Source organism: Clupea harengus, chromosome 1, assembly GCF_900700415.2.
Source record: "Clupea harengus chromosome 1, Ch_v2.0.2, whole genome shotgun sequence".
Taxonomy (NCBI): domain Eukaryota; kingdom Metazoa; phylum Chordata; class Actinopteri; order Clupeiformes; family Clupeidae; genus Clupea; species Clupea harengus.
Window position 1 is genome coordinate 8876926 of NC_045152.1, and position 70410 is coordinate 8947335.

The following is a 70410-nucleotide window of genomic DNA, read 5'->3' on the forward strand; positions in this document are numbered from 1 at the left end:
CTTTATACTATGTATGTGACTGTCATTTTTCAATTATTGATTATTTTCCTTAAAAACGGAAACAACTCCTACCATTTCCTCCCAGTGGAGCTGATTCACATGTATAGAATTGTATCCACTCTACCTGGGCATAGATCCAGGTGGGCTTAAATATGACTTTCTTTTAGTGGAAACGAATGCAGGAGGTGACTCATCACAGGAATATCTGAGAGGCTAAACGGATTTAATTGTTGTAAGATGTGCACTCTGACAGTTGAAAGCAAGTGAACTTTTACAAGATGATGAGTAATGATTTAAGGTTGCGTTTCTGGGCGGTTTGTGTTAAACAACAAAAAAAAAACTTGGAAATGAAACCTGCGGATATCTGGCCTGTGGCAAAGAGGAGGAAATTAGAGGCCTATTACTAAGGTATTGGGAATTTAACCTGCCATCCAGAGAAACCACATTTAATTAAATCTGCATCCAGGCATACAATTGTTGTTTTCAGTTTCCAGCTAGTAGAATGATAGAAAACATTCATCACAACTTTCTTTATGTACTACAGCTATTGCGACAGTGGATGGATGTACATAATAAGTTTCAGTTTCAGTTTGAGTCAAGAGAGGTTTCATTTATTATGAATTTGCCTAAGGATGCATACAGGAGGCTTTTTAAAATGGTGAATTTAGTTACCTTGTGATTTAAAAATGATTTCTATGTTCTATATGTTACATACATACGTATGTATACATACGTATATATAAATATATTTGTATGTATGTCTGTGTGTGTGTGTGTGTATGTGCGTGTGTGTAGACCAAATTGTCTTAAGTTTCAATATCAAACTAACCAATCATGTAGTCATGTGCAGGGGTGGGGGGAGGGCAGGTGTGTATGTATATATGTATCCTGTGTTTGTATGTATACTGTATGTGTATCCTGGCAAGTCGTACGGCTGTTGTATAAGGTCAAAAAAAAATTCTGCTGTTTGTGAACATGCTTTATTTTTGTTGTTTTAAAGGCCATTCTAGGGATGGGCATTGGAAATTAGCAGTAGCTATAAATGCTGTGATGCATTGCATTGCATTATTGCTGTGCAATTCTCTATGTATAATATATCTGTCCCTATTAAATAAACACTAAATAAATAATGTGTCTGTGTGTGTGTGTGTGTGTGTGTGTCTGTGTGTATACCGACGATGAATTAACTTGTCTGATTATCTGGGTTAGATACCACACCACACCCTATTATGCAAAAAGGAACACATTTGACATTTAGCCATAATTACTCACAGTATACTGTGCTTTATAGTGTTTTATAAAGCATCTGAGCCAAAATGTTGACAACTTGACAACCATCCATTTCTCCATTTCTGTTCACTAATCATAAGTAGAAAGGATTTCTTCCTTTCATTTAGAATAGAACTGGGCTACTGGAAAAAGTGCTCCCCTGAGCAGAAACTGGACAATGGTGATGCACCTCAAGGACACCATTTTTCCTTAATTTCTCTCACAACAATAATCCGAGAGTAATCCCATTTTCTGCCATTCTTGTATCCCTTAACTAGTCTGAGAGAAAACTGAATGAAAGGTGTGACACGCGAACAATCTTCTTATTATTATCGTTATTATAGTCACGGCTTCCTATGTGGTTTAGTGGGAAAAACCTTATGACAGAATGTTGTTGCAGATTCACAGACTTCCCTTGTGAGACAGGATTTATATTTGGAGCATTGACTAAGCATTCCACTGACCTCACCAAAAGATCTTTAATATGAAAAACAGTTTATATAACAAGTTGGCAGGTTGTTGTGTACAGATGGTGAAGAAGTAATTTCTGCCTGTGTGCGTTGAAATACTGGCAGATCATAATGGTCTTTGGCTGTGATGCAACGTTCATGAAAACCCTTTAAAATAATTGTATCATCCCTGACAAAAACTAAAGTCACACAGCCTCAGTGAGCAAGACAGTGTGGCAGTGAGTGTACACATTACTGTAATATTTTTAAACAGCCTAATGTCTACATATTGGCTTTGTGTTACGTTATGGAACCTCTGAGAAGGTCTTTGGGGCCTGACTTCAAAAGGGAAATAAAATCAATGTACTGTCAATCCACAGCAAAGCACTTCTGATACATGGCATAGCAACTGTAACCAAGTCCACATGTCTGTCTCTCTCGCTCTCTCTCTCTCTCTCTCTCTCTCTCTCTCTCTCTCTCTCTCTCTAAGGGGGTTTGGATTCAAGCACATGTTGTTTTCAGGGTGAGTCCTACAGTGTGTGCTTTGTGGTGTTCTCCTCTGGGTAAGAGTTCTGTTTTCTTTTGTCTGGCAGGCTCAGTAATGTCTGTTTCCATGCCTGACATCATTTTGTAATGTGAGGATTCTTGGAATTGGTCTGTACTTTCGAATGAAACAGTGCCACCCAGAGTCTTGCCGTCAGCCAGAAGCATGGTTGTCATACTGATCTCTAAAAACACGCTGAGGAAAGCATTCTATCTGTCCAATAAGTTACTGGTAAATTCATGAATTTATGTTGAGGCAAACGCAGTAAGAAAAAGAAAATATGATAAAAACAAATGTGAGCAATTAGCTCAGTAGTAAATTCAATAACATATAGGAATATCATAGGTAACCTATTAAGTTATGCTATACAGTTCCAGCCAATCCACACGAATGAATCCAACTTTATGTTTTAGGTACAAACTTATTTTGATGGAAAATTATCACTGGAGAGAAACTGCTCCCGTGTAGTAACTAAAGCTCCTGAATGTAGTCAATCAAGGGGTGGGACTTCCTCTTTGAATACATAATTTCCGGTCCGGAGAAAACATGGCAGCACAGTGAGAAACATTGTAATTTTGCCTTTTGTTGATACATTTACACACTCCACGTCTTTATCTTTGCGTCTGTACTTCTTACATGAGTAGTTAACAAGCAAATATATTAAGATTGAAAGTAGTTCGATTTTCTCGCGGAGTTGAGATGCTATTGTTACCCCTCATATGCTTTGGGGTACCGTTGTCTAATTGTCAGCTAGCTAGCAAGCTATAGCGATTTTAAGCTAAAGTTTCTTGAGTTGCATCTGTAAGTGGCGACAGACAGCTATCCACACAGACAAGAACAGAAACATTTTCCAGTATGTTTAGTTCGATGCTGTATGTGTTTTACAATCATCTGCGGTTTGATTGCGTTGCTTGTTGGAAAAAATAACTTAAGCTTAGCGGGCTGCTCAGCTGAAGTACAATTCAGACTAGCTAGCCTAGCCTCAGAGAGTGTATCATTTATTAATAGCAGGACACAGTAATTGTTATATAATGGTAAATGAACTCATCTTCGTACTCTGATAACACGTCTCTGTCTTGGTGGCAATATTGTAATTGTCTGGCATTTATCATCAACAGACAAACCACAGTGAATGCTGAAGTGTCATAATGAATCGGCCGAAACCTACTGCCCTCAGGCGCCCTAGCGCCGCAAAACCCTCAGGTATGTCAAGATAATTAACAGTAACATTTAAACATACTTAAAGTGTGCAGAGGACTAAGTTCCACACTCCTGTTTGTTCTAGGCCATCCTCCACCTGGAGACTTTATTGCCCTCGGTTCAAAAAGTCAAGCCAGTGAGCCCAAAGCACCTGCCCTTCTGAAACCAACATCAGCAGGCTTACCATCTGATCGCAAGAGAGAAACCTCCTCCTCTCTTCCATCCTCTGGTCTCTCCAGCTTGGCTAAGCGCCCAAAGCTCTCCTCCACACCTCCCGTAAGTGCACTAGGACGCCTGGCTGATGTTGCAGCAGTCGATAAGAGGGCTATTTCACCGTCAATCAAGGAGCCATCTGTTGTGCCCATTGAAGGTAAATTGTGGTTACATATTAAAGCAGTTGTGTGATAATCAGTGTGGAAGGGTCATTGCTCTTGAAGATTTATTATTCGAAAAATGTCATATGTCTATGCTTGCACTGCAGCAACAGTTGTTTAAACTGAAACATCTTAAGTTGTTAATAACATATTATGTAGAATTGTGGTAGAGAACTTGGTGGTTCTGTTTATTTTCTAGTCCCTCCTGCTGTGCTTCTGGATGAGATTGAGGCTGCAGAGGCGGAGGGAAATGACGACCGCATTGAGGGGTTGCTCTGTGGCGCTGTCAAACAGCTCAAGCTGAATCGGGCCAAACCGGACATCACGCTCTACCTCAGCCTGATGTTCCTGGCCAAAATCAAGCCCAATGTCTTTGCCACTGAAGGCGTGATTGAGGTGAGCGCTTAATGTTCTTCTCATCTAATCATAAGTCTTTCTGTCACTTCTGAACAGGGAGTTGATGAGTTTTATTTTTTTTTGTTGGCCAGGCGTTATGTAGCCTGCTGAGACGAGACACTTCCATAAATTTCAAAGCCAAAGGGAACAGTCTGGTGTCCGTGCTGGCCTGCAACCTGCTGATGGCAGCTTATGAAGAGGATGAAAACTGGCCAGAGATCTTTGTCAAAGTGAGAAACTCTTTCTTTTGTGCACTAGTGGCAGAGAAATATGTCACGTGTTTTCTGCAAGTGAAATTGATGCAAATTCATTTTTACTTAAGACATGACCTAGTCATAGGATGAGCATGTCTGACTGTCTGCCTGTTACTTAGGTTTTGAGAGATGATCATAAGTCGTCAATAAGGAATATGCCCCATTTTGAAATTAAACTTAAACCGTTCGCCAATGTGTCATAAAAACACTGAACAAAGGACATGGACTCAAATATAATTTTTTGGTTGTGTTTGAGTAGGTGTACATCGAAGATTCACTGGGAGAGCGTATATGGGTGGACAGCTCCCACTGCAAGGTTTTTGTGGACAACATCCAGACTGCCTTCAGCACCAAGATGCCTCCCAAGAGCATGTTGCTGCAGGCGGACGCAGGCCGGTCAGGAGGTGACCTCAGTGCAGGTATGATTTTCAGGTGGCGCAGGGTCACACCGAGGTCATGCATACGGTAACGAAGGAGAATTGAGTGGTCTGAAGTTCAGACTCTGAACCTCATGGCTGGTCCTGTTTGCAGGTAACAGCCCACACCCCTCCACCCCAGACGAAGATGACAGTCAGGCTGAGCTGCTGATTGCAGAGGAGAAACTCAGCCCAGATGATGATGGACAGTCGATGCCCAGGTATGTCATAACAAGGAAAATATCATGTAAAGAACATTTTGTCTGATTTTCTGATTCTTGTGCTGAAATAATCATTGTTATTACGTATTTATTAACCGTCCAAAAGCACCGCAATGCAAAGCAAAGGCTGTAAACAGGCACGTATTGCATAAACGAAGGCAAAGACTGTGTGCAAATTAGTCACTGTTGTGTTGTAGGTATGAGGAGCTCGCTGAGAGCGTGGAGGAGTATGTGCTGGACGTCTTGCGAGATCAGCTGAACCGCCGGCAGCCGATGGACAACGTGTCCAGGAACCTGCTGCGGCTGCTGACCGCCACCTGCGGATACAAGGAGGTGCGGTTGATGGCCGTGCAGAGGCTGGAGATGTGGCTGCAGAACCCAAAGGTAATTTGTGTGTGTCTATGAAGGGGGGGGGGGGGGGGGGGGTAGGTGAAAATCAATGAAAGATCTTAACAGATGCATAAGTCCTATTTACTATGCATTATCTACTGCACTGTATTCTGTTCCAAATGGTTGTAAGAGAATAGAGTATCGTAACGGGGTTAAATAGCGGCATGCGTGTGTTATCGGCTACGTTCGCGTTGTCATTTTCATCTATTATTAAACTTAGCATATCGATTGTTTAACAGACTGGCCGGTTTTTAACAAACTGGCCGATAACTGATGTAGCTATGCTAGCTCCCTTATTATTTGTTAATGAATCATCCAACAGCATAAGATAATTCAATAACCTAAAAATAAATCAACATTACTCTAACTGCATTGTTTAGTATTGTCTACTGTTTTGTTAACCGCACATTCCTCTTTCCGCCGTTGTAGTTGACGCGCCCAGCTCAGGATCTGCTCATGTCTTTGTGCATGAACAGCAACTCGCATTGTGCTGACGACATGGAGGTGATCTCCAACCTCATCAAGATCCGCCTCAAGCCCAAAGTGCTCCTCAACCACTACATGCTGTGTGTCAGGTCAGTATTCGAACCCTCCATTTCCTTTCCCACAGTTACATTTGAGAGAACTGGTCAGGGGTTTTATCAGAATGTTGTTGAGGAGTATGTGGTTATTGTCACTGGAAGAAAAGTGTATATCTACAGCTTACAGTTTCAAGGTATCTCAATACTACTGTGCATTTCATAAAGTTTCAGTCTCATTTTTCTGTTTATTTGTTTAGATAGCCCTAGGGACATTTTAAATGAATAAAAACAAAAACCCTTGAAATGGCAGAACAGAATACAACGCCTTTGCTGTTAGAAACACATTTTAGATTCAAATTTACAACCATTTTTCTGTTTAGTCACCATACACCACATGTTCTGTTTTAATCACGACAAAGCAAATGCATTGATTTCGTAAGCTATTTCCTTACAACTGAACCCTACAAACTCCAGACTACACAAGTTAATACCCTGTTGTGTATATTGTTCGATAGGGCTCAGTCTAATCACGTTTGTCTTCACAGGGAGATGCTGAACGCACACCGAGATAATTTAGGCACCATGGTAAAGCTGGTAATCTTCAACGAGTTATCCAATGCCCGCAACCCCAACAACATGCAGCTGCTGCACACTCTACTCCTGCACAGTCCTGAGCAGGCGCCAAAGGTGAGGATCTTACTGGAGCTCCTAGGGGGCAATGGGTTCCCTCTGGGGATAATCCTGCCGCAGAGGCAGACCGATGACGCTGAACTTGGAGAGCATTTGCTTTCGTGGCTTTTCCACCTTGGCCGCGTTTTGCAGGGATTCCTTGGTATTGGTTAGATAACTAGGCTAAGTGCGGCAGGGCTGTTTGGGTGGGAAGGCTTAATTAGATGCAAGAGGTCGTCTGTCTGTTCAGTGCTTGGTTGTGTCATCCAGCGTCTTAATCTCTTTTCATTTTCACATAGTTAGCTCTGCCGGTCAAACAAACATGGTTGTAAACGAAAGAAAACAGTCCTAAAGATGTATACATTCTGTTTAGATTGTTATACAAATTATAATCAATAGGTAGGCTTATGTTGATCCACTGCTTTCTGTTATCATACCACTTTCAGCTAGTTGCCATCATGTACATATGCAGCAAACTTAGGACTAAAAAGTACTTCAGAAAGTCCACACCATATGTTATCATATGGCACAATATAGCTGTAGGAGCCATTTGGGTTCATGTTTTAATCTTGTGTGGGACACTAGATGGCGCTCCATTTTAATTGGGCTCACGCCATATAGGTGTGAAAGTTCAGGCAGGTATCAGGTGTTGCTTGACTGAGGGAGAGCACACACACCTTTTTGACCGCTTCATTTGTATTTGCAGAGGTCTGTTACATGTATTATAAGATGCAAGTTTGGATGTATGGACATGCTTATGGATTGGATCTTACTGTGAGAAATAAAGTTTGCATAACCAAGAAAGAAAACGCAAAATTGGAACTTATTTTACATCTAACAAGCGCGTCAATTAAGTGCTCGGTCAGCAATCCCTCTGGGCTTAAAGTATAGACTTAGCCCATACAATAGCTGTGATGACTGCTGAACTCCTGAAATAGAAAAGGGACCAGTTTGACAGAAAAGACGGCTTTACCCATCATGAACTAGCAAACCAAAATCTTGTGATGTAATTTTACGTACATTTTATGTAAATTTGACCTAATACCTACAAATCTCGACCAGTTCATCAAGGGCCGATGGTCCAGTGGTTTTGTCACTGTTACCGGCCTCAAACCACATTAATGTGCAAGATCACTCAATGATTTACAGGGAAAGATAGGGTGCATGCGTGTATGTGTGTCTTTGCGTGCGGAACTAATGATGGGCCGCTACATCACCCTCATGTGTGTGTTGTCTGTGTGCTCTCTCCCAGTTCCTGGCCATGGTGTTCCAGGACCTGCTGATCAATAAGGATGACTACCTGCGAGCCTCGCGGGCTCTGCTGAGGGAGATCATCAAGCAGACCAAACACGAGATCAACTTCCAGTCCTTCTGCCTTGGCCTCATGCAGGAGAGGAAAGAGCCCAACTACGTGGACATGGAGTTTAAAGTGAGATTACTTTGTTTTTCCTAGAACATCCCCTCATCTTCTCATCTTTTATATAAACTATTAAAGTTATTTATATATATAAGTATTTATTTGTCTTTTGTTTGAGGCGTTTGATATGTTACCATGTAATAATTTACCCCAGTTTAAAATGCAGTTGTCTGATGTTCGTTTTGCTTTTGGCCCTTATCTTTTCTTTCTCTTCTTCCTCAGGAGCGTTTTGTCATTCAAGTGACTGACCTGCTGACCGTCTCCATGATGCTGGGCATTACAGCACAAGTCAAGGAGGCTGGCGTTGCCTGGGACAAAGGAGAGAAGAAGAGTATGACCTCAGCTTTTGATCCCCTCTCACCTGTATCCACACCTGTCCACCTCTCACCTATATCCACACCTGTCCACCATGATGTTTGATCACCTCTCACCTGTATCCACACCTGTCCACCATGACGTTTGAACCACTCTCACCTGTATCCACACCTGTCCACCATGATGTTTGATCACCTCTCACCTGTATCCACACCTGTCCACCATGATGTTTGATCACCTCTCACCTGTATCCACACCTGTCCACCATGACGTTTGATCACCTCTCACCTATATCCACACCTGTGTATCAGCTTTTTCCATATAAAAGAGGCTCTGTATTTTTTTTTGTGGATATGCATAGACATTTTGGAATTACCAGTTAAAGTAAAGGGTCTTGTGTTTCTTCTCTGTGGTTGGTGCAGATCTGGAGCAGCTGAGGACTTTCCAGAACAATATTGCTGCCATCCAGAGGGATGCAGTGTGGTGGCTCCACACCGTCATTCCCACCATCAGCAAACTGGGAGCCAAGGACTATGTACACTGGTATGAACAATATCGTATGAACAATATCACGTGCTTTTTGCAGTTTCATTGAAATATTTGTTTAAAAAGCAACACAAAAGTATATCTTCTTTTTCTCGTTGTGCACATTAGGCCTATAAGATGGTCAGAAAGTAATTGGTGCCTAAAAGAAAAGCACTATAAATTACTGTCTTTGTATTTGAATTGGTAATTTGATGTTTTCTTTTCTCTCTCTCTCTTTCTCTCTCACACGCTCTCACTCTCTCTCTCACTCTCTCTCTCACACGCTCTCTCTCTCTCTCTCTCACGCTCTCTCAGCCTTCACAAAGTCCTTTTCACAGAGCAGCCTGAGACGTATTACAAGTGGGACAATTGGCCCCCAGAGAGCGATAGAAAGTAAGCTTTGTTTGAATACTCACTTGCATTTCCACAAAGATTATGTAGACAACACAAACACATTTGTGTCTTTATTCTGTCTGTCTGTGTGTGGGGACTAATAGTCTTTTTCTGATGTGTTGTCTCTGTCTGCGTGTGGGGACTTATAGTCTTTTTGTGTTGTGTCTGTCTGTGTGTGGGGACTTATAGTCTTTTTGTGTTGTGTCTGTCTGTGTGTGGGGACTTATAGTCTTTTTGCGATGTGTTGTGTCTGTCTGTGTGAGGGGACTAATAGTCTTTTTGCGATATGTTGTGTCTCTCTGTGTGAGGGGACTAATAGTCTTTTTGCGATGTGTTGTGTCTGTCTGTGTGTGGGGACTAATAGTCTTTTTGTGATGTGTTGGCAGTTTCTTCCTGCGCCTGTGCTCCGAGGTGCCTTTGTTGGAGGACACCCTGATGCGTATCCTGGTGATCGGTCTGTCACGTGACCTTCCCCTGGGCCCGGCCGACGCCATGGAGCTGGCCGACCACCTGGTGAAGCGGGCCGCCGGCGTGCAGTCGGAGGGTAACACACCCACCCCCTTTAGCTGTAGTCGTTCATCACACACTGTTTATTCCTAAGCCATTTATAGGGGAGTATGACTCACACTCAATTGCACACACCGTTCCCAGTGGGATCCACAACAGACGGCACAGCAGCTCTGTGAAGAGAGCGAAGGCTGGAACATCTGTGCCGTCTGTTTTCGATCCCGTGGGGAATTAAATGTAAAGTGTGAATGAGAGGAAGCACCATATTCTTTTTTTTCAATATGAACCTGTGAATTTGAAGGGTCTATATGCTGGCCAACACTCTTACACGCTTTTGAAGAGGTTCTGAGTGATGTTTTTTTTCTTTCTTTTGGAGCTTATTGCCTTTTAGTGTTTTTTTAGGTTTGGGAAACAAGTCCTTTAATGTGTAGGATAAGCTCATTTTCTAACGTTCTTCGTCTCCATCAGTCTCCATTCCAGACCGAAAGGAAGGCACATATGCATACGAGCAGAATAATTATGGGACTGTGAAAGTCAATGCACGTTATCCAGCTGTGTAATGTCACTCGTTCCCCTGTGTTCCAGGGTTTTCTGAGTCATCCCCCTTTCTCACTTTGTGTGTCTCCCAGCCTGCCTGTCTTCTCTGTCTGTGGCGGACCTGGGTGTGTTGAAAGTGGAGAGGATTCAGCTGATCGACGCCGTGCTGAACTTGTGCACTTATCACCACCCGGAGAACATTACGCTGCCTGCCGGGTATGGCCCGCCGTGTTTTCTGCCGAGTCGCTGCTGCCCCCACGGTCATCAGTCATCTGCTTCTGCTGACGCAGTCTCAGCTTGAACAGTGCTCCCGTTGTTTTCCCTCATATGACAGTTACTTACGTAGTGGATGCGTAAATATTTGAAGAGAATTAGTTCATCGGAAGTTTGTCAGCGGAAACAGCTGGTCACCTACTCTTTGATGCTAATGTTGATGTTTCTGTGAGAAATGCGTTGTGAAACCCTGTGATTCATGTTTTTATTTAAAGCTATCAGGCCCCAAATCTGGCGATTTCAACCCTTTACTGGAAGGCCTGGCTGCTGTTACTGGTGGTGGCTGCGTTTAATCCCCAGAAGATAGGTGAGATTACGGCTGACTCAACACATAAAAGTTTCAGTGGTCTTAACCTCAACCCCGCTGAGGACATCATTATCATGTTATTAAAGTGACGTGTTTGTCATGTCATGTTATTGCAGTGACGTGTTTGTGTTGTTTTAAGGTCTGGCAGCCTGGGATGGATATCCCTCTCTCAAAATGCTCATGGAGATGGTCATGACTAAGTATGTTCAATGTTAAAACAAAAAAATTAAATGGGAGAATGAAATATCATACTGTTAAAAATAATAATAATAATAATAATAGGTAGAAACCTTTTATGTACCATTTATATTTATGTGTCGGTAGTTAACCTGTATCTAACATGTTTAGGTGTCTATGAGGCATGAGGCATCCCATTCAAATTCACAGTCACTTATCCAAAGGAGTGCCACCTCCAGAATAGTTCTAACAAGTGTACATTATTTAAGCACACCACTACCCAGACACTTGAAAACAAATGTCACGCTGTCCTCATACTAAGTTTGTTTAATGACCAACTCTTTGTCTTCCCTCAGTAACTACTCCTACCCTCCATGTACGGTGGCTGACGAGGAGACTAAGACAGAGATGATCAACCGCGAGCTGCAGATGGCTCAGCGTGAGAGGCAGGAGATCCTGGCCTTCGAGAGTCACCTGGCCGCCGCCTCCACCAAGCAGACCATCACTGAGGCCAACAGCCTGCTGCTGTCTCAGCTCACCAGCCTCGACCCACAGTCAGTGTGTGTGTGTGTGTGTGTGTGTGTGTGTGTGTGTGTGTGTGTGTGTGTGTGTGTGTGTGTGTGTGTGTGTGTGTGTGTGTGTGTGTGTGTATATGAGTATATATGTGGAGGTTTGTCCTGAGTAGAGCCTTCCAGCCCCAGCTTTGTGTCCAGTGTCTCAACCCACCTGTGTCTCTCTCCAGGGGTCCCCCTCGCCGGCCCCCACCCCTCGTCCTGGAGCAGGTGAAGACTCTGAACCAGTCTCTGCGCCTGGGCCACCTGCTGTGCCGCAGCCGCAACCCAGACTTCCTGCTCAACATCATCCAGAGACAGGTAGGTCCCCCTCCCCCTCTCAGTCGCTCCACTGGTGTGACTGGACATCCTCTACCGTGCCACACACTGTCTGTCTCATTAAGGCTTTGGGTGTTCAGGTGAACATTTAAACTTTATGTATGAATGCAGATTTAATCAGTGTTTTTTTTCTCTAGAGAGTGCAACATATGAAATGAAATCGAGTTTAGCAAAAACTTGAAGGACTTAAATTCGACTCCTGATGTTTAGGGAGACCTGTGACCTGTCCTCTGCCTGCTCTCTCGTCCTTCCCCTAGGCATCCTCCCAGTCCATGCCCTGGCTAGCAGACTTGGTCCAGTCCAGTGAGGGGTCCTTGGATGTGTTGCCCGTGCAGTGCCTGTGTGAATTTCTGCTTCACGATGCAGCTGATGACGAGACTCCCATGGAAGATGACGAAGAGGGAGAGAGCAAGGAGCAAAGGGCCAAGAAGAGACAGGTGGGCCCATCAAAAACATTCAAAAGAAAACAAAGTTGTCAATTGGTTTCCTCCATGTTTTTTTTTATTTTTTTTTATCCTGTACTGTATGTATGATATTGGGTATATTGTGTGTTGTATAGATACTATGCATTCCCATTCTCTCATGCTCTTGCATCAGCTATGGCAACTTGGATTAGGTTAGTCATATCGGCTGAAGATAGTTTACTTTGTTTATCCATAATACTTCTCCATTGACATGTTGTTTTTCCAAAATGCTTTTTTTAGTGACATATGTTGAATGTACTCTGAATGTAGTAACTATTGATGCAGTGAAGACTAGGGTTGGGTACCGAGAACCGGTACCAATATGGAACCGGTTCCAATACAACCGGTACCTACCTGGACCGAAATGCAACGCAGATTTCGGTGCTTCATTTCGGTGCCTGAGCCAATTGAAAAGGGTTGCTAGGCAGATTCCGCGGGGCACATGTAAAACTGCCCCAGCTCCCAATGTAAACTTTGTCCTGTGTCGCTCACGTTCATTGGTGTTTTCATAGCAACAGTCTTATGACAGTGAAGAGCATGCAGCATTTCACAGAGCAAGCACAAACAGAACTAGCCATCAACCTTTTAACAGAGAAAATACCGAAAGGTAAACGGTCAAAAGTGTGGCTGTATTTCGCACCAAAATATTCAAACATCGCGACGTGCAGCAAATGCAACAAAACAATTGCGTGAAAAGAGTGGAGAGAAGGCAAAGAGTCAACGGCAGTTCAGCAACCGAAGACTGAAAAATAAACGGAGATGACAGCTATACTTAACCTACGGTAGTCTCTTAAAGGGGCAGTACACATTTTCTCGTACTCAGTGTGTTCAAGTAACAAGATTAACTATAAACAAGCTAGAAAAGATAGGTATAAACAAATCATAAAATGGTGAAATTTCATGAAATAAATGCAAAAAAAATAATACATTTTTGACTCCAAAGGCAAATATGCTCATATTTTTGCAAAAGAAGTTTGAAGCTGTTTTTTGTATTTATTTATATTTATTTAAGTATACTATAAACTGTTGTTTACAGTTAATATAATGTTCATAGTTTGAAGTTAAAAAGTTTGAAGCCAAGTGTTTTGTATGTATTTATATTTATAATATACTTTAAACAGTTAATATATTGTTCAATTTGAAGAAAAAAAATTGAATTGAACAAAAGAATTGCTGAAGTATTGAAGCTGTAATGTGTGTACAGAGTGTGTGTGTGTGTTTTGTATTTATTTGTATTTATTTAAGTATAGTCTAAACTTTTGTTAACAGTTCATATATTATTTAAGTTTTAAGTTAAAAGGTGTTTTGTATTTATTTATATATATAATCTACTTTAAACAGTTCATATATTTGGCAATAAAGCCTTTCTTAAATGTCGTCAATCGTAATTTTTTTTTTATAAAAGTATCGGTTCCGGCACCGTTTAGGCACCGGTATCGTTTTAAAAGTACCGGTTATGTACCGGTATCGGATAAAAACCAAACGATACCCATCCCTAGTGAAGACTAACCGTCTCTGTGTCCCCTCTCTCTCCCCGCACGCACAGAGGCTGCAGAAGCAACGGCAGCTCCTCCTGCGTCTGCAGGACCTGCTGCTGGGCCCCAAGGCCGACGAGCAGACCACGTGTGAGGTGATGGACTACTTCATGCGCCGCCTCAGCTCCCCGCAGGTGGCCTCCAGGGTCCTGGCCATGAAGGTGAGTCAGCAGAGGTCGCGCGGGAGTCCCAGCATGCAGTTCTGTGTGCTGAAGCAGTGCTTAAAGTGGATGGAATTTTTTACTTTTCATCAAAGGTTTCACTCATTGAAAACACCCAGGGATCCACAAGTGAAATATCATCTCTTCACCATTTTACAGTTTATATTACATTGCTTAAATATATTACACAGCTCTTTTGAGTTTCCCCTCCTTTTGTGTCCTTCAGTTTTCAATTTGATCCTTACTCACTCTCACCTGTGAATGTTTGTTTAGTTTTGCATGCCTCGTTAAATCTTATTTGAACTAGAAGGGCACACGGAGAGCGTAAACCTTTGCCAAGGCCTCTCGCAATGTTAAATGAAAGTGAAAAATAAAATTGTGAATCTGCCCCGGAGACTCCACTCCGCTCCAAAATCGAATAGGTTCTGCCTTGGCTCATGCTACACCCCTCCACTCAGGTTTCCGGTAGTTTTATTTGCTCACAAACAGACAAACCGCACCGAAAAACATCGGCGGTAGGTAATAAGTAAAGAGTGTCTGTGGTTGTGTTTGTCCAGGGCTTGTCTCTGGTGTTGACAGAAGGTGAGCCGAAGGATGGCGAGGAGCGGGACCAGCCCATGGAGGAGGACCCGGAGGACGCAGAGCTGCTCCCGGCCTACCAGTGGCTGCTGCAGGACCTGCCCAAACTCCCCCTGTTCAACAGCGTGAGGGCCATGACGGCCAGCGCACTGCAGCAGGTTGGTCAAGCCCCCCGAAGATGCCTGTAGATATCTGTAGACGGGAATAGGGTCCTAAAGACACTGACAGACTTGGACAGACACCTGAGGACATCCGCCAACACTCTTTATTGTTCTAGACACCAACGTGGCTAAGAATGTCTCCGACAGACACAGATACTCACATTCAGAGGACCCCCTCGAAAACGAGATGCTGCATCTCAAGGGGTTATCCTCCAAACAATACATTTCAAATTAAATTCCTACAGTTACTTACAAATGCTGGTACTGACCGCTTCAGTGGCATTAACGGATCCTAACAGATGCTTATAAAAGGCGCAGATGTACTTACTGTAGGTCCCCTGGCAAACCAATGCAATGACTCCTACCTGATTTTCATCTTCAACAGACTGACACAACCACAAACAGCTTCACAGTACAGTAGTAATCTGGAATCAACTATGATGATGGTGCTGTTGTTAATCGTGGTTTTTTTTTTTCTCTTAAAGGCCATTCACATGGAAACAGATCCTCAGACCATTAGTGCCTATCTGATCTACCTATCCCAGCATGCACCAGTGGAGGAGCAGAGTCTGCACAATGACCTGGCACTGGTGAGTTCAGAGCACACTGATCAGAAAGAATCATGGGATTGTGAGTTTTGATTTTGACAGATGTGTTTTGTTTAATCTGACACTCTTTCTCTCATTATATTTTCCCTTTTATCTCTCTCTCTTTCTCTCTCTCCCCCTCTCCCCCCTCTCTCTCTCTCAGGATGTGGGCAGACTGATAGTGGAGCGCTCCACCATCATGAACTGCCTCTTCTCGAAGCACTCGTGCCGCCCGGAGTCGGAGGCTGTGCTCACAGCGCTCACCTGCATCTTCTCCGCCTACACCCGCAGGATGAGGAAGACCAAGGAAGGGGAGGACCTCTACAGCTGGGTGAGCAACACATCGCTTGATCTGGGACTCACTCAGTATTTCACACACAACAGTGTTTGGCCCTCTCTTGGTGCTGTGTTATTATGAGCTGTAGGCCATCTTGTAAACCGTTAACTACTGAGAACTGAGAACTCGTGTAAGAGAGTGAACAATATCTGGCTTGAGTTTTGACACATTAAAAGCCTTTTTATTGGTCCCTTTTATTTGTTGCTTTGTTGGAATAGTCTGAATCCCAGGATCAAGTGTTTCTGCGATGGACCACTGGAGAGACGGCCACCATGCACATTCTCGTGGTTCACGCCATGGTCATACTGCTCACCCTGGGGCCACCCAAAGGTACGAAAGAAACACACCTCTGTAGTCAAAATCTGGCTGTCATGGTCTATCGACTGACTGGATTGTTGCTCTTTAGGAGAGAGTGATTTTTACAATCTGCTGGACATTTGGTTCCCTGACAAGAAGCCCCTCCCCACCGCCTTCCTAGTGGACACCTCAGAGGAAGCTCTCCTTTTACCGGATTGGTTAAAGCTGAGGATGATCCGGTCAGAGGTCGCCCGATTGGTTGATGCAGGTATGAATTTATCCGCAAAAATGTCAGTTAAAATGATAATCCATCTCAATTATGTTGCAGTTTTATAAACTTCAAAATAGCACACCTTGCATTATAGAGGATGTCCTTTTAGATTTAGTCCAATTTAAGTGGAAAGACTACATTTCCCAGGATTGCTTGGCGTGCTTGTACTGAATCTTTGCGTGTGTTTGTGATGTGTTCAGCTCTGCAGGACCTGGAGTCGCAGCAGCTGCTGCTGTTTGTGCAGTCCTTCGGCATCCCCGTGTCCAGCATGAGCAAGCTGCTGCAGTACCTGGACCAGGCCGTGTCCCACGACCCCGCGTCTCTGGAGCAGAACATCATGGACAAGAGTGAGGAACCCAACAATGGCACAGTGCCTTCTCCTCCATGTTCTCTCCCCACAGCTGGCTCTCAGATACATAGAAATATAATGAAAATATTTAGAAGAGAGTAGACCATTTTGTTGGACTACATATTGTTCTGACTTGCTAATTCAAGAGTTGGGCTCATTGACCAGTCCAGATTGTTGATGCATTACGCAAAGGACTTTGTCTTTATGAGTTTGGAAGATCCAGTGTAGAGCCCCTCTTTGAAGTGCACTAGTGGTTTAGTTAGTCAGCCCTGTTTCAGGGTTTGTGAGTTGGACCGAGGCTCAGCAGTTCTCTCTTAGTGGACTTTTGTTTTTCTGATGTCGTTGCGGACTGCTGAGGCGTTCCAGTTGGGCAAGAGCTGCAGCGGTCTACCCTGTGGTGTTCTTGCACGTCACTGACTTCTGTGTCTCCCTTTTCTGTGTTTCCCCTCTCCCTCTTCTCCCTCTCTCTCTATCAATCTCTCCCTCTCTTTCTCTCCCTCTCTCTCCCCCCCCTCTCTCTCTCTCTCTCTCCCTGCTTCTCTCTCTCTCTCCCTCCCTCCCTCTCTTTCTCTCCCTCTCTTTCTCTCCCTCTCTCTCTCCCTCTCTCTCTCTCTCTCTCTCTCTCTCTCCCTGCCTCTCTCTCTCTCTCTCTCTCTCTCTCTCTCTCCCTGATGTGACTCAGACTACATGGCCCATCTGGTGGAGGTGCAACATGAGCGTGGCGCCACCGGGGGGCACACCTTTCACTCCTTGCTCAGCGCATCCCTCCCAGCCCGCAGTGGTAAGAGTGCCTGCATCTCCCTGGGGAGCCTCCGGACACCTATCCCATCTAAAAAAAAACCTCATCCTAATGACTAAATACTTACAACAACCCTGTGCCATACAATGCCTGTCCATTGCCTACACATTGGATAGAACCAGCTACTTAAAGCTTACTTAAACAAACGAAAACTAGCTTACGAAAAACTAGCCATCTAACTACTGAAAAGGCATGTCAAAAACTTACAAACACCACCAGCAGCAGCTGCATAGTTGGCACTGATAAATTGCTTGCTAGAATGCTTAATCATGTAATTTGCTGATATAGTGAGTGGTGATGTGCTGTGAAAGCTTTTTTTTTTTTTTACATTTTTGCAGGGTGATCCGACTGCGTAGTGCGTAGTGTAGACGGCTAGATGGAACGGCCATATACCATGGAAATTAATTTCAAGATGATACCAGTTCTAGTTGCCTATAAAAACATGGTCCAAAAAGTGACAAATAGTTGGGTACTGTCTCTTTTAAAGTTTATAGTCACATTACCTGAAGTAGGACAACCCACAAAACAGTCTGGTCTATATAACCTCCGAAGAGGCCAGATGTTACCATTTCAGTAATTATTTCAGGAGGAGAAATCTAGCTACTACAGCATTCCAGTGTCGGAGGTGGTTTGCTTTGTTATGGTTCCTTTCCAAAAAGTTCCTTTTTGTATCAAGCGATGAAGGTAGATTTCTGTATGCAGGAAAACTGTAGTGTAGTGCAGTGTCAGGTATTTCCGATGTGCACACTCCTACCGGTGTTCCCCTTTAAGACATCTGCTTCCCTCTATCTGTAGATGCTGCAGAGGTGAGCAAGGCTAAGGTTACCGTGGAGACACCCCATGGGTCAGTGAAGATGAGGACTGCCACTCAGCTGCCAGTCATCAGCCCTGAGGATGACCTCACCAACATTCTGCTGCAGGTAGCCCACATCTTCATCACCTCACACAGAGCTGACGTGTGAGATGTTTTTAGTACACTAACACTCGTCAGAGAGTTGGGTTTTAAGACTTGCAATGTGTGTAAGCATGATGTTGGTCATTTTTACATCTGTATATTACAAAGTGACATTATATACTGTTACTAATATGTTCAGCTACTGTTGTGGCTTGCATTCTACTCACTTTCAAGTGCACTGACTTATGTTTGATCTATACCATGCACATTTCATTTATATATTATATGGTGTTTTTGTGGTAAAAAGCAGTTACTGTGCACGGCATCATTAACAGTGACCACTGTCTCAAGATGCTCAACTAAATCTGTGCCCTAAAGCCATCTGATTGTACTGTAAAGCTTTTCACTGACTGCTGTCCACCCCCGCCCCACAGCTGTTCCCTCTGAAGGTGGACCCCCGCTGGCCCTCCCCCACCCCCAGGCCCCTCTCTCTGGCCCTGCAGCAGGCCCTGGCCCAGGAGCTGGTCCGCGCCAGGAAGGGCCACGCCCCGCAGCAGGGTGGCGGCACAGCCGGGCGTCTGCTCCAGGCCCTGGCGGCGCTGCTGAACTCGGCCCCCGCCGGCGCCCTGGTGATGGCCATGCACCGCAGCCACAACCTCTCCTGCCCTCTGCTGCGCCAGCTCCACCTCCACCAGGTAGGGTCGGTCCCGGTCACGCCACGCCCTCTGGGTCGTCACCTCACAGGAGAGGGGACACCGTTAATGCCACCCTGTCTCCTTTAGATGTCTCTTTCTGTCTTCCCTGTTTCTCTCCTTTTTCCCCGTTTTGCCCATCGTATGTAATGCCAACTCTGTGCTGGGAAGAAGCTGTCCCTGTCATGATACGCTAGAGAGCCTTACCCTAGAGGGAGCCTAACCCTAGAGAGGACCGCAAAAGAACTGTCTCTTCTCCTTGTCATTATCTAACCTTGTGTCTATTGTTTCTCTCTTTCTCTCTCCTTTACTGTCTCTTTCTCTTCATTTATGTTGCTCCCTCCCTCTCTGTCTGTCTTTCTCTCTTTCTTATCCTTCTTGCACTCTCATACTCTATGGTAATAATCTGTTTTGCTCTCTCTCTCTCAATCTCTTCCTCTGCAGCGGTTGGTGTCTCAGGACGTGGCCTTCTCCTCTCTTTTTTTCAATGCCGTGGTCCAGATGCTCCGGTGGTTGGACAACCCCGGTGTGGAGGGGGGTCCTCTGAAGACGCTCCTCAAGTCATTGGCAGCGCAGTACTCCCATAAGCACCACATCGCTGATGGTGAGCGCTCAAATCCAGTGCGTCCTGATACTGGTACTGAGGGTGATCACTGTCAAGGCCAAGTGACTGCAACACACTGATGCAGAAAAGATCAACAAAAGCAGCATGACTGACATTTTGGCGTCTAAAGAAAGATCTGTTGGAATTTTCGGTTTCCTCACGTGTATGGTTCTAGTCCATAAAGGGTTCTAGTTCATAAAGTTCAGCATTGCATATAGCCTGAACCTTAATGCCGAGAGGGTGCTGCTTTTCCTTTGGGACATTCCATGATTGTAACAAAGACTTTGAATTTGACACAGCTGAGCTCTGATTTGTCCATTGGCAGTTTACAATGTTTCAATGATTTAATCTCAGTATTGTTGCCTCTTTGGTTTGTTGACATTTTTCGCTCCTTGCTGTTTTCCCGCTGCAGTGCGCGCAGGTTTTCTGCACCTGGCGGAGGTGCTGTCTCTGCGTCGGGACTCGGAGGTGGCCGCCAAGGGCCTCATCGCCAGCCTCAGGGCCGGGGAGAGGTGCAACGCTGAGCCCGAGCTCATAGGGAAAGGTAGGCGTCATGCCCACTCGCTTGTCTCTCGTGTGTGTCTTCCCTCTTCCGTCTCTCTGCTCCCCTGTCTGTCTACCCCTCCGTATTCTCACTTCCCTTCTCTACTTTTTGTCACCCATCATTCTTTCTCTCTTTCTTCTTCTTCTCCTTTTCTCTCGACCTCACCGTCCATCTCTTTCCTCCTGCCTTTTACTTTCACCTCCATCTCCTTCCTCTCCTCCTTCTCCTTCTCCTCCTCATCATCGTAACCACTGTGAGACCTCTGAGGCACTGAGATGGAGGGAGCTGACCCCATTGAGGAGCTCCTGCCATAGTAGTGGAGCTCTCCAGACCGCGCTTCTCTTAGTCACCATGGCTCTCTCCCTCAGCCCTGTGTTTATTTCAGTCTCTGAACACTGCGAGCCAACCCAAACCTTTTTCAAAACAAAACAGCCACCTTTGGCCTCCTTGGGTGCCGACCAAGAGCTCAGTCGGATGAAAGATGGGCACTCACTCTGGAGCTGCTGCGGTGAGCCCTGGGTTTCTCCAGACGTTTATACCCAGAATGCAATTATGGCGGCACACGTTTTTTTTTCGCTGTGGGATTGGCTGCAGTCTGATAGAGGATGTTTTGCTGTTTTTTCCCCTGTACTGGTACTTTGTCAAGCGAGTATTTCACAAGAGCTATGTAGGTTTTTCAAAAACACCATGTGGTATTGTGTGTGTGTGTGTGTGTGTGTGTGTGTGTGTGTGTGTGTGTGTGTGTGTGTGTGTGTGTGTGTGTGTTTTTAGTGTTGAAGGGCCTGATGGAGATCAGATCCCCTTACCTGGAGGAGCTGCTGTCCCTGCTCATGACAGTCGGCACGGCAGGCCCAGTCGCTATGGTGAACTCTCTGCTGCTCCAGGAGATTGACGAGCAGAGTGTGAAGATCGAGGCCGACACCAAAACGTAAGCAGGCCTGGAAACCCCTCTCTCAGAAGGCAGGCGCAGCTGGGGGAAAAAATCCATGTCAGCACTTTTTGGTTAAGACCTAAATAAAGCTTTGTTTTCGGCTTGGTCGGTGTTAATACGATTGTTTCTGCGTAATGTCTATTTTTACGACACAGGGGCTTGGGCCGCAGTTTAACGAGGCAGTTTTGCCACCATATGGCACTGAGTTGTAATAGAATTGTTCTGCTCTTGCAGACCAGCTTGATCAGAATACATGCTGACATACAGTTAGCTCTCAGCTTGTAGTGGTGGGTCACATTTTAAAAGCTCAACCTTTTGCGCATGTAATCTTAGCTGGGTGACTTTGTTTCTTAGGTGCTGTTTTTGAAGCAGAATAAAGACTACATCAGACCAGTTGGCACAGTGTGTCACATGACTTTATTGTGTCATATGACTTTATTTTGACTTTGGAACTTTAACCTTTACTTGATGTGTATATAATAGATAGATAGATAGATAGATAGATAGATAGAATATATATATATATATATATTTTGCTCTATTTTCCACTTGCCCCCTGGTGGTGCACTAACAGCCATGCATGTATCCCGTTGTTGCTCCCTCAGTCCGGAGCTGAGTAGAGCTGGGGCGAGTGCAGGCCTGCTGGTGGACTGGCTGGAGAAGCTGGACCCAGAAGTCATCTCTGCATGCCCAGAGCTTCAACAGAAACTTCTGTTTGCATTAAACAAGGTGATTATGCATGGCATACTCGGTGTGTGTGTGTGTCCCTGTGTGTGTGTGCATGCATGTGTTTTGTGTGCATCTGTGTATTTGTATGTGATGATATCAGTCAAATAAAGCTTACAGTGAACTCTTGACCAGTAAGTAGAAAAACAGGTGTTTTCACAACAAGAATCAGTGAATTTGATCTGATCTTGACCCTGATCTTAAAATGTGAAATATCAACGTGTGTGTGTGTCTCTGTGTGTGTTAAGTGCATTATGTGTTGTAAAAATGAATTTTTCCATATGAAATTGGCGTGTTTGCATAACTACCTCTCCCCTCTCTCCTACATAGGCTAAAGGTTCTCAGGTCAGCCTGACCCCGTCCTACAGGCCGTACCTCCTCGCGCTGCTCACGCACCAGTCTAACTGGAGCACCCTGCACAAGTGCATCAGCGCCCTGCTCAACAAGCACAGAGACCAGAGGTGAGCGCAACTCTGCCAGACTCACTCTCACAAGCTCAGTTTTCACACTAAGGTATAAAAAGCCTCCTCAGCAAATTCAAGTCAAAAAGATTGTTTCATTTGTATAGTAGATTTTCTCATCACCTCACATTTCCAGTCATCTCATAAGGACGTGTTGTGACTTGAAAGCAGCCTGTTTGATCAGTTATGTGGCTTTGGTGACCATGTGCACTGAATGCCTTTCATGAGGGAGAAATGTGAAAGCGTAGCTCTGCCGGTACACCCGACTAGCTAGCTCGCTCCGCTTGGCTTGGTGCTGCCAGTCTAAGTGTGCGCTCGTGCGTGTGTGTGTGTGTGGTTGTGTGTGTTTTGTGTGCGTGTTGCTTGGACTGGTGCTGCCAGTCTAAGTGTGTGGTTGTGGGTGTTTGTGCGTGTGTGTGCGTGTGTGTGCGTGTGTGTGCGTGTGTGTGTGTGTGTGTGTGTGTGTGTGTGTGTGTGTGCGTGCGTGTGTTGCTTGGATTGTTGCTGCCAGTCTAAGGAGCTCCGATGTTGCTGTGGCACTGATCCAATCCTTTGCAATGCCATTTTGCTCTAAGCCTGTTAGCGACACTCCCGACCCAAGCAAATGTCCGTGGAGGTTTTCCAGACCACAGTAACTGCCGTGCAAATTATGGGATGGCAACACCAAATATGTAATGTGCTGCCAGGGTAAGCTCCCTGTGCCTGTCAGCTTTGGGGCAGCAGTAACAGCCAGGGGGTTATGGATCATAGGTTCTGTTCTCAGGTGTGCAGATGTGAATGGGCTGAAGCCTTGTGCTGGCTCTGATTCGGAACTGTGCTTCTCTCGTAGGCTGGACCCCAGCTCGGCCTTGGACTTCCTGTGGGCCTGTGGTCAGATTCCTCGCATCTGGCAGGGCAGAGACCAAAAGACGCCACAGGTATGACAACAGCATCTAGCTGCCCTGTATTGAATTGTACACAAAAGCTTCATAGTTTCTACGGAACATTTTGACTGAAATGCATGTTGATCCATTCTGCTCTTACAAGGTTGTAAAACAGATGAATGACTTCAGGTGAATTGTGTCCCGTTTGTACTTAAGACTTTTACACTGCAAAGGGTAACCTTTTGACTTCAAGCTTGAAAGCGGAGAGCTGGTGCTAGCAGTATCCACACCCTTTTAGGGTGTCAGCCTTCGTAGGGTGAATTAATTAAGAGTGAATTAATCACTTCACTCTCTCTCGTCTTGGTGTGTTCTCAGAAGCGGACAGAGAAGTTTGTCCTGCGCCTGAAACCAGAGGAGCTCATCAGCCTGGTTGACCTGATCCTGTCGGAGTCGGAGCTTGACTGCCGCGATGCATCCAGTACCAAGACGGCCTTGGACCAGGCTTCCTGCACACTCATCCAATCGCGGCTGCCGCTGCTCCACAGCTGTTGCCACGGCGACATGGAGAGCGTGAAGAAAGTGGCTGAGTACCTGATTAACTGCGCCAGGAAGTGGGGGGACAGGTGTGTGTTTGTGTTTGTGTGCAGTTCTGGCTTGTCATGAAAAATAAGCCATCTTGTGAACATCTTCATTAATTGCACTCGCATTTAATGGTCAACTCCCCATCCACAAGGTAGTTCCGAGATTTCAACGCCGTACCTGAACAGAAGTTTGTGCTTACAGCCTGCACATGTAACCGACAACCTCACTGCAGGCGCTGTGTTCCCAAGGCTCTTAAAACTTGCTGATAAAGACTGTTGATAGACACCAGATTTCACTGCCTGCTGTTGAAACTGTCCTCTCCTGCCAAGCTCAAAGGTCCAGACCAGGGGTGCAGCGGTAATTAGGTCTTCTGGTGTGAACCTGAAAAGCAGCAAGAGTGGTCATGGCACTGATCTCCGTGCAGTGCTCAGCGGACGATAATGAAGTCGAGAGGATTAGGGCGTGCTGAAGTTACATACTCTCACTTTCCTTCCCTCTTTCTCTCTCTCTCTCTCTCTTTTTCTTTCTTTCTCTCTCTCTCTCTCTCTCTCTTTCTCTCTCTGCTTGTGTTGTAAATTACAAGTCGCTAGCTTAGCTTAGCAGTCAGAGATCAGGGTGGCAACTCTTTGTGCCGGCAAAAACCCTCGTCTTTCATGAATATGCCTTTGAATAGTGCTTTAATGAGGAGGCTTTGGCCAAGGTCAAGCAAAATTATCCGAAGAATTATAGTAACTTAAGGCGAGCTAAGCTGCCTTGTGCCTTTTACATTTTTTTTTTTACACAAGTAAGAAAACTGGACTTGGATAAGACGGTGGCACAAAGTATATTTGTGTCCGTGTGTAGGGATAAACGGTTGTCTGTGCAGTGACATTCTCTCCGCAGTGCTTTCTTGTGTGTCCAATGCTGGATTAGCCGGTGTAGAGCACAATTAGCCCCACAAAGCAGGGTGCTGTAGGAAGGCGGCGGCGACGCTGACTCTGGGCTAAGTGCTGCCTCTGTGGGTATATTTTCCATTCGTAAACGACACAAAGGCCTTTGTCTGCGGGTAGAGTTTTAGCCGTGTTTATGCGCCACTCCTCTCTCATGTCCGTGTTTATATTTAGTCTGCTCTGGGAGCGTGTTTGTTTATAGTGTCGTCTGTCCTGTGTGAAGACTTCCCGGTCATCACTCTTATTTTGTTGTGACCAGTCGACTTGGTTGGCTTTAGTTTTGTCTTGTAATTCCGTGATTAGACTGTTGGTAATCTATGCCTCTCTGAACTAAACTGAAGCACTTTTTCTTTTGCCAACGTCTGCAGTGTGATGAGCAAGCGATGCCAGAGTCTCCTCCTGCAGATCTACCTGCACTTCCCCGAGATCATCCAGCGCGTGAATCTGCCCGGGGCCGTGCTGAGAAGCGAAGGGGCAGCAGATGGCAGCACCTGCAAGGTAGGAAAACACTCAACACAACACAGCAGCTGTTTCTCTTCTCTCACTCCAGGTGAAAGTAAAGATGCTACCACAGTTTTGCATCATATTCGTAATATATGTAATATATGTAATAATGTAATATATCACGGTATATGGCACAAAAGATAATCCTGCCTTTTGTTTTTTTTTGCTCCATGAACATATACTTAAGCCTAATGATTTCACTAAAATAACCTTTTGGTTGATGAATTAAGCTAATTTACATGCCAAGCTTTTACTCTGAGGCAGGACCAGTCCAGTGTACATATATGATGTATGTGCTCTTTCTCCTAGCTGGATGTGCTGGTGCATCGTTTGATATCTCTGCTGGGGGACACTGGTGACTCCAAGTCTGCAGAGAGCCGGGCATCAGATGCCAACCTGGCCTGCAGGAGGCTGGCAGTGTCACACCCAGTGCTGCTGCTCAGGTGAGAGGAGGCTCTTACTCTGTTGGTCTGTGGTGATGCAGTGGCAGAGCAGCTGTTTTGTTGTTGTTGTGTTTCAGCTTTGTTTTTTGTTTCCATGTTTTTTTTTATGGTACATTTTAAAACACCTGAATGAATTAATAAACAAGTGAAGGAATTAATGAATTAAGGAAGGAATTCACGTTTTTTTTTTTATCTCTAAATGTAATGCATCTCGTTTTGCATCTTGGGCAAAAGCTGTGAAAGAATGTGAAAATACCCCGAGCAGTTGAGCAGTGAGTGAACTTATTTCTTCCCAACCAGGCACCTGCCCATGGTGGCTGCTCTGATGCACGGCCGCGCACACCTGAACCTGCAGGAGCTGCGGAAGTCGAACCACCTGACGTTCTTCAACGATGTGCTGGCCATCCTGGAGCTGCTGCAGCCGCTGGTCTTCCACAGCCACCACCAGGGGGCACTGCAGGACTGCCTGCTCTCCATCATCAATGTCCTCCAGGTACAGGAGACCAAGTGCAGCTAGACAGAAACACATAGATGTGATGGTGATGATTGTTATTGAGACGATGATAAGGTGTAGGGTGGTGGTGATGGTAATGAATGGACCCCAGTCTGTTTTTTATGAGGGAGATCTTTGGATATCACAATATGGGCATGTAGGATTAAAGGGTCAGTATAAAAGTAAGGAGTTGCGGCTTCCTACATTAGTCAATCTTTCGGCTTATAGTTGAGTCTTTGGCAGTAAGCACAGTCTTTGCTGTTTACTTTCAATGACAATATAGTCTGTCATTTCGTAAGGCTTTGCCTTTGTAAAGTGACCTGAGACGACACTCATTGTGAATGACTGACTGTGCATAAATACATAAAATTGATTTTGACACAGTAAAAAGTATAATTGGAAGCCTATTAAAAAGCCAAAAACATATTACATACCAAAAAAGAATAGTAATAAACCACTCTAATTCAAAGATGGCAATGCTCTTCAATCGTAATCATATCACAAAGCCAAAAACACAACGTTGATTTATTGTTTGTCACACATTGTTAGTTTCTCAGTGTTACATACGTGTATTAAAGACGACTTGTGCCCCAACCATTTATTTGTAAAGAACACATTAAGGCTGAAAAAAAGGTTAAATGGTGACTTAAGCTGAACAGACATTTAATTAGTTGCCTTAAATAGCAGTACTCTATTTGCAGTTTGTCAAATTAACGACGTCTTGAGTTCTCCTCCTGCATCTTTAGAGGTCCACAGGAAACAGGGGATGATATTGCTGTGTTTGTCTCACTTTGTAGAACTTTAAGAGGACATCTCGCCAACAGCCAACAGCTTTCATCACCAAGTTTGTGCTGTTCATCCAGAAGTACCTTGCCCACGACGCTGCAGCCGCTGTGGCTTATCTACAGAAGCATTCCGACATTCTACAGTAAGGATCTTATTAATATTAACATCCGTTCATTATAATGGCACATCATTTTGTGGCGATTTAAATGACGTTTATATTTTATATTATGTCTATATTATATTTATAGTTTATATTATATTTATAGTTTAGTTTATGTTATGTTATCTTTTAAGCACTGGATGCACCCTAACACATTTTGCCTTTTTGTTGTAACTCTTGACCTCTGTCAGAAGGTTATGTTAAGCAGAGTGAGATTGCCTGTTCATCTTTACCCTATGACTGGTCTGGGCAGAGGCAAATTCCATCTAAATCCAGCTCTCTCCCCGCCTGGAGACATGCTCAGCGTTTAAACGTAGTCCGCTTTTATAGTACACGGTTCAAAGTAGAAGGCAAAGACTGAAGCGTCTTACAGAGCAGCCACTCTTAGAAAGCCCATTTTTGTGGTGATGATGGAGGACTAATTTAAGCCAAATATTTTGGCCTTGTCAAAAGCCATTGTGTCGAGTTGTTTGTTGATGTGTTAGTGGTTTCGCTTTTTGTGTGTTCTAAATCAGACCCAGGGCGTGTTGGCTTTGTCCTGCCCGCCAGAATATTTATTGTGTGAGTGTAACCTGGGATTTAAAGCAGGTTTTCATGTTTGTTTCCTGGAAAGCGAGTTCTTTAGAATATGATGTATTTATGAGTGTTGCTCTCTCTTCCTGTCTTTTTCCCTTTTTTGTTTTTTAGTTTTTTTCTCTGCATCGTTTCTAATGTCTTCATGCTTCATTCCGGTACATATTCTATTCCTATCCACATAATCTGTCCTATATTCTTCTTTAAATCAATTCATCTGTGTTCCTGTAGGGGTCTCTCCTTAGAGAACCCAGACCTGGTCCAGTTGAAGTCTCTGCTGGCCGGCCTGACACTGCCTGTGAGGAGCGGCTCATCTGAGAGCCCATCCGAGGACAGAGACGGTACTGCTCACACACACACACACACACACACACACACACACACACACACACACACACACTCTACAATGCAATACAACACTGTAGACACTACACTACACGACACTGTAGGAAAAATGCAATGAAAAATGTATTTTCCACTTTATTCACTGTAACAGTTCAGTTTGCCCCACAATAACTAATCATGGGTGATGATCCCATTGTTAGAACATGGTGCCAAAAGCTAGTAGTGTTTGCTACTCATCTCAGACATATATGACAGGCCTCCTCTGTAGTGATATGTTTGCCCCTTCCAGCAGAGGACGCATCGACAGGATCCCTCCCTCTGTTCAGCATCGCGGCGTCCATACCGCTGACCGCCGCAGACATGACTAAGTACCTGAAGAAGATGTCCAGAGGAGAGGCTGTGGAAGGTAAGAGCCACCATTTCAGCCACGTGTCACTCGGTCTGTACCTCTCACTAGCTCTATGTCCGTCTTCCGATATCTCTACCTCTACCTCATGTTTCCTTTCAACCACGCTCTTTAGACGTGCTCCAGGTTCTGACCGAAGTGGATGAGAAATCGAAGAGGAGCCCGGAAATAATCCAGCACTTCACCGTAAGAAAGTCTTTTTCTCATGTCATCCTGAGTTAAAACCAGTAGTGTGGAGATGTTTTTTGACTAGCATGTTTTTCTTCTGTTCTAGAATGATCTTCAGAGGCTGATGAGCTCACCTGAGGAGCTGTGTCGAAATATGGCTTTCAGCTTGGCTCTACGCTGCGTCCAGAACACCCCCAGGTAGTGTAGACACCCAGTGAAGTTTGTTCGACAGGGGGAACATGAGCTGTCTGTCTGTTCATAACTCACAGGTGTGTTGTCTTTGCATTACTCACAGGTGTGTTGTCTGTCTCTCTCTCCCTCTCTGTCTCACTCCATTCTAGCCTGTCTGCAGAGTTTCTCCCCACCTTCATGTACTGCATGGGGAGTGGAAACTTTGACGTCGTGCAGACCGCTATCAGGAATTTACCGGAATACGTGCTGCTCTGTCAAGGTAATGGTCTTATACACTGAATTTGAACACTGAATCATACACTGAATACAATTCTGAATTTATACACATACGCATACAGAAATGTATTCTGTTGTAATTTTCTTTGTTATCTGTTATTGCAGAACATGCTGATATATTGCTCCACAAAGCGTTCCTGGTTGGGATGTATGGACAGATTGATACAAGCTCCATTATCTCTGAATCAATGAAGGTCCTCCATATGGAATCCACAACATAAAGCCCAAGAGTGTGATGGAAGATACGTAGCAACTTTGTCATGATTGTCTGTTTTTTTTTACTCAGTTTGCCCCCTTTAGATTTCTGCTGTCACACACCCACCTCGCGCATCTCTGCAAACCTGTTTCATATTGTAACTTTTCAAAGTGTCATCAGTTTTTTGGAGGATTTGGGTAGTTTTGATTTGAGATTTTTGTCATTGCATATCTATAACTGGACAAGGAGAATTATGTAGATTTTTGTTTCTACTGGTTCATGTTTAGGTCTTACTTGAGAGGATTAATGTTCAGTGTTCATGTTCATGAATAAATGATTGTTTAAAAAAAAAAGAAAGAAATAGAAACAAAAACAATAAATGACAATTTTGTCAATGTTTATTTTTTTGCATTGTTTGAATAACACATCCATAGAATAGTTGGGCGGGGGGAGGAGGAGGAGATGTGCTTTATATCTCCTTGTCTGTATTCAGAGTAGCAGTATTTGCAGGTAGCATTTACAAATACTGTGAATAATGTGAAGCGTTTGATTTCCTTTTCTAAGACTTGTTAGTCCAGGACCAGGAGGTGCTGGTAGTGGGTCAGTGCCCTGCCTCTCTCTATTTCATTCCAGAGATTCTCTACGACTCTGCAAGCTGCCCTTTCACTATCACTGGGTTTCTTTGTTTCCCCCCCATATTCCTTTCTGACTAATTTAAGCTGTGCTGTCAATGCTGTGATGGAAGCCAATTTGCCATGAAAGTGAGATGTTTTCCTCGGCGGTGTCACTGACTTCATCTGGGAACCTCTTCACAGAGTAAAAAAAGAAAGAAAGAAAGAAAAAAAAGCGCAAGCATGGAGCCGCCATGCGGGTTAGGCCTCCCTCCCTTTCCTCACTCCGGGTAAATTAACCAAGTCTGTAATTGTTCAATCACGTACACCGAAACCCCAGGCTTGAAGGCTGGATGCGGGTAGTGCTGCCGTCCCCAGACTGAGAATCTGCCGCAGCAGTCTTGGGTTACCACAGGGTCCCGGCGCGGAGGACCCCTGTGTGAAATGGGGGATGAATGCGTTGTCGCGGGTAGGCATGCCTCCACTAGTGGGGGGTGGGGGTGGGGAGGGTGGTTGGGGGTGGGTGGTGGTGGTGGTGGTGGCGACTGCTTCCTCTGACAGCAGCTCAGTTGGCAGCGCACATTAATTTCGATGAAAGGAGCTTCCTCTGAGCGGGATGCTGCTATCATCCATGGAGACATTTTCTCTGTGCGCCCCCCCCTAACATGTCAGACGTGAGGAGAGGCTGGGGGTAGGAGTTAGGCACGTTCATCTTAAGTTTATCTCAATTTATCCCTACTCTGAAATCAATTTCATTGAAATTCAGTGCGGGTCTTTTATTTTATTTGTTTAGTAGTTGTTTTTTGTTTTGATCAGTTTATCACACCTCCTTAACTTCTTTTATTGTTTTGAGAATTCAATTTCACAAATGCCTTCAAAAATTAGTCATTTAGCAGAACATCCCCACTCTATGAAATTGGTCTTGTTTTCCATTGTTTTCCAATCATAAAAAGTTTGCATACATCTGCACTCTATGCTTAAGCAAACCCCCTTGTGTGACCGGCTAAACCTCACCCAGTGTTTTCTCATTCACTTTATTGTGTTTTTTTTACCCTTTTTGTTCAGACTCTCAAGAGCTTCTGGTGGCAATTAGCGTGACGAGCTAATTGCTGTGCAGATGTTGTAATTACTCTCGTCTTCTATCATTTTTTTTTACTGGATGAAACTCTTGATCAGTGCTAATTGCGCTTGAAAGGTGTCGTGTAACACAGGGTACTTTGGGCGGGAGGGGGAGTGCTAGTTTCATCAGCCTGCTCCTAATGCCTTCAGATCCCTCTGCTCTTGGTTGGACGCCAGCCCATTGGCTAAGTGTCAGTCGAGCAGAACGGGGATGAGTGACGGATGTAGGATGGGTTGGGGGGCGGGGGGGTCGAATGGGCGCTTGGTTGTTACTGAGGGACTCTGATGGGCCACTGACAAGGTGGTAACCGCTGGGTTTTTCATCTTTGTTAAACACTCAGGTTTGTCCTGAAAGGCTTCTGTAGTTCTGCCATGAGATTGTCAGAGTGGAACATCTCAGATCTTGACTGGACCGCCGTACATTGAACCATTGGAACACAGCAGTTTGCCACGTTTCTCTCGCTGTTTGCCTTAGGCTTTAAGGCCACTCACATACTTCATGTGCCCCAAAATTGGTGGCATCATTGATGCCGACCTGTGTCCAGAGGAGAAGCAGTTGAGAGGGGAGTGGGGTGTGGAGCGCCTCCCTCTCGTGTCTCACTCACCTCTAGTAGGGACGGCGATGTGCCGCTACCTGCCCGGCGCACACCTGTTGGCTCTGTCTCCCTCTCGACAGCAGCCTTTTCCTTAGATCATCTCCTCTTCCTCCACGCTTGAGTTGTGCTTGGCTGGCGTGGAAAAAAATGTGGACCGGCTCTCGCCTCCTTTTTCCCTGGTGCTTTGAAGTGTAAAGTGTGATTGCTTTTGGATCGCGTCCGCTCTTCTTGAAGGTTTTGACATGAAAAGCAGCCTGGGCTCTCAGGTTTACCCCATCGCCAGTGATCCGGGACTAAACCAATCATCCTCCTGACTAGGAGATACAATTACCAGAGTGAGTGGGGAAAAGACAGAAGGATGAGGGCGGGATGTACCTCAACACAACACATCATACCTACTACTAGTGGCCCCTATCCCACTATGGACACAAGAGTATCACACTGAGATTTGGACTACAGTGTTTTTGGTGTGCTCTGAATCGTCTGGAAAACTGTGGTTACTGCTAACATTGGTATTCAGCGCTGATCAGAATGACTGAAAAGTTAATTAAAAGGGACCATAGGGTTATCAGTGCGCAGGCTGGAGGGGTTCCCACCCATATCTATGTCATATGCAAAACATGGAAGCTGCTCGAAAAAGTTGGGATTTGAACCTCAATCTCTTGATGAAGCGCACTCTCACTTCAGACGACGAAAGTAGAGCCGTGCGCGCGTGGATGACTTTCCCATGACTCCTTGCCGGGGTAATCATCCATCTTATCTTGAGCTAAAATGGTTTATCAGCTGAAGGGTCGCTCTAATGGACGAGTATTAATGGCGTTTAGCGTTGTTCACGCTCTCAGTCATTCCAGGGCTCTGTGCTGACACATCCGAGAACAAATCCGATAGTTTCGCAGAGGGCCCTACCCCACCCCACCCCACCCCCCTGGTTTCAAATGAGAACACGATTCAATATAAAGAGCCTCTGTACCCTTCGCAGTTGAAGTTCACAGTGTTCCATGTCCACTTGTCAGTGGTTAATTTGTTTCCTTTCACACGTCTCCGGATGGAAGTTTGAAGCATGACCTTGTTTTGTAACAGAGGACAGGCAGTTAGACAGGTTCGCCCCCTGTCCTGCTCCTGAAGAGGATTAGGCCTATCTTCCCCCCCCCCCCTTCTTCTTCTTCTCTCTAAAGCTTCTGCTTCACTGCTTAAGTCTGTGCATAACGCTAAAGTGATAATGCATCATAAATCAGTCTGCAGCAGAAAGCAATTAGCCTGACTAAATTATGATCCAACCGAAGAAATGGATCAATCAAGAGAATTCAAGCTAAACTAAAGAGCAGCCACCAAGCTCATTTGAGTTGGTTAATGGTGCCTTGAATGAGGCGGCACAACAAATGGAGACTGATGTGTTCATTGTTTACTGATGTTACCCCGAAGGTTTTGTTATATTCTTGCGAAATGCTTAGCTTTCTCTTTCATACGATCCTTTTTTTTTTTTTTTCTAACATTCCACAATTGAGATTAGGGCCTCATTGAAAATAAAACAAATCTTTGCTCTCTGAATATGTCTATTCTTTTTCTATATTTCAAGGGAATGACAGCAGTTGAAACAAGCCTATTTAGATTTAGGTGCCATAGTATAAGGAAGGTGAAATCTTGGTGGGTGTTTAATCCTAAGAGAATGTTCTGCTTGTCTGGTGTATCTGTAAGTCCACCGCTGATACCCTGGCTGTTAGTTAAGCCCTGTATGGGTTTTTGGAGGACTCACTGGCACTGCGAGTACCTGACAGATCAATAGGGGAGCTGTGTGAGCCACCGCCATTGTCACTCCCAAAGCCGTTCAATTATCCACGAGGAGCTCATTTGTAAATGGGGTTCCCATTCTGGTGGATGAACTGGTTGCTGATTAACTGGATAAGCGGGCTTTGGGGGAAGCACTGGCAGACCAAACACAGCGGGGAGCGAGGCTCTGCTTCCTTGCATCCCCGAAAATCCCCTGTGTCTACCCCAAGGGCCAGGGACAAACAGAGATGGCGATTTAGTCACCGCCACACACACACGGTGTTTATTTAACCTGCCTTTTCTTCCAGTCAACAGACTCCTCTAATCTTCTCCACTCTTCTCTTTACACAAACTAAAGCCCAGAAATGTTGTCTTTGTATGGAAAAAGAGAAGCAGAATTTTTTTTTTGTAGAGAAGGGACACAGTTAAATTCCATCTCCCTTGCTGTCTTGGATAGAGGCATGGCTTGTCTGTTTTTTGCTGTATTTGTTTTGTCTATTTGGAATGTGATACATTTCATCACACCTAAAAAAAAGAAGCTTTTTGTTTCTGTTGCGTCACACATCTGTGCAGCACATCAGTGACTTCAAGGAAATGGTGTTAATGACGGTCAAGTATTTTTGAAACACAGCCCTGTGAACAGTAATGTGGATTTGTCCCATCGGACCTCTGCGTGTCTTTGTGTGTGTGTGTGTGTGTGTGTGTGTGTGTGTGTGTGTGTAGGAGGGGGGGGGGGTTGTTTTGGTGTTTGGACAGGTGTGGAGAGTAGGTGGTGTGGCCTCCCCTCCACCGGTGCTGCGGCCGCTCTGCACCGGCCAGCTGTTGTGAGCTGATCAAAGCCGACGTGAAGCGTCCCATCCCAGCGGTTAGCGGCGTTCTCGGCACAGCGCTGTCTGATCTGACGAGGTGATGTGGATCAGGGGATTAATTGAGACACCTGCGTGTCTCTCTCATGCGCTAGTCATCAGGACTCTATCAACACCACCACCACAGCTGGCCCGAGACTGGGGACTAGGAGCATTGGAGTGTGTGTGTGTGTGTGTGTGTGTGTGTGTGTGTAGTGTGCAGTGGAGCTGTCTGTCAATGTTAGTCACCTCTTACTCTTCATCATAACATTCCGTGTGTGTCCAAAACTTTTTTGCCAAAACTTGTCTTCAAATCTAAATGGCAGTCTCAACCCTCGGTAAAAAGTTCATGATCTCCTCACTTCCGTTGCATTGCTTATGATTCTAAACGTTTTTTTATTTTTTTCTTCTCTGAAAAGTCCCCGCAAATCGGTTAAATGGAGACAGGAGAGGAGTGTCCTAATGGAATTAAACACATTCCATTTACCTGCTTGACGCGGAACAAAAGGGCCTGACATTCTTCTTCTAACGGAGTAGACTGTGGGCTGTGAAAGTGATCTGTTTTCAAAGGCTGAGGATCCCTGACCCGCAACCCATTTTGGAGCACTCTGTCCCAAGCCTGCTGCTTAACAATACACCCTGTTTGGACAGGTGATCTCATTCCCCCTCCCCGCTACAGTGCCTCCCATACGACAGGAGAGTCGGAGCAGAATTAAGTGTGGGAAAATCCATTTTACTTTCCGTCATCCAGTTACAATATTCGCCGTTCCAGATGTTTAACCTTTAACCTCAGAATTCTGTATTTGAACAGAACGCCCGGCGTTGATGAGTCACAAACACGCAGCTCGGTAAGCCCATCAACATGGCTCTCATTGTAATGAATCAGAGAGGCTCAGAAATGTCACGGAAGCATTTTAACTGAGTAAATGAGCCTGTAAATTAATGTCAATTGTGTAGGCCAATTAGTCAGATGTGTTTACCGTGTAAACAGAATCTGTTTATCCCCCCCCCCCCCTCTACCCACTCCCACCCCCATCATTACCACCACCCGGGCTCTACAGAATTCAGCAAAAGCCTTGCATGTAACCAGAGTTGACAATTTCTGTGTTGTTCTTGATTGTCTTTTTTTTTCCTGTTTCGTTTTCCTTCATTTAATTTCCTGCTGTCTTCAGTACCTGTCATCCGTGGGCACAGGCATCCGCGGGCACAGGCATCCGTGGGCACAGGCATAACAGTGAAACCACAGCAAGGACCTGGCAGCTGACTGACAGGCAAGCATCCCCATTGCGCTGTCTACGTGTCTCTCGTAACGTTAACATCTCGGGTACAGTGTTATTTTTTGTAACCTCTGTGTCTGATCCATCACACTGATTGAGAACGCTGGATGGCAAAAAGTGTCTGAACTTGTCTCCGTGTTGCATCGCATACAGACAGACGTGCCTTTAGTGCGCAGAGGGGTCACTGCCATAAAAGGTGTTGGGTGGAGGTGAGCAGAATTACTGTTTCAACAGACTGATGAGGAGTAATAATGATGCAAAAAAAAAAAAAACAATCGTGGTGAATCGTCATGTCTTCTGATTGGAGGAGTTTTCTCATTAGGGGCGGGATCAGCAGTCACAGGTCAGTCATGTGGTTGAAGAGGGAGGCGGCTCTCAGGTGGGAATAAGAATCACACCTGAGGACAGGTGAGAATGCATCTCTTGGCAAAGGGACTTCTTGCTTTTACTCAACACATCTCTTCAACTCACTTCTTTCCCCTCTGTTGGATGCCTAATTGTTATTTGAATGCTCAGTTAACATTGAACAGATCATTTTTGCTGTGACTCATCAGTTGCATCTGAAGAACAGCTAGAGGTTGTCCTTTGACACTGAGGAAGGACGAAGGACAATTCTATTGCAGGACACAGAACTTCTCGTATCAGTCTCGCATCAGATGAGCTTGAAATTAAACAAAGCCACCTAGACCATTATTTTCCGTGCCCTTGATACATCTTTTGTGGACGGCACCACTGAGGACCCCAAGTCCGTCACGCTGACATGTTTGGGCCGGGGCAACTGATGACGGCTCTCAGCCCCCCACTCCTGCACTCGTCAGCGGCTCATCTGTTCCCCGCCTTCCCTCCCCGCCTGGGCTCCCCTCAGATCCTGCTGCCGGGGCACCTCTTCAGCTATGAGTTCCTGCGAAGCTACCTGCATCCTGAGCCCTGCAAGCAGGCGCTGTTCCTGGCCTCGCAAGCAGCTGGGCTGAGCCACCTGTCTGAGACCGTGGGTGAGTACTGTCGTGACGAGCCTGATAACATGATTTGGGTACCTTGTCGCTAATTGCTATTGATAAGGTCAGCGTTAGTGTCTGCAATTGGTTGATTAATGATTGTAGCTTGTCAGAAATATTTGTCTTGTCATTCATCTTTTTTTTTTATTAGATAAGGGGATCTTTTTCAGTTCAGGACAGAGGGTGGATAGCTTATCAGGTTTTACTGTTTGCACTTGTCTCCCAGTTGATGACAATACTGTGGATTCATTTCCCTCAGATCATAGTTTGGTCATTTAAGGGTATCTGCTTAATGTAATGTAAAAGTTCTTGTTTGTGCAGGCAACATATTAGATAATAGAATTATAAGACAGAACCGTTTATATGGCAAAATAGCTATGTCTGATAATTGTTCACCACTCTCGTTGAACATCTTTTAATGGGAGTGTAATGTTTACAAAGGATTGGCTAACAGGTCGTAACTAACAATCAATTATCTCCAGCCCCTTGCTAAAGAGGGGCTTAATGAACACTGCAGTAATTATCCAATCTAGAGCCATTAGCCCGTTGTTGCCCGTTGGCGATGGTCTAATTGGTGGCTGTGATCCGGTTTCCAGATGAACAGCGGCCAGTGAAGCAGCGGCGGGCGCGGGCCAACTACAGCAGCTGGCAGCTGGAGGAGCTAGAGAAGGCCTTCGAGAGCACTCACTACCCCGACGTCTTCATGAGGGAGGCCCTGGCGCTGCGGCTGGACCTGATCGAGGCAAGGGTGCAGGTGCGCAAAGTCTATGCCCCGAAAACAGTCAGCACCACACCCTCTGTCAAAGAGATTGCACTCAGCACTCTGACTTCTGTGCATGCGTGCCACACATACTAACAGCACTTGACATCGTGTGTCAACTCTGGGTTATTCCTGAAATGCACCTTTTTTTTTCTTCACTACTTCCAGTTAATATAAGCAAAGTCTGACAAAAATGTCACAGGATATTAGCCTGATGCCTACCTGCAGAGTCTCTCAACATGTTAAATAATCTATGTTACTTCAGAAAGATTTTCAAACACTCATGACTGGTGTCATCTCTAGGTGTGGTTTCAGAATCGCAGAGCCAAGATGAGGCGGCAGATGAAGCTGCAAGGACATGCAGGGGATCCGTGCAGCAGAAGGGACAGCGAGGCAGACAGACAGAAGGTAGACAGATCCAGTCTGAGCGGGCCGGAGCCAGAGGGCCCAGACGCAAACCACTGGGAGAGGAAACCAGAGAGGGGAGGAAACTGCTCTTGGCCCAAACCTCCCCTGGCGGCCATGTTGGCTCCAGCTCCAAGCGCTGGAACCCAGAGGTCCGAGAGTCAGGAACGGGATGAGCAGGGGCCCAGTCCAGATGAGTTCCGGTCGTGCAGCATTGCCAAGCTGAGGGCCAAGGCCAGGGATTACGAGGCTGAGATCCACAGCACTGTAGCCAAAGCTGGGTGGCAGAGGCAGCTACAAGCCCATGCGGCGGCCGCAGATGTGGCGAGTGACTGAGGTAGCGCCACATACTGTGTGCCACATACATACACGTTTTGCTCAATGTTTTGAGACGACGCAGAATGTTGCCATGCAGTTTACTACTTTATTTATTGTTGCCTCAGAGCGACTTGGGCCAGTGAGACCACTTTTTCTTTTTGGTGTGCAAATAACTTCATAGATATTATCAAACAAATTTAATTAACTTTCTCATTTGTGCATTAAGCCACACTATTATCTTCTGCTTCTTCGTAAATTTGGTTGATGAAACTGAATATGAAATTGGGTCTTTTTATTATGCCATACCAATTAATTGGTTTTGCTTATCATTGACTGCTTACTTAAAGAAAGATCCAAATCCAGAAAGTTGAATTTGGAAGTAATTATATAACGGTTTGCTACATGAGTATCTGTACGTTTTATCGATCCTTTTTTTTTCCATTTTTGGACTCCAACCCCAAACACACAAACAAATGAACTCATTCAGTCATAGCATCATATTTTTTTTATTTTACTTTTGTATTAAATGTATTTCATAATACTGATCTGTTGATTGTCTCCAAATAACAAATTTAATTTTTCAAAAATAGTCTTATCATATTGCATCATATTGGGCCTTCAAAGTCAGGTTTATTTTTGTAAATTTTCAATTAAATGGCATGTGCACTAAAATATCTTTTGTATAACGGGAATCCATCAAAACTCTTGCTCTTCCATGAGCCGTGATGTGATGTCAGGTCAGTGTTGATACTGGGAGAGGAAATGCTCGGATGAGTTCTCAGTGATCTCATCGATGGCTGTATCTTGCCCTGGCTATCCTGTTACCTCCGCAGGAGACAGAGGCAGGATGCCTGCAAGCTGCCACAGGCCCTGCAGAGCAAACAATGGCCGTGGCTGAAAAATGACTGCCCTCACTGACAGAGCCACTCGTCAGAAGATTACATTTGCAAACACACTTGGACTCTTTGGTCTCCGCCGGGTTTGAAGACAGTCCAGTGTGAAGTGATTTAGTATTTGTATATCTTATTTCATTTTCCTCTTACATTTTTCTGTTGATTTTTGTAACAACTGCTGTTATAAATGGCGACACACCTACAAATATTACATGCAGTGCCTATTTGCAGTGCAAAGATTGATGCCGCCTTTGGAAGGAAGAGGTGGAAATATTTGTCCAGAGAACTCGCTTTGCGAGAATTTATCTCAGTGGTGAACACAGTATTATCCCTCAGAACACAGAGAGAGTAGCTCTTCAATGCCAAATTCATCTCAGGTCTTTCAATAACCGTATTTCATCTTCCAGTGTTGATGTACTCTGTGTCTTTTCACTTATGTGTCTTATCCTACTCCTGAGGCAGTGAGCAGTGAGGCGGTGTATGTTTGGTATATTTATGGGGGCCGGGGCACTCCAAATATTGAACATTCTAGTTTTTTTTTTAAAACAGGCGCAGTAAGGGGTGCTTCTTGAAATGCTGGATTAGAATCATGGCAGTCTGCATGGAAAGTGCAAAAGAACCATGTGAGGCAACAACCTGTGCTTAGTGAGAGAGTGCCCTCCTCTGGTAATGATTTCAATGTGAGTGACAGAGGTTCATCCTCCTACTTTATTATATAAAGCGGTAAAGCACACTGCTGTCCTGTTTCCAACTTGTAAATGACCAGAGATGTGGGGAGTGGAAATAGAATGTTAATGTGCATAGTGTTATAGACGACAACAATGTGGAAATAAAACCGTTTAAATCACTCTCACCTGTGCCGTGATCTTTGGAAGACTAAAACAATAGCAAAACATCAGGAATGCCGGATGAATCTCACATGAAGATTGCACCAGCAAAAAACTGCACAAGGAGGCAACTTATAACATGACACCTGTTTTATCAAAATAAAGACACACAAAACGGGTGCAAGGAGAGTTGTGCTATTGGTCAATATTTAAAGAGATAGTGTGCACCCGAAGGTGCTTTTGGAGCTGAAACTAAATGATATGACTGTATTGTGATGAAACACATCAATGCTGGTGTTCACATTTACATAATTACCAAATCTGTATTTTATTGGTTGAAAATGGTTCAACACGCCATCTACTGTTAATAATTCTGAACCTTGCAAGTCCTATGCTGACATAGAGTCAACCGTTTTGGACTTCTCTACGTCATGGAATGTATATAAAAAAGAATGTTAATGCCCCTCCCTCAGCCCTTTGCCCACTTCTTAGCATTTCTCATGGAGTGGGTCAACTAGGCTTAGAGCTGGGAGTGAACTTACACTTTAAGTTGGTTTAACCACTAAAGAATTTGTTAATTTTCAAGTCTATTTTAAACTATGTCCACCCCTGGCTTAGTGCCTTGACCTGATGTCGTTGTGATATTTCCGAGGAGCCTAGTTATTTTCCAAAATTAATCAACAAGCACAACAGAGGCGTTCATTGTTCTTTTTAAACACATTACCCTACTTCTGTCTGCTCATGCTGTAAACCTCTGCAAATGAGAGCGAAAGCGCTTGTTAGCACCCTTTGTCAACATAATTAAATTGCTCATTAAAGGTCCCGCGCCTTAATTTCCTTTTCCGACTACATTCATTAAACATCTAATGTAAGCCTTTCTTCGGTAATAAACTTCTATTTGATTCCACACAGCGCTAACGAAAAATAACAGCTGGCGATTAAAGTGATTTGGTGTTTAAGTGCTTTTGTTTGATTACATTTTACGTTAAATCTTTAAATATTATGTCAACATAAGTATCAATATCAGAGAGACAATCTTTATCACCTAGTGAAACAATCCATAAATTAAGGTCCCTCCCACTTGCGTGGCCTCGATTTCATTTAACAGGTAGTCTTTTAGTTAATTGTGTGCGTCTGTTAATGACATACGGTTGTGCTTTTTTTTTGCAAGCTTCCCGGACTTCCCGCGTTGGCTGTAGTGTGACTGGCTGCCCGAACTAGGGCGAAACAGAGTTGCAGCACATAGGCTGCATCCGCCTTTGTTTGGGGTCCCTCAACTTCGTAAACTTGTTCGCTCGTGGCTTTCACCGCACCTTGGAGGGAGGATGGCTGCCATCAAGGCGCTGCAACAGTGGTGCAAGAACCAGTCTGATGGCTACAGAGATGTGGCAGTTAAGAACATGACAACATCTTTCAGAGATGGGTTAGCGTTCTGTGCGTTGATCCATAAATACAGACCGGATCTCATGTAAGAACTATTTTATGACCATGTGTTATTGTGAAACCGGATGGTGATGATCAAGGTTTGGTCAGTAAATATGCGATTGTGATGGGGAAAGTTGTCGTTGAATTAACTAACAATGTTACATACTTGCAGTCGACTGCTGTCGCTTTTTCACTCCCTGGCGACAGCGAAGGATGTTCACCAAGTTGTGTGAGCTTTATCGGATACGTGCCTAGTGTAGCCCACATCGTAATCGGGGTAGCCTAACTGCAACTCTAACCTAGTTTAAAGAGCCTCGTCCTCTCTTTCGCTCAAAAGTGAAAATGTAGCCTACCACTAGGCGACTAATTAACTTTGCAACAGCCAATTTAACGATAAACCAACAGCTGTGATGGTTACAAACAAAGCATTTGTATTTTGTTGGGGAAAAAAGTCGAGACTGGCTTGCAATGGACATTTAACGGCAGCCTACAGTGGACGAATATTGCAAGCCGATGGCAGTAATGAGTTAACATGTTTTTACGAAGTTGCAATGTTCTCTCCTAATGTGGTTTAAATGCAAGACTCGGGATGTCTATAAAACATTGTCCTTTTGCCTGTCTTCTACCCATGTTGTGTCATTCATTGGGTAGTAGACATCTTTGCAGGTAGAGTATTGTACTTAAGGTAGTGACCCATATTTATGTTTTCTTTTCCAGAAACTATGACTCCCTCAGAAAAGAGGATGTGTATGAGAACAACAAACTGGTAAGATTTGCTGACTACATAGTGTTCTCACAAAGTCACCTGTCCTCACTGATTAATAGGCCTATAATTATACACATGTTGTACTCTAGCTTGCAGATTTGGGTAGTTTCATAGCAGGTTGTTTCAAAAAGCTTAAAATTAATCCTTTTTTAAATTGAATGAACATCTGTTGAAAGTTGTTGATCTGGTTCAACATCTATAATTAGTCTTTGAATACATGTTGATTGAGTTGTTTCTGATTCACTGTCAAACATGTGAGATGGAGTGGACATTTTAGTGTTTGATTGTCTGAAGGATCAAGGATAAAAAAAGATACTTTATATATGGTAAAATGTTCACATCTTTTGTCTCATACTTATATACTATACTCATACTCTCATTCAGTACATTTTGTATGTCACTGAACTGTCAATGTGTCATGGGGTTATTCTATGACCACTGCAGGAGTGTCTATTTAATATATATATACTCACTTGGTACAAATAAAGTGTCATCTCAAGATGTGCACATTTTCATATATTGTAGCTGCGTGTACTCTGTTGGAGTGGACACCTGAAACAAATGTAGTTTCTTGCCATCAGTTTAAGGTTAAATATATGTAGGGTTTGTCATCTGTGCCTTGTATCAACATCATCTAAGTAACACCATTTGAGGAAGTTGTATAGTGTATATGATTTAAAAACAAAATTAATTGCATATTCTCTGTGTGTTGGAGTGGACATCATTGGACAGAGAACTTGGTGGTTAACAATGGTTTTCCAAATATATCAGTTATTATAATGTTCAAATTATATCTATGATGTTCAAATTGCGTTTATTGTAAATCTCTATGTATCAAGTGCCTTCCAGTAGCAAGTCACACATTGTCCACAGGACATGGTCCTTCTTTGCATTGTCTGAAGTGGGGCCCAGTTGTTGGTGAAGTCAATTGGCACAAAGTCAATTCCAAGTTATTTTCATGTTTCCTCTTTTGAAATGTCCCTCTGAAGAGAAAATGGGCCAGTGGAAATGTTCAAACGCATTGTAGACGGCTGACTCTGATAGGTTTAACTCGTGTGCTGCATGTGATGAATCTCAGGGTGTTCTAAAATAAGTTGTTGTTGCTCAAACACTTTGTTTGAAACCACAGGGAGGCCATATATAGCCATTTTCATCAAAGATAACATATTGTGGACTGATTTAATTCTGTCTTTATCCTTGTAGGGATAATAATTTAATTTGTGAAGGGCTCCATTTATTTTATCAACATGCGAGGAGAACTTATAATCAATGTATTCATCTCAATTCAATTAATTTTCAGCAATTTTTTTTTAAGTTCACGCCTTTGTTCCATTCTCGCCTTTCAGCAGTAGTAAAGAACTACGTCTCGGTGAACTCATTTTCATGTGATGTACTGTTGTGCTGTTGTAATGCACAATGAGATCCTAGTAGCGGTACATATGGTGAGTGCAGACTGAAGTTGGTTGAATGTTTTCCAGAAGACAGTATTGGTTTGAAAAGAGATGTCCGTTAATTGTTTCATTAAACTTGAATGTGTCTTTGACCTGCGTTTCAACAGGCAGCAAAGTTTGTCTACTGTAGGTCACTGTTTGTCCCAGTGGCAATTTTTTTTTTTTTATCTCGCCTTGCTTCCTGCAAGGAAGTGTGTAAGCTCCTTTTGTGATTGACTACCTCAGACTGTACAGCTGGGACTTGTCCATTATTGAAGACTTTCTTTATTCACACTGCTTCCTTGGACAGTCAGGCTGAAAGACCTCATACTGAGTCTTACCCTTTACTTTGATAAATGTGTTCAAAATGCTGCTTACCAGCACTACAGCCTCCCTATGTCTGTTAGCAACGCGACCCACTCGGAGTCCCTTCGGGATATCCATTATGAATGAGGCTTACTGTCATACGAGGGCGATACCTGATCCGTGCCATCTAGATTCATTTACAACTGCACTACATTACCTGGGCAAAGATACGTGCCTGGTGGGGGTATACTTCTGCCTCTCGGTGCTCGCTCAGTGTTGTGGTGTCGGTGGTCTGCATTTATCATCAGCTAGCCTCCTTGCCTGTGTTTTGCTTAAAGTGTCTCGGCACCTGTACATTCCCCCTGCTGCTCGAAGCGCTCTGCTTCCTGTTTTGTTTTCATACTTTATGAAGTTCATGGCCAGTTCCCTTATTCTATTCAGCGCAGCCCACCTCAATCCATCCAGCCATCCCTCCCTCCCTCAGCCGCTGTTGCTAATCGAGCAACCAACACTTTGGAGATGGCAGCAGCTCCTTCCTGTCCTCCTGTCCGCAGCTGCGACACAGGAGTGGCCTTTCCTGTGAGCCTGAGCAGTAAAATTTAATGAGGCTGTCCACGCTGGGTCTGAAACAATGCTCCACTCCTCCTCCTCTCTGTTCCATCCTCTTTTTTCCCAGACTCGTGAGTGCACAGGAAGTGTGCTATTCATTATTCACTGCCTGCCCAGACCTTTCTCTGCGTGGGAGATTGCTGTGCTCTGGACTTTTTTTTTTTCTATTTAGGGAAATCTTTTTTTTTTGGTGTCTGGCCTGTGTTTACAGTTAATTGGGTAACTATACACTTACAGGACCATTGAGTCTTGCCAAGACGCTGCACTGCCACTTGTAAAACAATCAAACGTGTCCGCACTGCAGAGGAATATTTAAAGCTGTGTCTAAATGAAAGGTCAAGAGCGTTTCCACGCTCTCTGGTGCCTGGGTAGAGGCTGTCAATGGCTTCATATGTTATGGGTGCAGTTTTGCAGCCTAGCAAGTTCTTGACCTGATGTTTATTCAGTTTGTCTGGTAGGCCTTTGAGGATCCTCATAAATATTTTAAACTGACTTAATGATTTAGAGCTCAGTGAAGTCATACATGTTCTCTAACATTATATTTCATATGTTCTTTGCTGCAGTTTAAACGTTGTAGTGTACTTTAAATGCACAGCATGTAATGTGTATGCCTATGCATACTTTTAATTTTCCAGATTTAACCAATCAACTTCTTGTTTGCACATGTGGTCTTTCTGGTGCTACGTTTCCCATGACTCATGTTACTATAACAACTCTGTGTTCTCTTTGTGTTCCTTGGCTAATGTTATAGCCATACAAAAACTGTTAATCAAGCTAGCGCTAGTCAGATATGTGAAGGTGCACCTCTCCACCCCTCCTTCCACTCCCTCTCCTCACACAGGATGGGCCATTCAAGCCAATTTGATTGACATCCAGGAGGCCCAATTGCCATCTGTAACTTTCTGATCTTCTAAATGGTTAAGAGCTGTGGCCCACTGATGAAGGAAAAGAAATGTATATGTAATGCCACCCTGGCTGTTCAGTGACCATGACTTGTAGCATGGCTCTTGGGAATACATGTTTTTTGAAGAACATTTGTAACAAAAACTCACATAATGTATCGTTCAAAGCTTTCCTCTGCCTTGTTTTTCTTTGCAGGCCTTTCATGTCGCGGAGGAGCATCTGGGGATTCCCGCCCTGCTGGACGCAGAGGACATGGTGGCTCTGAGCGTCCCAGACCGGCTCAGCATTCTCACTTACGTCTCTCAGTACTACAACTACTTCAATGGCCGCTCTCCTAGTAGGATACTGTTATGTTTACACTTTCACAGATACTTTGCTAACAGCAAAATATGGTTTTGACCCAGGAGTCGGGTTTCCATCCAACTCATTTGCATACTTTAAACGCTTTTGTGAAAATTCGGCTAAAAGGAATGTGGGTCTGTGCACATTTCCGTTCGAGGTGTTATGTGAATTAAAAATGGGAGGTGATGTGAACAGCTGTGGGTTCAAAACTTGAGGTCGTCAGGCCAACTTTAACGGAAACTCATAATAAAATGTCAACAAATGTGATTTGATGCGAATAAACCCTTCTCCGTCAACCTTAGTTGCATTATATACCCTATGTGAATCGGGAGTTAATCGATCCCCTCTGGCGAATCAATTTCTTATTCGACTTAGATTTTATGCGCATTTCAAGCATCTCCACTCAGGATTCCCTATTCAAAAAGTAAAATTTCACATAGAAAACTTGAATGGAAACCCACCTATTGTTTTCAGCATGGCATTCTCTATCATTGTAGGTGTTACATAGCTCTGTAAAAGCATAAAAGTTGTCATATGAATACCAGTGGCAACATTGCTTTCTGTTTTGGGTGGAGACTCCTATGAATTAAGCCCTTTGATTTGTGCCACATTAGTTGAAAGTTGAAAACCTTTAAGGTGGCCTACAGGTCCACCTATAGGTCAAATTATGGGAAGTAATCGTCCGATGCAGTACATTTGCCATATACTGTGAACTTGTCACCAACATGTAAGACACTCTGGTGAATGAATCCCTGACTTTGTCATTGCTGGCACTATGCTCTTACTCTTAACCCCTGAGTTAGACCGATAAGCAGGAAGTCTTCATAAATGTTGACCATAGCCAGGTGGTCACTATTTCTTAAGATGAGTGAGATTCCAATACATGTATGCAGTACACATATATACAAACAGCACAGAGCACTTGATCCATTTATTAATTCTGTCATTGTTCTCTCTCCTCCTTGTCCAGTTGGAGGGGTGGGAGGTATTAAGAGGCCGGCTGGAAGCTCGAAGGAGGAGCCGTCTGAGAAGAAGAACCTTCCGGTCGTTGCCAAAACATTCAGCCCCAAAAGAGCCACAGAGAACTGTCCCCCAGCTCCTCTCAACCAGAAACCGCCACCCTTGCTTAAATCAGAACCGGCTGGCGAACAGGTACGGCCTGGGAGTTACCCATGAGGCATTGCAGTGGAGTGCCAAAGCATGGCTTTAGACTCTTATTAGAATAAACAAGGATACGCAACCATCCAAGCCATGGATGGCTAAAAAAGGATTTATTGGCATTGCAGGGAAGACAGAGAAAATTACATTTTTGATCCATGCTACTTGTTTTGTGGTTCACCTGGTACAGACTATATTGTTGGTTTATGGTAAATAGAGGGGGAAATTAGACAGTATTTTTTACAATGCTTAGCCTTCTAAAGGTCGCCTTTTATGAAATGCCTAATCCACTTTTATCCACTGTTGTCTGGCTCTCACAGAAGGCAGTATTAGTGGAGAGCTCCAATAAAACTGGCACCCTCAATAGCAAATGTGCTGTTTGCAAGACCCATGTGCACTTGGTGCAGCGCCACCTAGTGGATGGGAAACTATACCACAGGAGCTGCTTCAAGTAAGATGTCTCTTCATTAACAAAATATTGATTTGTTTATTGCTACTCTAAATATAACTTTGTACATGTTTTTGATACAAAAGTGTGTTTTTCCCACCAATATAACAAATCTTCTTCATAGGTGCAGTGAATGCTCTAATCCCCTCCTGGCGGGGGCATATAGGACAGGACCTGAACCAGGAACCTTTATCTGCAGCGCACACCAGAAGGGCTTTAAGTCCTCACTTCCCAGGGCTGCACAAAAGAACACCCCTGGCCGTGTCAACCCCCCCACGCCTGCTACTCCTGCAGTAGATGTGCAGGCGCCTAAGAAAGATCCCAGGACCCAGCCTGACCCACGGCCCTCCTCGGTGCTAACCAACCCCGTGAAACTCACTCCCAGGCCTGTGGACCCCAGCCCAGCGCCACAGCCATGGACCTCCTCAGCACAGAGGACCCAAGCAGCCAGACAGCGGTTCTTCCAGTCCTCCACCCCGGCCCCATCTCCGGCCCCGGCCCCGGCCTCGTCCCTGTCTTCAGCTCAGGCTCCAAGAGAACTGCTTGCCCCTCGGCCAGCACCAGGGCCGTCGAAACCAGAGGAGAAGGAGCACGCCCGGGCACTGATCACCAGGAAACTGGGAGAGGGGAACTGCAACAATAACAATACTGCGTATCAATTTGGCATCAGGGCCGCTAGTAATTGGTGAGGCTTTTGGGTGGTTTGTTCCCTAAATTATTGTCTTGTTCATCATCAAATCAAGTGTGTGTGTGTGTGTGTGTGTGTGTGTATAAACATATATATTTTATAACATTTTAATGAAGGCATTGCTATCCTCCCCACCTCATTGTAAATTTCCCATAATTTGCTTCTGAGTAAATATCCTAATGGCTCCAGTGCCAGAGTGAAATATTTAACGTATTCAGTTCTGTGTTTTTTTTTTTTTTATGCTGCTAGTTATTTATTTTATCAATTAAAAAGGGGCACCAGATTTCCTCATTAGCATATTTGATTACATAGCAGACAATTACCATAAATCACCCAACGTGGCTCCGCCTGCCACAAAGAGCGGCAGCGAGCTAATTGTGTAAATTGTTAACCTAATAGAATAAGCATGCCTCTCTGCAGGTCTGGGAAGGGGCTCTGCTCTGCTGGGGCACCCAGCTGGAGGCTGGAGAAACGCAGCCAAGGCACGGCAGGGGGTGGGGCGCCTCCCGCACACCCCCCCACCCCCGCGCCTGTCATCAGCAGCAGCAGCACCACCACCTCCAACTCCAACAGCAAGGAATCCCTCTGGCTTGCGGCCATCAGAGAGCGAGAGCGTGTGAGAGCTCCCCACCCCACCTCCACCCCCAGACCCAGTCCCATCGTCACCACCTCCACCACCACCACCACCACCTCCTCCTCTTCCTCCTCCTCCGCGTCTGCTGTGCTCGCCTCCAGTACCAAAGGTCGGTTTTTCCAGCAGATGACCTTTGCTGTAGATTGCAGTTCATTGAATGTTGCTTTGAAAGGTCAATGATGAAGTATTACGGTAAACATTTCTTAAACCTGAAATTGAAATGTCGCCCTGGGAGGGTGAAAAGGCAGAAAACCTGTTTTAAATGTGCTAGAGTGGGTCTCTCTCTCCCTCTCCTCCTTTTTTTTTTTTTTTTTTTTTTTCTCCTCCCGGAGATTTTTTTTTGTATTCTCTGGTGAAAATATTTTTTGGTCCTCGCTTTTCTTTTGCGCCTCTAACAAGGTGATGGTGCTCACACTGCTTGCTATATAGAGCTCTTAGTATATTTAATCTGTCTTTAATTTGTGTCTTTCTGTCTGTCTGTCTGCCCACTTTCCCTCCCCTCCCTTGCAGCAAGACGCATGGCTTGTTCAGAAGACTCTGCTGACTGGCGATCAAAGCTCCAACCCTCTACAAATGGACCGAGCCTGAAGTAAGTTTGATCTGCCACCGCTCATCCCTAATGCGCTCTAATCCACGTGCAAGGGGGAAGTAGGGAAAGTCACCCGGGTGAGAGTTGCTATGATACAGAGTGTGAGCGTGAGCGCTGACGGGTGGGCCGGGTTTCTTTTCCTCCCCCTCCCTCCTCTAGCCGTCTGAAGTCTCCAGCCTCGCCCATCGCTTTAGTCTTTGATTGGCTCAGAGTGCAGCCACTAGCCCTCTCCCCAGTCCTCACAAGCCCCAGGCTCTGTGTCTGAGACCTGGCCTAGTGCCACACAATATCCATACTTTTGAGTCCCCCAACCACCCCCCCACCCCATCCATGCTGTCAACCATCACCCCCTGATGAGCCGTCTTCTGAGAATCCTCTTCCACCAAACTCAAGCTCTGAAGGTAAACATGAACCATGTCGAGATGTAATGCTTCTCTCCCATGGAGCATTCCCAAGGCATTGTGGGTGGTGGATGGGATATGGTAAATCGCCACTTGTCTTTCTCACAAGTCTGTACATCATTTATTCAGTTCTGTGAAGAGGTTAAAATGAGATGAGGGGAACATCATTTCACCTTCCCCGTTTTTAGGAAAGGAACAAAGAGAACAGGAGAAGCTAACGTTTAAGTCTCGGTAGCCTTTCTTCTTTAGCCTTGAGAGCAGGAGATTGGGACAAAGTGGACTGAAAGTTGACAGAGGAAAAAAATGAGTTTCACTCCTAATTCAGTTTGCCTCTATTAGCCTATCAAGACTTATATTAGAATTTCTCTGAAGCAACAGAAAGACTTCTCATTTTTATTTCAATCTTCACATAAAAAAATTGAAATAGTTCCTTTATCCAGTTTTTACCTCCACACCGTTGAGTAAACAATCAAACCAGACCAGATCAAAACAGACCACTTACCTCACTGACTCCTAAACTGCTTTTTACAGAACTCCTGAACCTTCTAGAAGCTTGCCACTCACCCCTGTGGAGAACAAGCCTGTTACGACCTACAAGGCCAGTCTATGCATCAATGTGAACTCGACTACCTCTCCGATGGTCCAACCTCCAACCAGCCCTCCGTCATCAGGCTACACCAGTTACAAATCTCCCTCTGTCCAGCAGCCTCGGAGGCAGAGCTCTGGAGGCTCCGGTAAAGCCTTTATTTGTTGTGATCAGCCATGTCTATGGCTTGATTTCTCACCTCTGAAGAGCCTGATGCCTTACACTCACATGTGCATAACTCACTGACTAGGCTGATGGATGAATCTGCGCGGAGTGGCCATGTCGTTGTGCATGTCCTCAAGTGTGACGACTGAAGTTATTCTTTATGAGCTGTGCGTGTGGCTTTAAGCATTATTTTTGTGTGTTAGATGGTGAGAGAGCTTTTGCGGCGCCTGTTCACTTACCCTCCAATCGGATTCCAGCTGTCTCCAGCAGTTCCTCTGCCAGTGGTGCACCCAGCGTCAAAGATCCATCTCCAAAGCCGCATCAACGTGGATCTGCTGCCCTCGGTAATGTTCAAAATTTGATGAGCATGGAGCAGATGAAATTTGGGGTTTTGGCTTTTTAGCAGAATTCTTTTTTTTTTTTTATTATTATTAAACCATTGTGTCAACTGCCAAAATGGTCTTTAAACTCATTCTTAAATCCACAGGCTCACAGAATGAAATTTCCCGTGCTAATGGCTCATTAAATGGCTCATCCTGTCGGACACCGTCTGTGTCAGGCAGTGTCCCACCCCATAGAGCATCTTCACCCAAACAGGCTCGTCGGGGTTCAGCTGGGCCCGGTAAGGTCTTTCTGAAGTTTTCTCCGTCTGTCTCTGGCTCTTTCCATGTAAAGTCACTGACGATGTAATGCATGTGTTTGGTTTTTAATTTGAAAAACCAGGATCTAAGAAGGGGGATTTCATATCCACTGGACCTACACCTCATTGGATAACTCCGGTTACTGTCATTGTTTCTCCAAGTAAATCAACCAACCACAGCGCTCTATCTCCAAAGGACTCACCTGTTGAGCAGGGTAAGCCTTATGCCACAGCTCTGCTTATTTAAGTCCTGTCTAATACTAATTTGCTTCATACACTTTTATTGTAACTAATAAACTAGACTTCTGTCACATAGGGACATTAAAGAGCATGTTGGCCTTTTCCCCTCTTAGGTTCTACAAATGGACATTACTCATCAGTGGAAACGGCTTCTGTCACACAAATGAGGTCACCAGTAAGTCATTCGAGAATTCTGTCACTTCATTCATTTAAGCAATTTAGGATTTAAAGCAATTTAGTCTTTATCAATAATAATATGGTAATGTGAATGAGGGATTGACTTCATTGCAGTCATGGATTCTTCATTGCAGACACCCAGACAAGTACTGTACTTACCGGTTTAAAAGACATTTTGAGCATTTCTCTTCCACATCGTAGGCAAAAGCACATCACATTCCGATGGATGAGATTGTGAAGGAGCTGAGTGAGATCGAGGAGAACCTGAACGAGTTGGAGAGGGACGGGGTGGACCTGGAGAAAAGGCTCCGGGGCTGTGAGGAAGGTAATGACCTTAAGATGTCATAATCGTCTGCCATGTTCTTGGACAGCTTTGGCACATTCTTAATGAAATGGTGATCCCCCTTGCACAGTAGATGTGCTCTATTTATGGTTGAACTTGGTTTGGGCCATTTTGGTTTCCAGAGGGGTTTCCTGGTGTGATGTTGCCCTAGACATTTCATGGTTTAAAGTAGCCTTTCAGGTTTATGTGTTCTCAATATAACTGGAGAATTGTGAGCGGTCTAATTGGTCTGAAGCTAATCTCATATGTCCAAGAGCTAGCAGGCAGAAGGACACGTTTGCATTCTCTTTAGGTCATTCCTCGCCAAGATAAACTGCTAGGGCTTTTTCTTTTCCTCACCATTTGATTTGATACTTTTTTTTTTTTGGTAATGTACCATACAGCCACCACTAAAAAGGAGTTGCCCCCTTTCCTTCTCCGGCGTGTGCAAGTGTGCGCGCCTGTGTGTGTGTGTGTGTGTGTGTGTGTGTGTGTGTTTGTGTCTGTGTGAGGTTCAGGGAGCCGTGCTCTCATTCCAACCCTGTTAGCCGAGCCGGTTCACCAGGGAGATGGAATTCCGCCGCTGCCTGAAGGGGAGGGATGTGACCAATAAAAGGGACTCATTTCCAGCAGTCAGGGCCAAATGAGGCGAGGAACACGCACCGCACTGAGGGAAGCTCCCCCCTCCTCACTCCCCCTCCTCAGGGACGAGAGCACAGGATGGAATGTTGAGAGAAAGGGGCGGGTGGGGGAGATGGAGAGTAGGAAGGAGCGCTGGAGACAGACAGAGGTGAGACATAGAGGGAGAGGGAAAGAATTGAGAGAGGAGCGGGGGGGTGGCATGAGAGGGGGAGACATAGATGTGAGACAGACAGGTGAGGAGAGGAAGAATTGAGAGGGAGAGAAGGAAGGAGGGAGAGAGTGAGTGAGAGGGAGGAATCGAGGGAGAATAGTGTGGGGGATAGAAATGCGTTGCACCAAGGCCAGGGGAAACCAGACAGGGGAGGGTTGTGGAGGAGAGTGAGGTTACCTGATTGGCTGTTTTCAAGGTCACCATGGTCCCGGCACAGTAATATCATCTCTGAGCTCCCTGTTCACCTGTCGCAGCAAGTGGGATTTAACAGGACCCACCTGCATCTCTGTTGTGTGTGTGTGTGTGTGTGTGTGTGTGTGTGTGTGTGTGTGTGTCCAACTCTAACCTCAAGGCAATATTCAGTGGCACCACTTCTGCACTGGACAACATCAATGTGTTAGCTAGAAGTGGCCCTCAGAAAAGGAAAAAATCAGATAGAATTTCTCAAGGGGCTATGAAGAGTGTAATATTACAAAACATGTCACTTGTCTCAATAGACTAGTTATCCGCAATGTTTTAGGTGCCACCTCTGTGTTTCAGGCCCTTGTGCTAACTCGGTCAATAGTAACTGGTTTATTTAGAAGGAAAACAAAATGCCTGCAACTCTGTAGAGTACATAACATGTATGAATTATATGTGTGTGTGTGTATGAGGAGAGAGATGGGTATGCAATTTATAAGCAAAGTCATTGGTGTATTGTTTCTTCAGTGAAAAAGAATTTTTTTTTTTTGTTGTTGTTTTGAGGTTCTGGTGCTTTTCCTTGCATGATTTCTGCTCGTTTCCTTGTTTTGCAAACAGAAGGAAAAGGAGACATTCTTATTGACCCATTAATGGTGGACTGGTTCAACCTCATTCACAAGAAGCAGGGATACATGAGAAGGGAGTCTGAGCTGGTCTACATGTAAGTTGCATCACCCCCACAGCATGCATAATGCCTCTGCTCCTGTTTTTTGTTTTTAGGACCAAATGTGCAGGGTCGTGCAAAATGTTACCAACCATCACAGAAATCATTGCATAGTAGGTAATAGTTTAAGATCTATCCACAGGAGGTATATGTTAAGAGCATACAGAAGTGTGGCCAGAAAAGTCAATAAAAGGTGCAGTGACCCCAATGGTGGCCATATATGATGCATGGTCTTTGCACATGGGTGAAATTTGAACTCATCAGTGAGGTTCTTCCCAACGATCTCTTCAGAGCGAAAACTCAGGACCTGGAGGAGCAGCAGCCTGGAGTGGAAGGAGAGCTGCGGAGACTGCTGGACAAGCCAGGTAGGGTAACACAGCTGCCAGGTAGGGTAACGCAGCCGGCTAACACCTCAGTCAGGAGGAAGAGATCCTGTTGCTGGGAGAACCGGAGACTGTGTTGGACTTTAAGACGGTCCTTGCGTGACCTTGTCAACTTCTGGTCAAAGGTTTTTAAAAAAACATGAGAATGCTCACTTACATCAGTCACTTAGATCAGGTTCTTACATACAGTTTGCAGTACTTGCAATACTTGCATGAAGGTACTAAAATGATGGCTGATATAAGTCCATAACTCCATAATTGTGTTAATGTGTCTTGCACGACGGTCTACTATCTACATGATCTCATGTAGACATTGGGTAAAAAAAAAAAAAAGAAAGAAAACCTTTAGTTGCGTTCCTTTTCCCATCTGCCTCATGAACTAGAACGCCTGAAGAGCGAGTCGGAGCGCAGGCAGCAGGCAGAGCTGATGGACCGACTCCTGGAGATCATAAACGACCGGAATGCCATCGTGGAGGGCCTGGATCAGGACCGGCTGAGGTAAGTGAGCGGCCATTACCCTCCTCGCTGCTTCACTGAACGTTCACCTTTAAAATATCTTATATCTGCCAGAGCCTCGATATTGACCTCTTCCTCTCACTCTGTCTTTCTTTCTGTGTGTGTGTGTGTCTCTCTCTCTCTCTCTCTCTCTCTCTCTCTCTCTCTCTCTCTCATTGAAGGGAAGAGGAGGAGGACCAGCAGTTGAATGAAATGATGCAAAAACTTGGTAGGCTTTTTTTTCTAGATGGTTATTAGAAGAGAACCCCTTCACATACATGTATATTCACCCTGTGGCTTGCTACAGTGAATGCAGTGGCATGTATGCTTAGTGCCCTGAGTGATATTTTCTCTGCTGTGGTCCTCTGCACAGGTGTGAAGAAGGCGAAGAGCAAAAGACAATCCTCCTTTTCGAAACTGTTTAGGAGGAAGAGCAAGAGGGTGGTGGCTGAGGGTTGATCAGCAGGAGGCCGACGTTTAAAGGTGTAGTCCACACTTGGCAGACACTTTATGTCTGAAGGTGGTTGTTTTTTGCTGAGCTGTATGGCTGTGGTTGCATGTGATTTTGAAATTTCTTTCAATTAAATGCTGGTTTGGCGTGTTTTAGTTTAGCAGGAAGCACTTGGGTTTTTGAATGCATCACAGTAGTCTTGGGTTTTGTTTTTATTTTTGTTTATGATGTGTTCTTTCTCTTACGTTTAGTCTTTCATCTGCAGTAGTAAACTGTTCACGTTTTGACCTTTTTTTTTTCTCTTTTCACTTTTTTCACTTTTTCCATTCACCTTAAAAGGAAACGAAGGCAATTCACCCCTTTTTTTTCAAGCACTAAGTTGATAACTTTCCAGCACTAATTTGGGTTTATGAAGGTATGAAAGGTTCATGTGAAAATAACTATGTAATAATAATAGCATAATAATGCCAGTACCATCTCTTAATTTCAAAACAAAGCTAATCAAACACAGTTAATTATGCAATGTATATAGAGATGTGATATGTTTTTTTTAGAGGCATCACAAAAGATTCTGAAAATTGAAATTGGGGTAACCACTATCATTGAACAATTACACTTGGAAAGTGCTACATCACTACTCACGGTTGTAAAGAGGAGGGTGTAATTCCACTTCAGGGCTGAGGGGGGCAGTATAGCTTCAGGTGCAGTCTCTACAGCAAATCCCATTTTCTTCTCCACAAATGATTTATGCTTTAGCTAATTTCATATATGCCTTGGAATGTTAAATTCATCCACAGATTATGTAGTGGAGAGGCTTATGCAGTACAGTTTATAAGGGGGTTTAAATATTTAAACCAGGTTTAATGAAACTTAAATGCACTGTAATGCATTTTTTTAATGCTTGTGATGTTGAAAATATTTTCATTCCCGTTTTAACAAATGCAGCTTTTTAATGATTCTTAAGGATTATTATTAAATAAATGAAATGTTCTAAATTAAATCTTTTGATATTTTAAGGGTTAAGGATGTCATGCAATATTGTGGAAATGAATGAAGTGATTGTCTACAACAACAATTATTTATATATGAATTTTAATTGTGTTTTTAATAATAAATATTAACTGACATTTTATCTTTGGACTTTCTGTGGATCGTGATTTATATATGCATGTTCCTACATTGTCTTTTCACTGTATTTCTCAGTCTTGTATCGATTTGATGTATGCTAATGTTAGTTATACATTTCTAGTTGGTTAAAACCTCTATGACACCTTAACCGCCGGCCACAAGCATTCAGTCTCTGCAATGACTAATGAACTGGCCCCATTGCAGTGGGATGGTATTGGTCATTCTGACTAATTCTCCCTCTGAAGTACCTGTGTGCGCCAGTCAGCTCAGGGAACTTCCACTTGAGATGTCGAAGAGACTCAAGTCACACTTTTTTTTTTTTTTTTGGAGTTTCTTTTCCCTCGGTGGGTACTGCTATGTATAATTGTGTGACTCAATCCTTGCTCGTGCCCCGAAAATGATCATTTATGTGCCTATCATTTAATATGGGTTTTAGGACGAAAATGCATTAAGATAATTTACTCACATTTAATATCATGCTACTGCTTATAGACCACCCATCCCCAGTTTTTAAGATGCATGAAATTGTGATCATGAACTTGGAACCCCATCTCTCTCTAGACGAGAGGAGCCAGCGAATGATATTGGGGCAGAACACCATACGTGATGTGGGTGACAGTCAAGACTGAATACGTGTGATATTACAGTTAATTAAAGCTTTGCGCCCCATCTCCTGCAAATGCTCACGCTTCTGCAATTAAGAATCAAAGGCGAGGGCTTAGTGTCAGGGGGGTGTCTAATACATGGTTTTAACAGGAATGGGACCTGATTTGCCAGGCTCCTAGCGACAAGCATTAACAACAGCCTCAAATTAGAGGGACATTAATATTCATAAGTAAAACAATTCATCCCGTGAATGGCTGATGAAATGAAATCCTCAGAGGTGAGCTCTCATGTCCACACCACGCGTGTCCATCAAAAGATGCCATTACTGATCAAGTGCTTAATGTGGATGTGAAAAGAGATTTAAAAAACAAAAAAACACACACACATACACGCTCCAAGCGCACACACACAATAACAGAACTGGGGCCATAATGAAGGAATTAAGAATGGCAGCTTGGCTTGTGAATCATAGGATGAATTTAGAATCCATCTGTTGGGACAGTGGTGTTCCTGTAATGAAGGTGTTGTTCCCCTTTTATTTTGTTTTTCAACCAAAAAGAATTGATCTACATAATTTAAGGATAAAATGGTGTTCAGAACTGTTGTCATAATAATAAACACAAAGTGAATAGTATCAGACATTACAGCGTTTAAGTGATTTATTTTTCATGTGTTCTCATACTCTACTTCACGACAGAGTGGGGAGATTTTGTCAGTGTGTGTTTATTGAATGCCATGTATGTCGTTATTATAAATGGATGTTTTGGGCAGTCACTTTAGGTCACTCAAAAGATACTCTACTTTTAAGTTTTCTGTGTGATTTCTCCTCTAAATGTACTAGATGTGCCCATCTCCAACTCCTCCATGTTAAAAGGGTCAGCAAGGTGCCAGTACAGTTGTGTTTATACTACCACAAAAAAGCACAGATGCCATTTGGTGAGTTGTTTGTCAGCTTCTCTCAGTCAGAGTCACTGTGTGTGTGCGTGTGTTCACAGTCTGGGCACTGTGTGTGTGTGTGTGTGTCACATTGGAGAGTGCCAGTGTCTCTGCCACTCGCCTGTAATTATGATCCTCGAGGTAATTTTATCAGGCTCATTAGTTCTGATGAGTAAACGAGAAGCGTGCTTCTAATTTATTGGCCATCCAGGCTGGAGCCTCTCCTCTCATCAGAGAGATCATAATATTTGTACAGAGCGGCTGACATGTTCTCTGTATCATAAGACTCGGAGACCGACACACGGGGAGAGAGAGGCAGAGACTTTGTTGCTTTAATCATTAATTGCACTCTAAACGTTGGGCTGACAGAAAGCCTATTCTGATAATTGGGCATGACTGCAGTGACGGGATGTGCTGTTTGATCTGCTAGGCTAAGAGCTGGATTGCAATCCGGTCACTGATATTCCGTTCCAACACATCTCCAGCACTTTGCATCCCGGGTTTGGAAATCTTGTGAGGCAATAATTGTTGCCGGAACCCCTCTGCACCGTCATTAGGGCCAGTTTTTAAGAGTGTACACCCAGTATGAAACGCGACTCCAGCCACGGCAAAGTAACGGCCTTTGTGGTTTTTTTTTTTTTCTTCCTCCCTGTCTGCTTGACTTCTATGTGGAATTCATTTTCCACAGAAAATAATAAATCTTGTTTCTGGGCTTGCCATGAATGTGCGAGTGTGGGTAATGCACACAGTTTTTGGTGTGTAGAAATTTGCATTGTAGAGAGAGAGAGATAGAGAGAGTGAGAGAGGAAGAGAGAGACACTGAGGGAGGGAGGGAAAAATATGCATGCTGGCTAGTAGAAAATGAAATGGATAAAGTGCATGACTGGGAGTCTTGACAAGAGCAGCTTTTCATCCATCTCAAATGAATAATTTTCCCTTCCCTTAAACATCCCTAATCCAACCATGTTATCAGCGGCAATGCAGGGCTCTGCCTGACTCTGTTCAGTGGCAAAGCAACTTTTTCCCACTTTGCACATTCTGCATGGACGTGCATTGGCTGCCACGTGGGCTCAGAAGCCTCTGCATTTTATCCTTTCTGCCTGTTTTTTTTTTGTGGATCACTCTAAACGTTTGCCCACAACACTGCCGATGTGAGGCACTGCTTCACAATGGAAATGGATCTCTCTGCCCGCTATTATAGATGGGTGACTTGTATTGGCACGAAAACCATTGGGAAGCCGGGCACCCATGCCACTGACATGATGTGTGCCTCTGCGAAATATGTTGAGGTGCAGGGCAGGAACCTGTGCACCCTGGATGGCTCTCTTTGCCTCGGTCCAATAGAAAATATCCACTGGACTCTTTTGTATACCTTCTGCCTTGAATATCACACTCTTCTGTTTTAGTATCCAGCATTCATTTCTTTGATTTATAGTCCTCTTTGTGATTTGTGCATGTTGTTTAATGGTTTTTAGCATCTTGTCCTTAAGGCATGTTAATTGTTGTGAGGGCATTTCACAATTTTAATGATGTGATGATGATGTAACCTCTAAAATCGTGTTTGATGGTGTTTTGTCTTTCCTAACTCATTGTTTGTGTAACCTTTTGCAGTGAAAGATAAATCCACAGGAGCCTTTAAAAAACATATGGTCTTTTGGGACAGCCGGCCCTGACCAGTAAAATGGCCTCTTTCCCTCCACCGTGTCAACGTCACTTTGCTGTGAACTCAAGAAATGCTGTGATTGTAAACCATTAAATGAGTAGCTGGTGTTTACACCTTGTACTAAGCCCTGATATTTTCTGTAATGTGGAGAGCAACACTAGTCTACATTTTCAATAACCGCTCTCACCAACGCCTTGAATTTGTGATAAGAATATTAACCTCATCAATTTCAGGTAACTTTCAAATGCCTTAACATCTTAAGGACCTACATGCTAGCTGGAGTCTTGGATTTGGCATTTAGTGACATTTTAAGCCTTTTAACAAAATCCAGACAGGGATTTGCAGTTTCCTTCCAAAGGAAAATTATTTTGCCTTCTTTCTCGAGAAATTGTAGAGATGGATTAGCCAGAAATATACTGTGCTAAAAAACATTTGCAGAAACATTTTTTAGTAACACTTAACTTAAACCCGGTATCATAAATGTTTCATAAAAGTGTTCATTATGGCTCATAATGAGTGACATAAGTCTATATAACTATTTAAACATTCAAGATACAATGCCACAGTATACATAGAGTGTACATACAGTGTCATACAATGCCTTCACAGCTTAAAGTATCAGAATGCATAATAAAGTTTGTTTTACCTTTTCCTCATGTCAAATGCCGTTTATTCACCAAATTCCCTTTATGGAGCCATGAATGTGTAGTAATACATGTTGAAATTATTTTACGAGTTTCATCATTTGTGTGTGTGTGTGTGTGTGTGTGTGTGTGTGTGTGTCTATGCAAGATCTTGAGGCCTCAGGTTTTTGTTGTTCCTAGCCCTCAATTACTTACATTAAGTTGTTCCAGGATAATCAATGATATTACCCAATCAAGTTAAACAGCCCCTCTCTGTCTGCATCCCTGTGTTGCTTTTTGTACACATTTGTGTACACGTGTTTATGTGTTTGGACTGTTTTCTGTGTTTTCCAGTTGTTTTCAGCTGCATGCTCTTTGGAGTGCAGGGTTGCCGTGGTACCCCAGACATTACCCAGGCAACGGTAACTTACTTTCATTCAATTTCCCCTACTAAAAAAAGATTCACTCACAGTAATGCAAAAAAAAAAATTCAGCTCATATTAGCGCTTGCCATACTCATGCTAGCCGTCAGAGCTGTTGAAGAGGGGCCCTTTGTGTGTCTTGCATGGGCTGCTCGAGTCTGTTTGAAGGCCGCTGTGCTCTCCTCTCTCTGTGGGCTAGCTGCTTTGATGCACTACCTCTCTTATCTTGAGCCTGGCAAGGTTAATGAAGTGCTAGCACTCTTCGAAGAAGTAAAAATGGGGCTGACTGGCGAAGACCAGAGGAAGCTCGGAGATGAAACGGGCGACTCCGAGCGGCTCTAAGTGGCAATTTTGGTGAATTAGAAAGACAATGAGAAGAAGAATGTCATCCTCTTAGACACAACGACAGTAGGTATCAGGACCGTTTGATTGAATCTCTTTAAGCCTGGCTCATGTGGAATTACATTAACATTTCAGGCCAGCTCATAATATGATCTGTCAGTCCTCTCAAGATGAACCTGTGTTTGGTGTGGCCAACCGCACTACCACTCCATTTCCACCATAAAGCTCGCCTAGAGGTAGTTGCCTGTGTCTTCAAGGGTATTGGCAGTGGGTATCCGTGGCAACATGAAAAGCTTTACATTTCTTTCCAAGTGAGGCATCGGCTTCACACAGACGGTGAATTTGGCTGTGCGACTGGCCCATATTCAAACAGTAAAATTTCTTCATTGCTGTTTTTGTCACCCGAGTGACAGATATTAAAAGTCATGCCGCCTGTGGCATATGTCTGCCTTCATGTCAATTGAAAATTATGGTGAATGGTATTGTGTTAAGTATGACTCAAAACTTGGCTCCTTGGGTGCTACTTGAACACAAGCCAAGAATGGAGCACAACGTAATAGCAGGTGACACAGTGCTAATGCTTTGCAGTCCATGCCTTCATTTCTTGTTTTTTTTTTCTTTCTCTTTTGGTGTTGTTTAAATAAATAAATAAAATAACATTTCCATGTCCCTTTGCATCTATGTGAGCTAATAGGTAAACAGGGGTGTGTGTAAGGAATGAATCTGGAAGGTCTACATCCAAATGAATTAGCATATAAATGACTTCATCTTACACAAATAGCGCTCTATTGCCCATAACTCCCAGAGCTATGCGAAAGATTGTGTATGTAAAATATGTCAGGAGAAATGTAAATGAATCTTTCACTCATCACCCAGCTTAATGAGAAAATATGCTTTACCTCTGACCCTCCTTTTCTATTTCCTCAGTCTGGTCCCGTTCACTTTCACAGCGTAATTGTTTCAAACAAATGTCTGATTATTTGACAGGAAAAAAAAGGCTAATTAAATAATTATTTACAGGGATTTGTTTAGTGTCAGGATGTGTTTGGGTTAACATTGTAAAAAAGAAACAAAGCACAGAGCCAACACTTAGTCGGCTCGTTCCTCATTTTTATAATGATCAAACTCAAATTGATGCTAATAGTCTCTCATTTACAATAATATTCAAAGAGCGTCGCTGGCCATCTCATTTTGTATTTTACAACCATGATTGTAATTAAACCCCTATTTTTATGAATCCGAGCTATTTGCTACATAGCTAGTGTTAATATGCTGGAAGAAGCTTATCGAATTGGGTCAGCTAATTAAGCAATTAGCTTATTCCAGCTCGGCACTGACACTATGCTAATCTAGGGCATTGTATCCAGTGATATGCCAGCGCTGAGAAGCTGTGTTCTCAGTCACCACGGTAGGGCTCTCCTCTCCTCTCCTCTCACACAGAGAGATGTTCGAAAGCTTTTCTCACAAAGCAGACATTGAGACTGTTAGCGCACACACACACACACACACACACACACACACACACACACACACACAATCTCACGCAAATGCATTCCATACTCCCTGCTAATGCTGGCATTTCCCCATGCAAATCCCCAGAATTGAATAGGTTGTTTATTGTGCGGTTAATATATTGAGACATTCATGCAGTGTTGTTGGAGTGTTTGCCTTCCACATTTTTAGCAGTGTTAACACACACGGAATCCCAGCCAGATTAGAGTTTTGATAGCATTAAAACCATGATGACTGTTTAGCTTTGTATGGCCCCCATTTTTGCATGGGGTTTTTCAACCAAACATCAGACAAGTGTGTAACCAGAAATGGCCTGGCTTTGCAGAGCTTGAGTCAAACTGCATTAACAAATTAGGACTTCATCCGTCCCCTAATTTCACAAGGCTTTGTGAACCCAGTCCTTCTTCGCCTCCTCTAGTCCTCAGTCTCTATGGGCATTTGCAGGGCCAGCAAACAGTGGATCTATGACTCCAAACAGACAGAGGGGGTGAATGCTTGCTAGCGACTGATGTGATTGCTTGTGCGCTGCACACCACAGTGGCGCCTCACAGGCTTAGATGAATTTTAATTGGCTATGGCTGGCTGCTAAATGTTTGCTTTTCAAATGCCTATCATGAGATGAATGCACTGAACTGTTGTTTGTATAATGAATAAAAAGACAAACAATGAGGACCATGGGAGGGGGAAAAAATAGAAGGGGGGCTTAATTGAGGATTCTGAATGGGGAAAATCAGTGTAGATTTTGACATCAGCCTCAACCGATCAACCGATTTTGTGTTTATTCAAATAAATGTACAGTTAAAAATACAAATAAATCTATACTTCTCTGAATAAATGTGTCTACACTGTCTGAATCATAGTACATAATCTGTTTGGTTGTAATGTAGTAGTAATTGTTGCACTTGTTGTAGTACTATTTGAGTATAATATTGATTTTAGAATTATGTTGAACTAGTATCAGACGTGTACAAACGTGTTTTTTCCCTCCTAGGTTGTGAGGTTGCATTGCATTTGAATTTCCACCCAGACATATTTTTGGTTTGCTGTCTTTTCTTTGTACATATTCCTCATTCCTAATTTATTCATATCTTTCAACAGATGCAGAATGCTTGTGTCTGTATTGAATGTATCCTGGCACCATTGATCTGTACCAGTTAAACAAGTCATGATAATTAGATGTCTCAGATATCCTACCTACAAGTGAAGACTATAGGCAGTAGCTGTAATGTGTTAGTGGAACATCCGGCCAAGGGACGTGTTTCCTCCCAGCATGCATCAAATGCTGTGTTGTGTTGTTATTGAGCTGTTAGTGGTTAGGTTGTGCATTCCTTTTCTGTCCATTAAGAGTGTGTATGTAATGTCTGAAGTTAGCGTGTCTAACTGTTATCATTTCGTCTGTGTTTATGCTTTTTATACCCTGTGTTAGTTTAACGTTATCGGTTCACCGAGGACTTGTCCTCCTGTGGTTTATAGTATTATGCCTTCTTCTCTGGATGTTAACAAATGACATTACTAATGCTATGCAGCGTCAGGAGCACAGGAGCTGTTTAGAAATGGATATCTCTGCTTAAGGTTGCCTTCTTCTATGTCAGCTTGCCATATTAGTGTCAGAAGTGGGCCACTGAAGATGATATTTCAGGAGGTTGAAGAGCAGATACAACAGGAGGGGGCATGACTGAAAACAGATATTCAGCCGAAAGCAGTTGTTCCAAGAGTTTTAATAAAGCTATCAGATGCTGTGTCCCCACCTAACGCCTACCGGAGTGAAGCCTGCTGACGAGGCCAGCCTCCCCCCGCTAGACGGCCATGTCTGCCCATCGAAGGAGAGCCATGTTGATGACGGTTGATGACGGCCATGTTGGGGTTGACTATAGCTTCACCCAGAGCCGCCGATGAACCTGCCCGTGGTGGGGACCTCGGGGCCAACCTCCACTTCCCCTGTGGCTCGCCCAGGAGCCAATCACAGTGAGCCAGGAGCATCTTGGCGGGGGGCGATGAAGCTAACACGTTACAATGGGGAAGAACCACTAAACACATATCTCGTCCAAGTGCAGATGGCAGACCCGTTTAATGCATTGTCGGTGGACGAGATGGCGGTCTGAGTCGCCCTTGCCCTGTAAGAGGGCGCTACAGCAACGGTTCGGTTGCCATGCCAAGGTACGATGCCAGGGACAAGCTAGTTGGCCGCCAGAGCAGCGAGGGACAGAGTCCGGGTCCCTACGTCGCCAACCTCCACCTCAATGCCCGGCGTGGGTACCCTGCCTTTGACGCCACAAAGCAGGAAGAGCTCGCCCTCCAAGCGTCCATCCGGGGGCTCCAACCTGCCCTGCTGTGGTCCCTTTGTGTTGTGAGTTCTCCTTTAGGTGCTTGTGCTAACAAGCAGCAGTCATGGGGCTGTGTGGTGTAGGGAGCACAGGAATCGCTTAGAAACTGAAACGTCTGCCTCATGCCGCCTTCTTCCACGCCAGCTCACCAGTGTAATGGCCTTTACTGCTGAGGAAATTTGGTAGACACGTGTAGTCTACTTTACGTCTTCATTAACTGTGAAGACTATTTTCCCACATAAAACATAGATTATACAATATAACATGTTATTATTATACTATGTTACAATATAACAGCCACCCAAATAATATGTAATGTAGAGGTGAGGTGGCCTATAGAGAAAATACATACTAGAGAGGCAATGAATTTAAGTGAAACAAATAACAAAATGGTCTCATATTAGTAATTCAGTTTTCACAATTTCCTATTAACTCTGTTGCTAAGATGTTCATTATTTCAAATTAAATCAGTCTCAGTGGTGCTTAGAAGCAATAGGAAGGGGAGATGTTGAATGATAGCAATAAAACTCATAAATGCATATATGTGCATATAGGCAACTTCAAAAAAGATTTCACCATTTTGAACTGTAGCGCTCTTATCTTTTATATTATCTGTGGTTACTTCATTTCCAGAGGATTTTTTGTCTCCTTCAGTTCAAATCGTGAGGTCTGGTGTCAAGAGCTTTTGTGAATCACAGATGAACAGATGACTCCCTCTTAATTCACCATTTGATCATTCATTTTATCGCTTCTGCTCACGCGCACGTACACACACACAGGCACACACGCACACACGCACACACACACACACACACACACACACACACACACACACGCACACACACATTTCCTTTCTCCCTCGCTCAATCTCTTTCTCTCTCTATTAAACACCCACAACATTATTTCTAAGACGCTCATCTAGTGTTTATGTCAAGGTTTCTGAGGCATACAGTAATTGAGTTAGGTTAATATGGAAAATAACAGACCGAATAGCAGTGGCAAAAGCAGCTGTTCTCATCAGTAAAGGTCATTAAAACCTAGCATACATTAGAGAGACTGCTAATTACCAAAGGGCTTAAACTCTTTATTCATAAGGATTATGTTTGCCTGGTCAGAGTATGTACATCACACTGCTTGTGCATCATTGCCTTAGTGTCCTTAGTGCTTTGCTCATGCATGTTAATATATTTCCCTTTTCAGGGTCCCCCACACTGTCACAGAGCTTTGCCGGAGTTCTGAGGATGACTCATGTTCTACATAACCTGAGCTCTGATGTGTTGTTGTTCTACAGAGGAACTTCATGTTTGCTGTGATGAAAGAGCAAGAGGAACACCCAGCATCTCAAGGTTATAGGCATAACATATTCTTTTGGGATTTTAATGCATTTGAATTTCAGCAGTCTTTAGCAGATGTGTTTGGCCAGAGTGACTCGCAGCATATTGAAACCATGCCTTTCAACGTTTACTTGTGCTTCTGGGACCTGAACCCACGGCCTGGAAATGGCTGCAGGCGTAGAACAATTAGGCGCCAGAGGGGAAGCCTGAGGAAAAGCTTTGTGACCCTTGCCATCAAATGTATCCGAAACGACTGAGACTCTCTCCTCCTCTGCAGCCAAATGGCCTACCTCTGAGCATTATTAACTTTTTTTAATGAGGTCCCTTTTGTAGCTGTCATGCGCTATATCATAATGCCTACGTAAACAGATCAAACAGAATCTGAATGCTATAGAACAGAACACATGATTTGAAGACAATGGAATAGAATTAACATTGTGTGGCAGTGCCATGTGCCATCAGGTCCTGGAGCAGAGTCCATTATGGCTCTTCACATATATGGCCCAGCTCCTCTCTCAGGCCCCGCTGACCACCACTAAAGGCAGGGTTGCCAGAGGGACAGACAGGCTGTGGAAGAGATGTCATACATAATGTAGGCCAGTGCTCCGAGGTGACATTTATCACATGCTGAGCAATAATCTGTTATTTAAATGGGGGGAAGGAGCTTCAGCCTCGGCAAGCATGGTAATGCCTTCAAATGTGATCCACTTACGGCCTCAATGCAGAACCGAATCAAATATGGCCGCCTTTCGCTTGCGCCTGTAAAGGGGCGATTTGCCATGGCTAGTCGGCAATGACGCCGGCGAAACAGGGGAGGTGAGCGCAAAACGTGCGAGCAGAAAGTCTTTTGGCCATGGTGGAGAAATGAGCACGCCGAATTTTCCTTACCTCGGAGGCCGATGGGTTGGCTGCCCTCGTGTCATACATGCTTGCCTCCTCACTGGCCTGCAGTCTTTCTCTCTCTCTCTCTCACTCTATCTCTTACACTCTCTCTCTCTCTCTCTCTCTCTCTCTCTCTCACACTCACTCCATTCTTCCATTATTGCCGTCTTACCAACATTCTATTAAGGAACAGTAACCTGATTTTCTAGCCTTCTCCCCCAAAACCTGTTAGAATGGGAGGAGTGGATTAAGTAGCATTGGGAGCATTAGGGGGAGTTTACACCGTTTTGATATGCCGCACTTGGCACTGTGAAATGGTCATTGGTGTGATTTCCATACGATCTCCTGCGGGCGAGCCGCATGTGACGTGCATGGGTCTGGAGCTCTGCAGGTCGGACACAATGCTACGCTGACCTACAGGTAGCTAACGTGTGGCACAGTGTAGGATAGAATTATATAATTTACTGCTTATTTTATATTGGGGTATATTGTGTTTAATGGAAATGTCTGTTTTTGGGTGCTTCTGTATAAGTATATATATATATGTGCATTTATTATGAAGACACTTTTCTCCAAAGCAACCAACACTTCACTGAATATTTCATCGGTATGTGTGACCCCTGGGAAACTGTTTACCTGGTGTTGTTAGCACCTTGCTCTAGTAGTTAGTAGCTATGGGAACGACATCTACACGCTATTAATATGCCATGAGTTGAACACCATTTTGTCCTTAGTTGTGCTTTCGGTGTGTGTTTGCAACAGTAAATCTTGAATGTGAAGAGCAAATGTGTGTGAACATGTTGTATTAATTAACCGTGGACATTTAGATTCTGTCAAAACCGATGCAAACAGAATATTGATATTTTTTCACACAATCAGCAGCTGCAGAGTTGTCACCTTTGGCAACCTTTTTTGAGCTGTTATTTTGAGCTGTTATCACTCTAAAGAGGTGATCTGAAATCAGTTGATTGAAATGTTATGTAATAATAGTTTGACAGGACAGGAATCCCACTGAAATAGTTAATACCAGAGGATCAATCCGGAAACTCTGGTCTCCATCCTCACTAAGTATACCCCAGTGAGCACCCTTAATGTACTGCTGCTCGTTCTCCCATTATAATGCACAACCATGAGATCAGCAGTGATGATGCACAACAGACTAATACAGTCCAGCAGTGAGGCCTCACAAACACCCACCATACTGTAGATACCAAATTAAAGTTACGCACTTACGGAAAGTTAAAAATGCAATACTGAGGTTAATAGTCCAAGTTCAGATGATAACTGGACTGGGCAAACGAACCACCCTGTTGTAGATCTTAAGAGATGTTCAATCATCTTGAAGTTGGTCTATTTAATAATCCATCTGCCAATTAAGCTAGTCAGTGGTGGTCAGGTCCACCGAAGGTTAATAAGGCTCAGCTGCAGCATGGTTATCCTGGGTAAATGTCACTTAGATGAGGGGCATTGTGGGTCAAGATCTCCCTCCAGATCTAAATTTAATCACACCGCGTTGTCTGGCCTCGTCTTGCCTCTAATTAGTGCCTGGCCTACACTGGTGTATGTGTGCGTTCTGCCCCACGACCTCCTCAGCTCTCTCTCTCTCTCTCTCTTTCTTTCTCTCTCTATCTCTCCATCTCACTCTACTCCCCTCGGCCTCGGGCACACGATTGGCTAACAAATAACAGCAGCACACAGAGTCAAGCTCAAAGCCACTAAGAGGGATAATTGCTGTATCAGACTGAAAGTGAAGGTGTCACCGGCTGCAAAGATCCCCCTCTGAAAGAGATCCGGTGTTCAGTGACCAGCCATCAGTACAATGACAAAAACATGTCTGGATAGAGTCTCCAATGAGAGTTGTTATTTGAGATATAGTGGGCTAATATGCTTGTCCATCCTTGAATAAATGCCCACTTTTCTTGAAACTTAAACCTTAAACCCACACTTAAACCTTCTAGGTACACTTTGAGGCTATGGTTAACTTTTTGTTGTGTTATATTTGTCTTTATCAGATGTAGCCTATTATGCTTGTCCTAAACTGCTGTTTTTACACTGTGCCATTTCTAAATATATCTAACTTCCAGCTGTGAAATCCTGAGTATCTCAACAGTGTTTATCGCGGCGCCTCCTACTGGCTGGAATGTTGCACCTATCCCACACTCACCTGTGAGGTGAAAAATGTATCAAGTCGTGTAAGTAGTAGAGGTCAAATGGATCCATTTACAAGATTATTTAAACGCATTATGGGGTAGGTATCACCTTATTATTTTTGAGAGCACTTGGGATGAAACAGCAGCTGTGTGTGTGTGTGTGTGCATACATGATGTGTGTGTGTGCTTGTGTACAAGAGACAGTGTGCTCGAGGTTCTGTTTCAGTCTTAGGTGCCAACTTGGTACGCTGTGGCCAAACCAGATGGACTGCTGAATGCTGAATTATTTAATTTTGAATATTAATATAAATTAGACACAAAATGGGTAATAATTTTCCTGCCCTGCAGAAATGATTAACATAATTCTGATAAATAACCAGATGGCAGAATCTCCGAATTGAGGTAGATTTATCTTAATTAATATCTTGAATCTACTTGGAGAAAGGTAAATGGCTCCAGTGGGGCCAGAGATGGGCCTGCGTCTCTGTGTTTATCGGTGAGCCTCTCTCATGGTGTGCCATATAGCGGCAGCCTGGAGAAATTAAGCAGCTCTTGGGGTATACATCAAACTCAGACAGCTTGCTCTCTCTTTCTCTCTCTCTCTCTCTTTCTCTTTTCCTCTTTGTCACAGGCATATACACACACACTCCAATACACACATATACATTCGCACTTCTTACGCAAATGTATATTTAACGCACACTGTAATGCACTCCAATACACAGACACACAGACACACGCACACGCACACGCACACGCACACGCACACACACAGACACAGACACACAGACACACATGTATATGTAAACCAACAAGTGAACACACAAACGTTCATAGTAAAGAATGCATAAAGTGTATACTCCACTGGTTCATCTAGTCGTGAACATTAGGATTAGCCATGACTGCGTTCAGAGTTAACTCATTTTATATACTATACTGGATGGTGTTTATGGAGTGTGACGTGGCATTCACTTTGTGTGTGTCTGCTGCTTCCATAGACAGTAATGAGTGCATTAACCAAACACATGTAATTCAACCTGTTCCTTCCCTTTTTGCAAACATATCATGTATGGAAGCGCTCCATCCCTTTAGTTAATGACAAATAAAATGTGGATTTCTTTCCACTCCAGCACTGATGAAGCCTATTAAAATGTTAATCACAAGTCGAACACAGACAGTGGATCCCAAATAAATTGATGTATTGACGTTTTTTTAATTAATTCATTCGGAATCCTACTGAGTTGCATAATTATGCTTAAGTGCTTAATTACATATTTAAATGGACTCTTCAATTACTGTGGCTTAATAAAATATCATTAGCCAGTCTCCCAAGTTCTAAGCTGCACAGACATATATTAGTCTATCTACTTATAAAACATTAGATTATGGACTGGCTGGCTTTTGGCAAAGACCCAGCACACAATCTACGCTAAATCTCTGTTAACTTAGAGGCTGCTGCTCACATCAAAATTTGACATCAGTGCTAACAAACAATGTGAAATTTACATATTAATTAACGCTCAGCACACTGGGCTGAATTTTAAATGACTGGCCCCTTTTCAGCCTCTCTGCTTGTCTGCCTGCGTGCCTGTCTGCCTGTCTGCCTGCCTGTCTGCCTGCCTGCCCGCTTGCTTGCCTCCATAGTCACAGTGCCGCCAAGTGGAGGTGTGACTTGCAGTAACGAGACAAAAAAGAAAAACACCTCAGCCCGCTTCATCATTAATTATGTGTGCTAGCAGCACACTGCTTATCTTCTCCCTCTCACCACGGGTAAAATCTGCCACACGCGCTGCCGTTGTTGTTCCTT

The 70410-nt window shown here is 44.1% G+C and overlaps 3 protein-coding genes across 8 annotated transcripts; all 3 read left to right on the forward strand.

Moving 5' to 3' along the window:
- Positions 1 to 2746: 2746 nt before the first annotated feature.
- On the forward strand, positions 2747 to 30201 carry ints1 (integrator complex subunit 1). Of its 4 annotated transcripts, none has more exons than XM_031566578.2 (48): positions 2747 to 2831; positions 3381 to 3465; positions 3548 to 3832; positions 4036 to 4232; positions 4325 to 4462; positions 4746 to 4905; positions 5018 to 5123; positions 5321 to 5507; positions 5943 to 6088; positions 6580 to 6721; positions 7956 to 8132; positions 8343 to 8451; positions 8849 to 8978; positions 9276 to 9353; positions 9740 to 9897; positions 10490 to 10613; positions 10886 to 10977; positions 11117 to 11177; positions 11511 to 11708; positions 11897 to 12026; positions 12302 to 12481; positions 14055 to 14204; positions 14762 to 14941; positions 15430 to 15534; positions 15695 to 15862; positions 16087 to 16198; positions 16275 to 16433; positions 16637 to 16783; positions 17468 to 17566; positions 18380 to 18504; positions 18914 to 19174; positions 19616 to 19775; positions 20188 to 20319; positions 21091 to 21247; positions 21856 to 21979; positions 22307 to 22437; positions 23267 to 23354; positions 23676 to 23923; positions 25180 to 25309; positions 25625 to 25758; positions 26059 to 26251; positions 27049 to 27179; positions 28002 to 28111; positions 28405 to 28521; positions 28637 to 28707; positions 28796 to 28887; positions 29031 to 29140; positions 29263 to 30201. In XM_031566578.2, exons 2-48 carry the CDS (start codon positions 3411 to 3413, stop codon positions 29376 to 29378), a joined length of 6603 nt encoding a protein of 2200 aa, XP_031422438.1. In that variant the 5' UTR covers positions 2747 to 2831; positions 3381 to 3410; the 3' UTR covers positions 29379 to 30201. The 4 variants fall into 4 exon arrangements, with proteins under 4 accessions (XP_031422438.1, XP_031422445.1, XP_012672325.2 ...); XM_031566585.2 differs by having other exon boundaries at positions 28408 to 28521; XM_012816871.3 differs by having other exon boundaries at positions 8858 to 8978.
- Positions 30202 to 35346: 5145 nt separating this feature from the next.
- On the forward strand, positions 35347 to 39432 carry si:dkey-43p13.5 (homeobox protein unc-4 homolog). Its single transcript, XM_012816823.3, has 3 exons — positions 35347 to 36560; positions 37160 to 37317; positions 37627 to 39432. Exons 1-3 carry the CDS (start codon positions 36329 to 36331, stop codon positions 38062 to 38064), a joined length of 828 nt encoding a protein of 275 aa, XP_012672277.1. The 5' UTR covers positions 35347 to 36328; the 3' UTR covers positions 38065 to 39432.
- A 1455-nt stretch (positions 39433 to 40887) lies between these two features.
- Positions 40888 to 55813, forward strand: micall2a (mical-like 2a). Of its 3 annotated transcripts, none has more exons than XM_031566608.2 (19): positions 40888 to 41234; positions 41909 to 41957; positions 45401 to 45542; positions 46518 to 46699; positions 47026 to 47156; positions 47278 to 47838; positions 48262 to 48584; positions 48986 to 49064; positions 49997 to 50199; positions 50474 to 50560; positions 50704 to 50838; positions 50940 to 51071; positions 51210 to 51271; positions 51475 to 51598; positions 53247 to 53349; positions 53644 to 53717; positions 54119 to 54233; positions 54413 to 54459; positions 54604 to 55813. In XM_031566608.2, the coding sequence occupies exons 1-19, from the start codon at positions 41092 to 41094 to the stop codon at positions 54687 to 54689; spliced, it is 2778 nt and encodes a 925-aa protein (XP_031422468.1). In that variant the 5' UTR covers positions 40888 to 41091; the 3' UTR covers positions 54690 to 55813. The 3 variants fall into 3 exon arrangements, with proteins under 3 accessions (XP_031422468.1, XP_031422463.1, XP_042563309.1); XM_031566603.2 differs by having other exon boundaries at positions 40889 to 41234; positions 50420 to 50560; XM_042707375.1 differs by lacking the exon at positions 40888 to 41234 and adding an exon at positions 41276 to 41294 and having other exon boundaries at positions 50420 to 50560.
- Positions 55814 to 70410: the final 14597 nt, after the last annotated feature.

Bases quoted from the DNA above. Each gene is read 5' to 3' on its own strand.
- ints1 (XM_031566578.2), top strand. From the start codon at position 3,411: ATGAATCGGCCGAAACCTACTGCCCTCAGGCGCCCTAGCGCCGCAAAA. The intron at 8,133-8,342 runs GTGAGATTACTT...CTTCTTCCTCAG, and splicing joins ACGTGGACATGGAGTTTAAA to GAGCGTTTTGTCATTCAAGT. The intron at 25,759-26,058 runs GTGAGAGGAGGC...CTTCCCAACCAG, and splicing joins CACCCAGTGCTGCTGCTCAG to GCACCTGCCCATGGTGGCTG.
- si:dkey-43p13.5 (XM_012816823.3), top strand. From the start codon at position 36,329: ATGTTTGGGCCGGGGCAACTGATGACGGCTCTCAGCCCCCCACTCCTG. The intron at 36,561-37,159 runs GTGAGTACTGTC...TCCGGTTTCCAG, and splicing joins CCACCTGTCTGAGACCGTGG to ATGAACAGCGGCCAGTGAAG. The intron at 37,318-37,626 runs GTGCGCAAAGTC...TGTCATCTCTAG, and splicing joins TGATCGAGGCAAGGGTGCAG to GTGTGGTTTCAGAATCGCAG.
- micall2a (XM_031566603.2), top strand. From the start codon at position 41,092: ATGGCTGCCATCAAGGCGCTGCAACAGTGGTGCAAGAACCAGTCTGAT. The intron at 45,543-46,517 runs GTAGGATACTGT...CTCCTTGTCCAG, and splicing joins CTTCAATGGCCGCTCTCCTA to TTGGAGGGGTGGGAGGTATT. The intron at 53,350-53,643 runs GTAAGTTGCATC...CGATCTCTTCAG, and splicing joins GAGTCTGAGCTGGTCTACAT to AGCGAAAACTCAGGACCTGG.